This window comes from Apteryx mantelli, chromosome 12 (genome assembly GCF_036417845.1).
Source record: "Apteryx mantelli isolate bAptMan1 chromosome 12, bAptMan1.hap1, whole genome shotgun sequence".
Classification (NCBI taxonomy): Eukaryota; Metazoa; Chordata; class Aves; order Apterygiformes; family Apterygidae; genus Apteryx; species Apteryx mantelli.
In genome coordinates, this window is record NC_089989.1 from 2,997,734 (window position 1) to 3,066,696 (window position 68,963).

At 54.0% G+C, this 68,963-nt stretch overlaps 1 protein-coding gene and 2 long non-coding RNA genes across 5 annotated transcripts; 2 read left to right on the top strand and 1 right to left on the bottom strand.

Annotated features, from left to right (window-relative positions):
• Positions 1-16,360: 16,360 nt before the first annotated feature.
• LOC106500286 (uncharacterized) lies at positions 16,361-18,815 on the top strand. Its single transcript, XR_001295368.2, has 3 exons — positions 16,361-16,504; positions 16,894-17,090; positions 18,680-18,815. It is a non-coding gene; the product is annotated as an uncharacterized lncRNA (long non-coding RNA).
• A 2,474-nt stretch (positions 18,816-21,289) lies between these two features.
• Positions 21,290-40,429, bottom strand: GATA2 (GATA binding protein 2). 3 transcript variants are annotated; one of them, XM_067303701.1, is made up of 6 exons: positions 40,407-40,429; positions 32,090-32,594; positions 30,731-31,330; positions 27,851-28,029; positions 24,785-24,910; positions 21,290-23,947 (listed from the first exon to the last, which is right to left on the bottom strand). In XM_067303701.1, the coding sequence occupies exons 2-6, from the start codon at positions 32,316-32,318 to the stop codon at positions 23,648-23,650; spliced, it is 1,434 nt and encodes a 477-aa protein (XP_067159802.1). In that variant the 5' UTR covers positions 32,319-32,594; positions 40,407-40,429; the 3' UTR covers positions 21,290-23,647. The 3 variants fall into 3 exon arrangements, with proteins under 3 accessions (XP_067159802.1, XP_067159803.1, XP_067159801.1); XM_067303702.1 differs by lacking the exon at positions 40,407-40,429 and adding an exon at positions 33,111-33,322 and having other exon boundaries at positions 27,851-27,996; XM_067303700.1 differs by lacking the exon at positions 40,407-40,429 and adding an exon at positions 33,111-33,322.
• On the top strand, positions 32,113-42,129 carry LOC136993226 (uncharacterized). The gene is made up of 3 exons (XR_010885447.1): positions 32,113-32,197; positions 32,548-32,656; positions 42,000-42,129. It is a non-coding gene; the product is annotated as an uncharacterized lncRNA (long non-coding RNA).
• The last annotated feature ends 26,834 nt before the right edge of the window (positions 42,130-68,963 follow it).

Sequence of the window (68,963 nt, forward strand, 5' to 3'; positions counted from 1 at the left end):
GGTTAATACCCAATCTGACTCAAATAGTCATAACTAATACTTGGATACCCCTAACCCTTTGCAGTGTTAGGTGAAGTCCTATCCTGCTGAGATACCAACAGGTGAAGGCTGTCATTCTCATCTAGAATTTGACAAGTTAAGGCTAAATTTTATAATACAGACCCTTTCTGTTGCTGGTTGGAAGCTGTTCATATGCCAAGACCTCAGGTGTTTTTTTGTATTGCCATATGATAAACCAGTGGTAAAACCAGAACTGCTGCATGAGAATTTGCACCAATGTTCTGACCACTAGACATTGCTGCCATCTATGATCGCAAGAAGGTGGAGGGCTCATAGCCCTCGCACGTGTCACTTCTACAAAATGAAGAGGCCAACATTCATTTTTTAGGGCTGACTGGAAGCATCTGCCTTCCTTCCACTTGAGGGAACCTCTTACAGAGGTTCCCCAACTGTCATTAACCAGACCTGCATTTCAGATAAGCCTGCAGAGATTTTGGTGCTTGTTCACCTGGGCCTTGTTAGGATTATTTTTTGAAATGGAGGCTCTGTGGGGCTGTGCTGTGCTGTAGACCACATGCTGTGCTGCCTTCTGTTCCTTCTGAGGCTGCCTCCTGCGAGTTTCCCTGGTTGCTCCCTACTTCTACTGGAAAAAGTAATATAGAGTTGTTCCTGGTTCACCTTCCCTGGTGCCACTCAGCAATTTAGAGACCTCTATTATGTTTTGCCTCAGTTGTTTTCTTCCTAGGCTAAATTGTCCTAGTCTATTTAGTTATTCCCCATACAGATATAGTAAGTAAAAATAAGATAATATTGTGGGATGAGGTAACGAGACATCCGTGTCTTGACTCTTTTTTTTGTCTGTCGTCAATTTGATTACATGGTCTCCTGGTCAGTGAGATTTACTCTGTGCCTGGTGGAATGTAGGGGCAAGCTTCTTGGCATCTTTGAACCAAAGGAATTGTTCTGTGTTTCACCTTCCTGCCTGTGCATGCGCTCATAACTGCGATGATATTCTCTACCACAAACTCTGATATCTAGAATGACACTGAAATTCATGGAGCCTGTAAGACATGTTGTCTCCTGTATGACTGACTTGTGAATATGAGGTGAAGAAGGGGGGGAAGCAGAGTTCACACCCTCTAAGGCTTTTCAAGATTTTAAAAATTACAGTCCCCTGTGTTCCCCATGTTTATCAGGATAAAATGAGTTCCTTTTTATGAAGCTTGAGAGACTCCACCCAAGCTGACTCCAGTGTCAGTGTCCTCATCTGTGACTTAGGAAATTCACATTCAGGTCCCTCACCCATCATCTCCAGTACATATCTAGGCTGTTGACCATTTTATGTTTATTCCTAGATCCAATGTTGCCACTGTTGGTTCCAAATCTGGATTGAATCTTAGGCAGGTGGGACTTTGCTCAGGTCCAAATACAAGCTAAATCACCTGAGAACATCTAGGCTCAGAGCACTTCAACTCTAAATGATGGTGAAATTATGAAAATAGCTTGTCCTATGAGGTTTCTATCATTTAAATCCAAGTCCACATGCTAACCTTGATTTGTCTGTTCCTTCTACTGCTCTTTGGGAAAGTCTGAGAACTGTGAAAAAGAGTGTGTGCAATACTGTGACAGAAGAATAGGCTAAATGTTACAGATATGCTCAAATCAGGGGTTGAGGAGAGAACCCGATGGAAGTAATCTGTGATTCAAACTGCTTTGCGACTTCTGCCTAACTGGAGGATTGAGCTATAATGGGACGCAGAGCATTTGTGTGTTTGTCTGAATGCAGAGCTTCTTTTAAGTTGCCTGGACCATGGGCCCCAAAAGATCTTGTGCTAACTGTGAGATAAAATATCTGTTGCCTCCCTGAATCCTTTTGTGCACCTAAGTAAGAGGGATGTGAGTGAGGGCTGCGTTCCCAGAGTGGGTGCTGGGAGCGCAGTGTGAGAGCGTGCAACGCAGTGCAGAAACACAGCTTAAGGTCAGACTCAGCGCTAAAGCTTCCCCAGAATCCCAAATCCTCTTTTTATATGAGTTACACTCAAACACAAACAATTAAAGAATTTCATCTTCTCCTACTATGGTGGGAAAGCCTGGATGCTTCTCCGGTCTCTAAACTTTGTTAAATAGCTCCAGAATCTTCCCTAGATGAGGGTCCTGCTTGGCTTCAAACAACACATAGCTTTGTGTTTGGTGGGAATAAATTGGTTACTGATGCCAGTTGGCAATGGGGAAGAGAAATAACACAGCCTGTAGCAAAGACAAAAAAGAAAAAAAAAAAAAAGGGCAGCTATAAGCCTCGTGTCTGCTTGTATGATTGGAGTCACTTGACAAGGAAGCCAATCAATGGCAACTTTTCAGAGACCTCAGCATGGGCTATTGCACATCTCTGCTATCTGCCTCCATTTATGTTTCCTCTCCTAAGGACAACGCCAGTGCCAGATTTCAAACTTAAGAACCATATGTTCTGACGTCTGACTGGAGCACTGAGAAATGCTTTTTGTAGTTTTAGTTTTGGAATTCACTCCATTAATAGCAATGGTCTGGTAGAACGGGGAGGAACTTTTCCCCCTGGGCCAGATCTCTTTAGATGCCAGCAGCTCTCTCATCACCAGAGAAGTCTGTCAAAGTCGGCAGTACGCTAACATCCTGCCAACTCACCTTTTGTAAGCTGAGTCAAAGGCATTAGTCCCACCAGTGCAAATAAGGTGTCTGCCACATGTCTGCTGGTTTCTCCCTGGTGCACTGAGGCAAAGCAGCCCTTCCTCGTCAGTCACTGACCAAAACTGTTGATTCTGGAACAAGTGACTATGCTTGTTGCAAAGGATGCCAAAACCTCTTGAAAGTTGGGAGGCAAAGGTGTTTTCTTTTTAAATGAATTAAGCTGTAGAAGGAATTTCCCTGAGAGCTTGTTTGGTATCTGGAGTAGAAATGGCTTTCCTTCTCCATCTTCATCTACTCAATGCTCAGAATCACTTCCAGAGATCCTTTTTGACACATTTTTCCTCTCCTGTCCTGTCCTGTCCAAACTCCTCGGATTGCAGTTTCTCTGTATTATTTTCTTGATGGCTGACAAATGTTCCGGGTGAATCCAACTCAAATTTCTTGCTGGGTTATAATACTGAACTTAGTTTAGCTTAGGGAGAACATAACCATTGTAGAACACATTTTCTGTTGCATCAAGCATTCCTGGCAGGGCTGAACTGGAGGTAGTTTGCTCCAGTTTGGTTACAGTATCTGTTAAAATCACAGCCAGTTCCTGAACTGCTTGTTAAAGCTCTGATCTGGTACACCCTACTTTATGCTCCTGCTCTCCATTTTCTTGGGAGCCACCTGTGCTCAGTTTAGCTGGCATTTCCCCCTCTTCCCCTTCCCAGCAGCAGGCTGAGAGGTGATTCTGGCCTCACCTCCCCCAAACTCTTTCTGACCCCACTGTCTCGCTTGAGAAGCACACCCCAAGGTCCAGGTATGCCCCAAGCATGGACCTGTTGCCTTGCTAAATGCTGTCCCTTATTGCATGATTCAGGCAGAGCATCACCACCTTCCCCCCCCCGCCGCATAAGAGTGGCTTCTAAGAACAGGCCATGTGCAGACATTTGGTAAATCAGATTTACCTATGCCTAAAGACACTCATAACACCTGGTGGCTCTGATAAAGCTCTGGAGCTGCGAGCCTAATGCCCCTTGGCTCTCATAGGAAATAGGACCTTTACCAGCATCCGTAAATAAATATCCCCTGTGTCTTTAGACACTTTAATACCTTTGCAAACCTGGCTCCTTGCCTGTTTCCCGTATTGGGCTGCTGCTTCTTTACTTTTGTACAGCGGCAGGAGTTAGGAGCTCAGCTGTAATTTGGGGCTCTGTTGTGCTAAGTGCTGTACAGGCACTGAACAAAAGACCTCTGACCACTTCCCAGCATCTAGCTGTTGTTGTTTAAAAAACAACCCTCACTGGTTCTTTCTTTTGTGTTTTATTCATTGTTTTCTTGCTTCCTTTATACTCCTGGTGCCTCCCAGCTAGAATACCTTCGCCGAGCTCCTGGGTGAGTCAGGCCAAGACACCTCCTGCACTTTGGCCAAGTCTGGCGCCCGCATGCGGTTTACCAGTGTCCTGCTTCTCTGAAAGCGCTAAGTGTGGCCAGAGTCAATCTGCAAGGTTTGAAATAAGGGTGTTAGGGGTAATACTGCTCAACAAACTTAGTGGTTCAAGGCTCCCACTGGGATTAGAGAACGTAAGGACTGTTGAAAAAAATGCACAAGCTTAGAAAAGAGCAGATGCAAACATGTGATACAAAATTGAAAAGCTGTACTCCACGAGAGGTGTAAATTTACCTTGGCCACATCTGGACTGAGGGGGTCATGCTCTTCCTGTGCCCAGGCTGTTGACAGCAACTCCCAAGGTGAGATTTCCTCCAGATTTATCTGCAGTAGCTTCATTTCTTGTGTCTTGAACCTTAATTAGGTAAAAGTTAGTGTATTAACCATCAGCCAGCCTTGGGTTCAAGCTCTGAGTGAAGATTTCCATCTATCTCTGTGTTATTTAAATCTACACTATCATATTTTAGAGAAAAAGCTCTCCTAGAGTTGGTGTTACTTGTGAAATCCCAGTGGAGAAAAATGTGTTTTTTGGGTGCTTTGATGCATTTCAGGTTCACTTTGAGGCTCTGCATTTCATGGCAGCTGGTTCTCTGATTATTTTATATTAAGGACCAACTTCCAGTAACATCAGTGGGAGCAGGATTTTAGCTCTAAAGCTATTATTAACTAATACAGCACAACAATGCCTGGCTTTCGTTCTGTTTTGTTTTCTCCCAGGGTCGGAACGTGTGTGTATCCCATTAACTCTATCCTCGCTGCTCTCAAGATGTTCCGCACAAATGATTTTTTTTTTTTGTAAGAAAATATATTTTACTAGGCAGTTTTATGAGAACTGACAAAATGCCTCGTAAATAACCCAGCAGGAAATATGGGGTAAATAAAATTTTTACAACTTTATCATAAACCTGAGAAGTCTTTGGTTCCTTTTCGAATGGAATGAGCAAGGTATTTCATTAAAGGAAAAGACATGCTCTCTAAAGCCCAACAATTATAGACACAATGCCTTTTTAACCTGTAATTCAGTCAAACAGGTTTGGTGGCAGTGGAAAATGTAAAAGGCCCTGTTTTGACACTTTGGGTCATGCTCCCCGCAGATCAATTTGTGCTGTAGGTTTCCTGCACCGCAGGACTGGAGAGCTGGTGTGTGTCAGTGACCTGCACCGAAGTATCCAGAGCCTCTAGGGAAACATGTATTTGGGGGAGCATGTTTAGGACAGACTGGGGGTTTATGTTGTCTCTGTACAGCTCCGAGCACAGGGGGCTGGGGCTGGGCTCTTCAGTGCAAAGGGAACGCAAACAAATATGGTCCCCAGGTCTTCAGCACAAGCCTGAAATGCGATGATTTGGTCAAAGACCAAGTGTCTGAAATAGAAATGCTTGGGACAAGCCACAGTCGTTGAACTTTGCGTGAAGGGGGAATTCAAATCTCAGCAGGGGGTTCTTTGATGTGTGATATTTTGGTACTGTGGGAAGGCTGAGGGGGGGGGTCACTTTCTAGTCCTTTGCACTTGTAAAAATTCTTACTGACTTCCATGACAATTTTCTACTTAGAGCAAAAACAGAAATTTGGCAAAATACAACCTGTTCTTGGGTACTTAAGAGGTGTGGAAACCACCTCCCAAAGGAAGTGATAAAATGTTATTGTATGCCTACTTGTCCTGATGAAATACCAGAGAAAATCTGGAGCGAAGGTCTTTACCATTTCTCACCCCTCTGGTTCTCTGATCCACCCTGTTTGTGCCTATGGCTTGGCTGAAATCTGAGCAGGGAAGGCTGAGCTTGACAGAAGACCTGGAGACATTCAGACTTGCAAGTTGTCTTCCCAGCTTTGAAAGCATGGGCTATCAGATTCATCAGAAGGAGGCCAGAGTGGGCATTAACTGCTTTCCACCGCCCAGACTTCACCTTGCGGGCACCTCCAGTTGCATTGCCCAGCTACAGCCCCCCACTCTTCCAGGCATTACTGCAAAAAGCCACCACCCAGGGTGGTGTGGGCCCACCTTCCCTCAGAGGCACTATTGCCATCCCTCTCCACCACATGGATAGCCCTTCTGCACCCTCCCACCCAATCACATGGGTCCCCAGGGCATCTGCAGCAACTCCCCACAGGAATGTCATGTTAGGAAAGTAGTCAAAGCCTTTGTAGCTCTATTGCCCGTAAACAAGGGGGCAAACCAACATCACGCAACTGCTCGAAAGCCCTTTGATGTTGATTCCTTTTACAGCTACTGGCCACACTTTGGGAATGGGGCAGCTATAGGAGAGCTGTTCCCTGCACCCACTGCTCTGCAGTCCCGCAGCCTCACCCTTCAGGATGCAGAGTACTCAGAGCCCTAAATGACTTTGGAGCCAAGTCAGGGTGTCCCTGGGAGCTTTGCCTGTATAAGGACTCCAGGCTCTGGCATGTTGTCTGGGAAGCACAATTATTGCAGCACTTTCCCGAGAGGAAATTCCGTATTGGCACCAAACAGTGCATTAGTATGGCAGTGGGCAGCCCTGTGCAGTGACTGACAGCATGTCAAGGGAAATTGGCTTTTTGGTGGGGACAGTCTGCTGTAGTGAAAGCCCATATGTTACTGAATTATCTGTTCTGAATCCCCTGGTATTATCCCCATGCCTCTGTCACCGCCCCCTGCCTCTACCCTCCCCTCAGGCCCCCACCCTGATGCAGAGGTTAAATAAAATATCATTTCCTTCTGATTTAGCCTTTGTCTTTGGTAATCAAAATGCCTTTCAGGCCCCTGTGGATTCAACCTTCCAGGTCAGGGTAGAACATGGGAAACCCCTTCCCAGGCATTTCACTGTAGATAATGTCATGGCTGATTCATGAGATCATTCAAAGCACAGCCTGCTGCCACCGCTACTGCTTCTTTCGGTGCTGATGCTTCTTGGCTTGGGTTCTACCTCTTCTCCCCCCAAACCAACTCTCCTTCTGGTGGGATCTTTTGAACCTACTTCCAGGCTGCTGGGAGACACACGAGGGGTGTTCAGAAAGAAAAGGGGAAAAAAAAGAGGAGGTTAGTTTTGCTGCAGCAGGCCTCTGCTCAGGGGATCAACAGGCTGGATGAGTCTCAGAGGAAGCATAAAGGCTCCTGTTGTAATTCTGCTGGGCAGGCATAGCAAGAAGTGGGGGGAACATATGTATAGAAGGGAATGACATCACTCAGCATCACTTGTATGTCATTCTTCAACCTGAGGGTGGAAGAAAAAATGATCGTATATATTTTTATTTATTATAGCTCCTCCAATCCTCCTGCTCAGCATCGCCCTGGAGACTCCCTCTGACAAAACACCCAATGCAGGTCATGCTGGTAAAAGCTCCAGCACACCTCACTAGGGTAAGGGTAGGTCTGTAAAGGTCAGTACCTTCCCTTTCTTTTCTTACGGACTCCTGTTATTGTAACCTCTCCTTCCCTGGGCAGTTTTACACGCTTGGGTTGAAAGTGCAGAAAGGCAGCAGGGAGATGGAGAGCACTGACTTCACCCTGTAACGTGGAGCGTGGGTGAAAGGGGAGGGAGGAGGGATTGACAGTGTTTTTGTTATTTGTGCGGTGTCTGAGGTAGGTAGGATGAGTGTGGAAGGAGAGGCTGAAGTGTCAGTGACCAGCCTGTAGAGTCATATGCTCAGCACTGGTGTAATATCACTGCATTTTGCTGGCCAGGTTTGTCCATTGCTACCATGGTTAAATGTGCAAATGGGTGGTTGCGGGGCAGTGCTGCAGTGGGTCATGGACCTGCACCAGGAATATGCAGGAATGTGCTCTAGGTGAAAGGCTGTGTGTGATCAGGGCGTTCACTCACCTTCATGTCTGACCAAAACTGTTCAGGTTCAGCCCTGGGCAGGGATAGAGCTTGGTAGAAAATCATGCAGAGAGCTGAGATGTTCCAGTTACTTAGCAGCAGCATTAGCTAGCACTATGTCCTAGTGAAAATTGTCAGGGAGTTGTCAGCCCTCATCCTCAGACAAGTGTCTACTGGCATGGCTCAGTTACTGATGTAAGTGCCAGGTCTGTCCTCAGCCACTGCCCCAATAATCTACTGATGACGAAGCTGCTCTGCTCTCTGTAGGGGATGGCGCAGGGATGCAGGTGGAGGAAAAGTCAGGCAGTGAGTGAAGGACAGAGGCACGTATGTGTGCATGCAGCCATCTTACCATGGGGCAATGCATGGGCAAAAGTACCATGCGTCTTCAGTGGATGCATTTGTAGGGAATCAGGTCACTGGAGTTTGGACTGTGAGGCCCTTCCCTGGATTCCCCTGCAGGAATAGAGTCTTTTTTAAAATTTATTTATTATTATTATTTTTTTAATCAACAGTCTTCTGACTAAATAACTAGCTAAAGCTTTTCAAAACCAAGCTGGCAAGACATGAAAATCAGAAGGAGACAGCAAGGAGTGGCAGAAGGGAGGGCTAAGTGCCTCCGAGCTGGGAATGGAGGACAAATGGCCCCCTCCCCAGCAATGCTCCCAGCCCCCATTCTCACCCCAGTAACATCCCTCCCTTTGGTAAACAGAGACAGGCAGGTTGGCACCTTGTCTCCCTGGACAAAGGAGCTCGCCCTTTGTGTTCCTGTGCGACTCCCTCGCAGATGGGGGCTGGAGGGTGCCTGAGGGGTCTGCGTTCAAGGAAAGCCTCCAGTATGCAAAACAGGCCCACAGGCGGGCAGGACGCGCTGGATTTCCTCCTGGGAAAGACCCGGCTGAAACGGTTTCTACCCCTTGGCGCTTCTTTTTGACTTTCCAAAATACTTTGTAGTTTTCCCAACAGAGCCTCTGTTTTTAAAGGAACTGAGAAGGAAAACCTGGGATTTGGGGGCAAACTATTTCTGGAGCGGGAGAAAGCCAAAATCCTGACTGCAGGAATGCTTGCACACCTGAAAGGTATAAAATCCTTGTGCAGCCTTTCTTAAAAGGTGAGAATTTGGCCCACAAATCAGGGAAATGGCAAGTTTTGCAGGGTCCTAATACATGTCAATCCCTGCTTCCAGCCCCAAGGGATTTATTGGATTTTATTACTGTTGCTTTGCAGGGAGATGACTGAGACAGAGAGAGGAAATAACTTGGCCAAAGCCACAGGAGAAGCTAATGAGGTTGGTCTATTGGTCAGTTGGTCTATCACCCACTGAGGTGTTTTAAGCAGGTCTTCTAAGGCAATCGTTCTGCATATGTGGGCCTCAACTCCATGCACATGCTTCTCTCAGCCTCTTACACCACAAAGACCGGGGCAGTTTCTCCTCCATCGGCCCCCGCTGTTTTACTGTACAAGCCTGGTTTAGGTGAGGCAATTACATCACTGCAAATACTCATACTGATTTCCGCAGGGTTGGTGTCAGGCATGGCCCAGGGAGACTCGTGGCACCCTTCCATACCTAGCTCTGCTGTGATTGCAGCTCAGATTTGTCCTTGTGGGTGGGGGAATCTCTGGGTTAAAACCAGTCTCAGTCAATGGAGACACGTCATGCTGGCTTGGGAGGTCTCTGACCAGCTGGTAACAGGAAGATGCCCACACTGCTGTTGGCATGATTTGTGTCCCTTGTTTCATTATTTTCCTTCCCTCCTCTGACCTATTATTAACAGACCCACCTTCTACCTAGTGCTTCTGTTTCCCCTGATATATTTGTAAAAGGCCTCTTATTCTCCTTAATCCCTTTGGCTATAATTAACTCATTCTGCATTTTTGCTGCCCTTATCTTTTCCCTGCAAGCCTTAACTGACTGAATATTCTTGTTTGGTTGCCTCCCTGTTTTCCATTTCTACTAAAGGTTTTCTTTTTAATCCTTAGATCGCTGAGCAGGCTTTGTACACTTTTATTTCTTGCATTCTTCTTTATTTACTCTTCTTTTTCTATCACACCTTACTTACTGTGCAGTATAAGGACTCCCATCTTCCTTACACACTGGCACATTTCAGGACTTCCTCACATTGCACCTTACTTGCTCCATTTCTTAATTCCTCTCACTGTATTCTCTTTTCTCCTTTGGCACTATGTGATTTTTTTTTTTCTTTGCTATGGTGAATTTGTCTTTCCCACTTGGCAGGTTCCCATTTTCCCAGACAGTTCTTTTCTGTCACCCAATACCTTCTGCTCTACACAAAATGTGCAAGGTAAATAATTATGCTCTTTTTTTTCATTTGTGTGGGGTTTATTTTTGAACCAGAAGTGCCCCAAAACTAGGAGCTCTATCCTATTCAGGAAGGTGGATCTGAGTTTTTAGTGCCGAGTATCTTTAGAGTTTGGGTCTTTATAAAGTCTTGGGGCCTCGACGGGAACCTCAGGACAGCCCTTTCCTTTGCTCCTCCCGGCGCCCAGGTTCCTCTCCGTCTTCCAGCTGGGTTTGCATTCAGCACAATGGCGCGGGGCAGTTTAATTTGGTTCGGGCGCGTTGTCTCGATGGCGCTGATAGCCGTAACTCCGCGAGGGCCGAGCTGCCGCTGCCGGGAGCTTGCTGGGAAACACAGCGGCATCCCCCGCACTCGCTCGCACGCGGAGAGTCGCAGCACGTGCTTCGGAGCCAAATTGCTTCCCCGGGGAGAAGGTGCCTGGGCCGGGCAGGGGCTGCGCGGCCGAGGCCGGCGAAGGGGGAGCCCGTCCTGCCCGCTGGGGACGGCCGGGGCTGCCCTCTCGCTCCTCGGCCCGGTGCGAACACCTCCCTCAGAAACCAGTGCGGGGAGAGGAAACTTTTGCTGCTAACGGAGAGGTGCAAAAAGCAGCGGGTTTTCCAGCCACCAGGGTTTTCCAGCCATGCCGGCCCTCTCCCTGCCTCCCCCTGGCCCCGGCCTGGGCACCCCAGGCCCTGCAGGGATGCCAGGTAATTCGGTGGGTGGGGACAGTGATAAATAGCCCATTCTTTTGTCCCCATTATTTTGGAAACAGATGCTAAAAGGGGACCCCCCCCCCCCCGGAGGTGAATTGCAGGTGAACTTGTCACCCAGGGCCCAGAAGGCCCCCGCAGGCCCTGGGCAGGCCCCGGCCGCCATCTTCCCCGCCGGGAGTGGCCGGCCGGCTCACCCCCTTCGAAGAGCGGCAGAAGAGAGATGAACTGACCGTTTCCCCCCTTTCCCCGTCGCTGGCAGCTCCCCCGCCCCCAGGCCTGGGCCTCGGTGGGGGCGCCGGTGGCCTGCCGAGTCGCCCGGCCAGTGGGACAGCGGCTGCAGGGAGGGAGATTTACAAGCCGCCCGGCGGCCGCTTCCTTCCCCCTCCTCAGGGTCTCCCCATCGCCTGCCCGGGGCATGGTTTTTCCGACGCGGCCGACGCTGGGCGGGCTCCCTCCGGAGCCGGCTGCCAGCCCTGATCTGCGCCGGGGGCCGAGGTGCCGCGCGGGGCAGGCGGCCGCCGCAGGTGGCTTGTTTTGCCGGCCTCCGCTCCCTGCCATGGCTCTCGGCAGCGCCGGCGCCTTGCGGCTGTGCCCCTCGCTCGCCTCCCGCCCCGGCGCTGTGGTTCGTGGGGGCAGAGGGGGGAGGGAAGGAGGAAGAAGTGTAGTGGGTGTGGGGGGGGGGGGCCGCCGTACAAAAGGCCGTGAAAAAGCAGTCATTTGGGGCCTGGGCACGCTGGCGGTTTCGCAGCTTCCGCTGCCTGATGCACCTTTCCAGACACGCATGGAGGCTTCTGAGAAACGGCCCCGGGCGCCTTCGAGAGCGCGCGCGCCCGCGCCGCAGCCCGCTCACGCGCCCGCGCCTCCCGTCCCGCTGCCACAAAGGAGGCTTCTTTCGCTGCGCGCCAGAGGAGGCGGCGGGAGGCAGGGGAGGGAGCTTCAAGGCCGCGAATTCCACGGCAAAATATCTCGCCTCCATCTCCCTTCCTCCCGCCGCCTGCCAGCTCCGTGCACGGGAGCCGCAGCGCCCGGCTCGCGCACCAGCAGGCAAGGCTGAACGACTCTCTTGTTCACCCTGACTCACCTTGAGAGAAATCTGTGTTGCTTTGTGGGTTTTTCTTTTTTTTCGTAGCATTAGTGTGCTTTGCCAGCATCGGAGCCACCTCAAGGCTGCTCTAACGCTGCAGGGCCGCTTGGCTAGTTAGGCGCGCGGGCAGGCGCTGTGCTGCGGCTGGAGTATGTTTGCCCCTGCGCGGACCCCTTCTTGCCCCCGTCTAACCCGAGGAGGCCTGTCTTCATGGCAAGAGATGACTTCCCCCGTGCTTTTGCAAACCCTGAGCAACACTTGGGCATTTCAAAGGGATAGTGCTGTCAAGCTCGTCACAAAACTGTGGGCTGGAGCCGCCAGTGCAGCAGGCGCTACCCAAGCAAACTACATTTGGTGCCCTCTGTGCAAGGTGAATCCTCAGCTCACAGACGCCAAACTCACTTTCTCTTGCGAGTAACTAGGGCAAGCACGACAGAGGCAGAGAGCCTAGCCCTAGTTCTGCTTCACAGTGTATTTGGCATTTGCAGGCTCTCTCTTATTTCTGGAAGGTAGCTAGTATTGCTTCTCCCTTGTCATGGATGGAGACATGAAGGTAGTGGGTAAGATCTTACTCTTTTCAGAGTGTCTGCCAAGCAGCTTACACCAGCCACCCCAGGGCTGTGATGTTGTTTTTTAGCCTATTCTGAGCATCCTGGTGCTGCGTTGTGGAGGTAGTGTTGCTGGCGACATAGGCGAGGGTCCAGCTGACTCTCCTGTTTCTGTGTGTGACACTGCAGGCCTAAATGTGTGGTATCAGTCAGGAACTATGTAGATGTTGTGTTCTTCTAAAGAGGGGAAATCCTGTGCATGGAGATTTCAGGACCTGGTGGCTGGAGTGCAGAATGCATGGAGAGAAAAGTCCGCTTTTGCAGAACGTTTCCCAAGGCATCCAAGGACTCTCGCAAACCCACAAAGCCAGCCCTAAAACCACAGCTGCAGCAAAAGAGGAAGAGTCCACAGCAGAACTCAGAGCATATTAAACCTTGCAAAATAGGTTTCTTTCTGTGGTGAGGGGGGTATGTGTATAAATACATACATATACACGTATAAAGAGAGAGCTGGGTTTGTTCAGCATTTGGACTAAAAGTGAAAGCAGCCTGCAGGAACGCTGTGCAGGGGCGGTGATTGCAGGCAGGACTAACAAGTGGAGGGGCTGGATCACACAGGGGAACAGCCTCCAGAGATGGCTTTGCAGAGGGAATGACCAGTCTTCCCAGGCCCTCTACAGACTAAGGCAGCACAAGTAAGGCAGTGCTGCTGGCTTGCAAGCCACAGAGGTAAATTCAGCAAGGATATAAACGGGAGAGTGAAACACTGAAAAGAGAGCACTGAGAAAGAGGGGGTAGATAAAAAGGTGTCCAACTCATGCAGGGTGTATGGGCCAAAAGGAATGTAATTTCTATGGGGCACTTAGGAAGAACACAGGAAAAGGAAGTAAAAAGTGCGTGTTAAAATATAGCTAGCTCTCTAACACGCTGGTACCTTCTCCGCCCTTCTCGGTTCCGACACAAGCAAGTGCAGCCATGTCGAGTGCAGAGTTGTGCAGGCTCCTCTGAAGGCGGTGTTCAAGGCTGGCCCCAGTGAGACCCCACCTGAGGTGGCTGCATTCCTGTGGATTGAGTCAGGAGCTCTCAGGGGTTAACTCTTTCAAGGATGCAGGGCCTTTGCCAAGCAGGCACAGGTCCCTCATGGACAGCCTTGCTGGAGCTGGAATGGCAATGGCCAAAGGGAACTACCAAGAAAAGGAAACTCAAAGAGCCCGAGCTTGGACACAGTGTCTGTAAGGGTTGTTCCTTCATTTGAGACAAGCCTCTGGCCCACAGTGCTGGTGCATACCTGCAAACGTGCCTATGGCATGGTTAGCAATCACAGCTACGTATTTTGGCTGCTGCATGTATCCAGCTTCGAGCATTTATTCTTGGGACGTAACCATGTCCAAGGCCTGCACTAACATAGACTAATGCATCGTCACAATCTTCTGCAAGGTAGATAAATCCTCCCTTTACAGAGCAGACAGAGGCACTGAGCACCTTGGCCAACAGGCATAGAGCCCATTCTGGATCTCAGGGTTTTGCAGCTCCTGAGCACAACAGAGTTGCCAACTGGATCACTTTAGAAAGCACAGAAGAATAAAATGCGCCAGAGATCCCTGCTACTAGCTCACTCTTCATGAGCACAAGGTGAACAGAAGAAGAGCTACTCCATGCTATGTCTGGACTGGAGGCAGACATGCTCTGCTGGGCAAGCCGCAGACCTTTTTCCCTGGTCATCCAGACTAGGGATGCGGCTGGAGGTCTCCAAGCACCTTTAGCCTGCGCACCCAATCCTTCTTCCCAGCTGCTGCAACCATCCAGATGGAAGGACCAAAGGATGGCTGAAACTGGGGGTTTCCATCTCCAGGATTATCTGTGTCTCACTTTCCATTGGAGCAAAATTCACTTCTGCATCCTTCGAAGTCAGTCTGCTGTGGGAGAGATGGAGGAAGAGAGAAAAGCAAATAATGCAGAGGGGGAGCATTTCTTTACATCTTTCCTGGATAGCAGCATCATTTCCATTCCCACTGCTTGCAGGACCAGCTGTGGTTTCTGGCAATGCTGGTCACAGCCATCACCCTCCAGGTTCCTTTCCCTTTCATTATCCCTCTGGAGAACAGAACTCTTGTTAAAAACCCTGGATGTACCACTGAGAGCCAGCTCTATTATTCACCGGCCAGTGAAGCAAGACAAGCATACTCTCCCACAACCTAGGGATGCCCCTCTGATCTATTACCAATGGGGCTATCTTTAACGGGATCAGAGCCTGCCCTTTTCCACATCCCAGTGGGACAACACCTGCCCACCAGAGAAAAAAGAGGAAACCTGTTGTGATGGGAAAAAGACAGTGAGTTCTCCCCAGAGAGGCAGTGAGGCTGTTTGATTAAGAGCATCTTTCTCCTAGCCAGCTGGTTTGCTAGCAGAACAACCAGCTAAGCTTTACCTTTATGCATGAGAAAAAAAATCTCTGTGAAGCAAATGCCACAAGTCCAATTTTACTCTCCCACATAAACCATGGGAAATCTGGGGAAATCAGTGCACAAAAAAATTGTAGAAGCAAGAGGAAAAATCTTTCTGCCTAAAAACAATATTTAAAATATAATTTTTAAAAGGTAAATTCACAGCAGTATTTGAAATGCTGATATGGATCTGCATGTGCCAAGAGATCTGACTAGAAGCTTCATCTCCAACTTGCCCTCCTCAAAATACCAAGCAACTGCCCCTGGAAGCCCATCTCTGTACGTTTCTCTCGAGGCCGGTGTTTGCAGATGTAGCGTCCTGGTCAGGTGTCTCCATTCCAGCTGTGCCTTCTGCATGGATGTCCTCTGGAGAGTGTCTGTCCTGCTGCATGCACATCTGCCCAAGGAACGCCCTTCAGCCATAGCGTGCTCAGCCCCAGGGCAAGGAACCAGGACTGAACAAACCAACCCAGATCTTCTCCACAGCGGTGCCAAACTTTAAATCAGACCCCGCCGTCTTTTTCTCTTTCCATTTTTCAAATCAGAGACCATATGGCCTGGCCTCTGGTGTTTATCCCATGACCTGCCCAAAGCAAAACTGGCAAATGAGCATAGGTGCAGGCTCCAAGGGTGTCAGAAGAAATTTATCTATGGCCCAGGGGCCACTTTGTGTGTGCGGTTCGTTAGCCCTGCGCAGAGCTGGAGCAGGACTCAGGCACGGCTGGGGTGTTTGCGTGTGCGCAGCCTGGTTTCTTTGGTGTTTCTGTGATTCTGGCAGAAGCGTAAATCTGACGAGAGCTTCAATTCCTGTGAATCCGGCATGTAACAAGAAGTTCGCTTTCAGTTAGAGAGGATCTTAATATGACCTTCTGTAAAAAAGAGGCATTGTTTTGAGTTGTTAAACAGCTGTTAGGTTCCACCCCAGTAATGGTTGCATTTCAGTAGTGAATAATATAAACCTTAGATAAACAGCCGGTAAAATAATTTGGGATCTTTCCTGGGGGGAAAAGCAAGCAAGCCATTCTACAAAAATAAATTATTATTCTCTCTGCCTAGGAAATGAAGTGTTCTCCGCTTTATCACCGAGGGGGCTGTCGCACAAAACCTCTTCCCGCCTTTCTGCGCTGGAAACAGCCCGGTGCAGTCTGCAACACGCTTTTTGCCTTCTTCACCTTCGTAGGAAGCAAGAGACAGCTTTAGTTTGGATTCAGGCATCTTTTTGCCCTTTTCCTCCTCCTCCTCTTGGGTCCGTCTCCATCCCTTCCTCATTCCAATCCTCTCGAAAACGCCCCCCCCCCCAGCTGCCCGTGTATTGTTCTGCACAGACACAAACACCGTCCCCTTCCTCGGCGCGGCCACGGCTTGACCACAGGAGAAGCAAAAGTTTCGCTAAACCACTCCCTCCTGCGAAACGCCGGGCGTCCCTTCGGTACACGCTGCGTCTGCCTCGGCGAGGGCAGGACTGCAAAGCGCCGGGCCTTGGGTCTTGGCCTCCATCGGATGAACGATTTCCCGTCGAAGGTTACTCACTTCCTGTTTTCCGTATTTAGACAATCTGGGCCTATGGGGAGGCTTTGATTTGCTGTAAACTTCAGCTGGTTTAAACGTTAAGTCGCGGGAGACCGAGGCGGGGGGGAGGAGGGGAAAGGCCTGGAGACAAATTAGGGCTATTTAATACCGCGCCTGTGTTCGCTCGCTGTTTTCTAGTGACCGTTAGAGCACGTGAAAGGAAGGTCAGAGGCTGACAGCATGGGAGATGGAGGAAGGGCTGCTTCACAGTGGGATGGGGCTGAAATCAGTGCATGTGCGTGCGTGTGGGGCTGTGCATGTGTGTGTGTGCGTAGCAGTTGGGAGCAGCCGGGCGATACACTCCAATGACTAATTTCTCCAATGTGTCATTTTTGCCACAGCCAGCTGTACGGGGAGGCTAACGGCAGCGCACCAGCTCTGCAGCGAAGGCGGGGAGGAGCCTCGAAGCCGGAGAGGAGAGCGCTGTGCCCTTTCCCGGTGCCTATCAGTGCACGCCACACACCGGCGTCTGTTCCAGCTTGCCCAGAAGTCTGCTAGGCTGCAGCAAGTCAGCACTCGCGCGTGGCTGATAGGGCAGGTCATGCCTTTCTTATGCCTGTTTTGCAAAGGGGAAACTAAGGCACAGAGTGCCGTAACTTTGCTTGCGGTCAGAAAGTAAATGTGTGAGGTATGGGGGTGAGTCTTAACACTAGTGAGGCAGTGGTCTTTCTCCTGAGATGTGCTTTGTCAGGAAAAACATCTTGCCTCTGCTGGCGGGATTTATGTTGGGATAGAGAAAAATAGTGCACAGCCACAATAGATCAGAGTGCTCATGGATGCAAAGTTTACATGAATGGTTTTGGTCTGTTCTTTTCTGTTCATCTAGCTCTTGTCCAAAAGACTGACATTCAAAACCGGGGTGCTTTTACTTTCAATCTTTATGAAGGCCAATGAAAAAAAGATTAGAGGAAGGACTGAAATGCAGTGGGAGATGGTAAACAAATCTGAACTCTACAGCAAAATCCTGTAGGGATTTCCAGGGACACCCTGAAATCACTGCAGCAGAACAGCCTGCTGGAAAGGGGAGCAAAATGCCAACATGGGCAGGTGGGAGATGAATGAAAGGACCGGAGATAAAGAGCCACAACGAAAACAGCAATGTAATGCTCTTCTCCAGCTCTTGTATCCCAGGGAAAGGAATCTGCCCTGTCCTCTCTGCCTGATGCAGAGCAGCCAGGAGCAGAATCAGACTCCAGAGGAAAATAAAAGCACTGGGGAAGACTTTGAAGTGACTGGGAGAAACAAGAGTCCGTGTTTACCCCCTGGCATTGATGGGCCCAACTCCAAATGGGCTAAACATGCTCTTGACCCTCCTGAGCCAGAGTTAACTTTCCTCCAAGTAGCTCGCTGCAGCCCAGCATGCAGAACCACGCAGAGAAGCAGGGAGCAGAATACAGGCAGGTAGCTCTTTTCTCCCTGGCATTGCCGCATAGGCTGGGTTAACATTGTACTACCCTGATTCAGTTTTTATAGACCAAACAGTAGCAGTTCCCTCCCTCGGTGGTATGTAGAAGCCTTTCCCTGGAGGAGGGGTTAGTTCTCTATTGTGTTACTACCTGCCGACTGCTTTTTCCTGCTGTATCTCCTACCCTGCAGCTGTGTTTTGCGCAGCTGAGTTTTTGGTGCTCAGAAACACGACATAGTTCTTGCCGCGTATGCAACGTAGTTCTCACTGCGGTGTTTTCCAGAAGTTTCCACTGATGGGGCCCTAGACCTCCCCGCTGCACCTTGGCACAGTCAGAGCACCAGGTGTAGGGCCAGCCCTGGATCTGCCAGGGACACAGCAGACTGAATCAGGATCGACTGCAAAGCCGACGGCAAGGGAATTGCACCCAAAGCTGTTCAAGCAAATGGTGTTTCTGAATCGGCACCAGCCGGCTGCCCTGATGCTGAGGTTTGATCTGTTGGATCCAGAGCAGCCTGGTTTGCACTCATATCACCATGCTTAAAGAACAGTCACTTAATCTCACTTAGAAATGTTTACTTGCGAGGACCAGATGGCCCAGGGAGTTGGGCTAAACAAAGCGTTTTACTTCTAGGTCATGCCTTCTAATCCCAGCCAGGTTGGTGATAGATGAACATATTCACCTGATAGCCACTTTTGGCTTCATTTTTGGTGGTGTTCAGGCTGGTTTCCAAGGAGAGATGTCACACCACAAAATCTCCCCCTGTGTCCTGCCACACTTGGTACTGATTTGACTGTCTCTGTGGAGAAGGCAAGGATCAAATGCTCCGTGGCGCCAGACTGCTTGCTTTCGCAGCCTGCAGGTAAGGGGAAGTTGTCCCACGTCTGGCGGTGTCATGCCTGCTCTGCAGATGGGCAGGATTTCATTTTGCAAGGCTGCCAGCCCAAATCCTTTCCCCAACATGAAATCCATTAAAAAAGTAGGGAAATGTTTAATTGCAATTGACACGTGGGCTCTCTCCACTGTGAACTTTACACACAATCACAGATAACGGCATCAAAATTAATGCCTGCTTCCCACTTGTCCTGCTATAAGCAATAAACGTTTGGCAAGTCAGTAAATAACAAAATTCTCATGTGGCCATCTACAGGTCACCAGGATACTTAAGAAGTTTGCGTTAATTATACCATGTTTGCCATCAAAGAGGGGATATTAACCCTTTTGAGCTGTTGCAGGAAAGCAGTGGAGTCATTTGGAGGTAAGTAAATGAAATGTTGTCACAAAAAGTGCAATCTTTGCAAACAAAAAAAAAAAAGCAGAAAAGATGTTTCAGGCAAAAACCTTGCTAGACATCATGGAAAATAGGCTACCTTTTCAGCTTTCCTTTTATTTATTTTGTATTTTGACATCAAACACTCCCTGTAACCTAATCGTCTTGGCTTTTGATGTGGCCGTGGAGACATGACAATTAAGCACGGCTTAAAACAATAATCCCGACAACGGGAACCAAAGGCAAGTAACGTCAGGGTCCCCCCCCCCCCCCTCGCAAAAAGCCTGTCCCCCAGTGTTTGGTGGTAGTGAAAGGACCGTAAATCCCAATTTGTTGCCTCGATATCTGCTCTGCAGATTCAACGCTTTGTGTTGAACTTTACACACTTGCTCCATTTCCATTCCCTGCTGTTTGTTTTTCTTCCGCTATGCAAAATGTCTGGAGACAAACACGATACACACGTTGCAGAGAGATGGGCTGATCTTTCACGGATTAGTGCCACCTGACAAATACAGGATTATTTGTGATCCGTGTCGCAGGAACCGCCGAAGACCCCGGCCGGAGCGGCGCGCTGCTCCGGGTGCTGGCGGGCTCTCGCAGCACCCATCGGCAAGCCGGCGGCTTACGGCCCCGTTTCCGCCAGCGGCTCAGACCGACCCGGCGAAACGCCTGCAGTGAAGCAATTCAGGGTAAGCCCTAATCAACGCCGAGAGCCCGTAAGGGTATTTAGTGTGCAACCAAAGCAAATAGCTTGATTATTCTAAATTATTTAAAAGCGATGCTCCTGCTTCTCCCGTTCTCATCTCCAGTGGCCGTCTCGGGCATTCGGAGATGGAGGGAGAGTGGCAGAGTTTAGTTATAACCCCGTTTTAAACCTGTCTGAAGACGAGCGTGTTTCTTTTTAAATGAAGCCTGCACCGCAAATGTAACTGGAACCTCTGCCATAAACTGCTTTTTTTTACGGGTGTTTGCACTAAGCCTCGCTAAACGAGTTGAGAGCGACGTTTAACTCGTCTGAAACGATGCGGGAAGGCCTCGTCCCGGCTGCGCGTGCTTTCTTCAGCCCGCCGCGAGCTGCTGCGGCTCAGTTTCCCTCGCGAGCCCGGCTCGCGGAAGGGGCCTGGCGCAAGAGCAGCAGGGCTGGAAAGGGCTGGAATTTGCCCACGCACTCTGCAAAAGGAACTCGTGTTAATTTTTTGCTTAACGAGTAAGGCGTTATCCCCAAGCTGGCTTCTGTAGAAGCGAGACGCAGCTCCTCGTGGGGTTGGAGGAGGAAACCCAAAGCTCATTAGCACTTTTCTTGAAAATCTTGCTTTAGCTGCAGCGGTGCTCACCCCCGCACGGGGCCGGCGGCGACTGCGCAAGTCTTGGCTCCTCTTCGCAGAGCCCCTGCAAGCTCCTGGTGCGGGTCGGGCCCGGCCGCGTGGCGAAAGCAGCCGCAGTTTTGGCCGTGGGAGAGCCGCCCGGCAAACGCAGCCTTCCCCATCCGCGCATCCCCGGCCAGCGCGGAGCGGCCCCCGGTCCCCTGTCCCCCCCTTGTCCCTCCCTCCACGCCGCGCGTGATGCCAGACCGCGAGAAGCAGCTTGCAGGATTCACCGCGGTGCCCCGCTAGCCAGCCGGCTGCTTTTGCGCATCTGCCGTGCTTTGAAAACTTTATTTTTTAATTTGAAAATATTCCCCCAAACACTTAAAAAAAAAAAAAAGACGGCGAATATTCCCCCAAACACTTTAAAAAAAGGACAGCGAAACCTGCAGTTCATCATCCGCAACGTGGCCGCTGCCTTAGATTTTTTAAACCGGTTTAGAAACTTTATCGCGCTTAACTGCGTGACCTCGCTGCCCCAGAACAACACTGGAGAATGTGCTTTTGTACCTGAGCATTTTATACTAAATCATTCACCCACTGCTTTTTTGTCCTACCCTAGTAGGTTTCTGAAATATCAATAGCCCGCTCCGCATAAAGTTTAAGCTAATAATTCTACCGGCAACAATGACGACGGTAATTTTTCCTTTCTCCCTGCTAAAAGTGGCCTTTATGACACGAAGCTGGGCACAGGTACTTTCACAAAAAAGGTATTTTATTATTCTTAGCAATATTCACCTTGAAGGAATATGAGGAAAGCATACACTTTTTACAGACAATATATAAACATGTTGTACATAATTAACAATAACTTAGTTCACTAATCCAAAAATAAGCAAAATAAAAAAATTAAAATAAAAACAGAAAATACTGCAGAATTTTTTTATGCTGATACAAGTACAAAATAATTTAAATCTCGACTGCCGTTGTCTATGCTGCAGTGACTGACAATATATTGCACTTTGTCAACTGTATCAGTAATCCCTGTCTTCCACCCACATCCCTTTCCCGCCCCTGCCCAAATCCTACAGAAGTTTGAGTCGGGTACAAATAACATACAACTGTACCATTGTAAAGGTAAAAAGGTAGAAAGGACCCAATTTTTTACCTCAGTAGATTAAAAATTCATATGATTTCTCCCAACCAATTTTGTTTCCCGTTTATTTCCACTTCTTTACAAAGTGCACCTATATGCCTACGCAGACCAGAAAAAGAAGGAAAGCAGGATTTTCCATGGCTGCTTGGTCCTTAGTTCATTATCAAACATTTGAATTATATATTTAGAAAAAAAATGAATGTACATCCATTGTTATTTGTTTCGTTGAGTTTTTTTTTTCTTTAAAGCAGGACTTTTGCAGTAAAGATACAATTGGCTTGATCCAAAAAAAAAAAAAAAAAAGAGTAACCCCAACAACAAAAAAGTTAAAAAGTTAAAAAAATAAAATAAAAAGCTCGTCACAGAGTTAAGCTTACGTGGTTTACATTATCAAACCCCTCTGCTCATCGGGGCATTTTCATCAGAAGTATAGCTAAATATGTACATTGTATGTTATACTGGAGCTTGTGTTCACGAGAGGCATCAGATCATAACAATCAATAGAATACACTTCACATTGGCAATAGCTTTGTTTTCGGTCGTTTACGTACAATATGGTTTAATAACGGGAGATTTAATTTTTTTTTTTTTTTTTTTTGCTGTTTTCATAGAAAATGCGCTACGGAAAGCGGCCGTTCCCCCAAGAACGGTGCTCTCGCTCGTCTCATCAGCTGTCGCTGTGTCTGGGATTTGACGGACGTGTGAAGCTCCAACTGATTGTCTCTCCCCTTCCCCTCTCCAGTGATCTCCGCCTCGTTCTGCCCTTCCTCCCTGCGCAGCCCACGGGGGCCGGGACGCCCGCGACAGCATGCACGCCGGCCGGCCGCGTGGCGACGCGCCGGGCCGGGCCGTGGGGGCCACGCTGCCCTGCGTTTACCCGAGCAGCTCATCTGCATTTTGAAGCGACAGCTGCCAACACAACAGAACAAAATGCTTTGACCTGCCGAGTCGGCGAGTCGGCCGGTTTTATGCCCTGCGATGGTTTTGGCTGCGCTAGGAGGGAGCTGCGACGCAGCGGGGTGAATGCCCGTCTCTCACCCGTCGCCGGTGCAGGATTGCCTTCCCCAGAGTCTCTTCGCAACAGTTTGTCCGCTCGAGCTGTCTGTTTTGAGGAACAATAGGGTGGTGGGGAGGGGGACTGTTGTGGTTTTTTTAAATAAATCTTTCATGTTAGGGAAAAGAATGAAGAAATTGTGTCAAAGTAATCGCTATCTTGGGCACATTAAAATCCCGTATTACACCTACATTTTTGCTTTGTTTCTTTTCTTCTTTCTCTCCTTTTCCCCTTCCTAGCAGATATTTTGGTATGAAAAATAGATGAAGTTAATCCGGTCCCCCCCCCTCCCCCTTGTTATGAAGGCAGGTTTTCTTGCAGGGTGGTGATTCCAAAAGACAGCACAAAAACATGCAATCAGAGGGGTTGAGGCGTTTTGTGGAAAACAAGAGCAAAATAAATATGACTTTGTGTCTGATTTCATTTTAAAAATTAAGTTTTTATAAAGATGTCCTTTTTTTTTTTTCCCTCCCCAAACAAAGTCCACGATAGAAATCCAGCACATGTGGCTTCCAGTGAGCCGATTCCATCCTCGGAGGCTGCTAATATCTCTTTACAATATTCACAGTAATAACAGAGAGAAAGGAAAGCCAGTTCCAGCCTCTTCCTTCAGCTCCTGCCACCTTTTGCTTTCTGCTGGGCCATTAATTATCGAACAGGTGAGTTCTTCTTTTTCCTTATACCTGAGGGGGCAAAGTGCATTACAGGCACCACTACGCGTTGCTGCAGAAGACCCATCGTTTGCAAGGTTTTAGTCCAGCATTAAGAGTTAAACCACATGGGCGCAAAGATCTCCTTTTGCCATCCCTACGTTCTCCTCTTTGCAGAACCTTTTCTTACTTGGTGTTGTCTTAGGCAAAGCCCCATGGTCTTAATCTCTGGGTGGGTCTCTTGGTCATCGGGTTTTATCCCATGGCTGTAACCATGCTGGATGGGTGTGGATGTCCAAATGAGATGCTGGAAGATGGGTGGATGGGGGTAGGTGTTGGTAGGATGTGTCCAGAGTGGCTGAAAGGTGGCAAATGCCCCATGGGCGCCATGTGACTAGCAAGGGCAGCAGCGCTGAAGGGAGACGATTTCTCCTGCATGCACTTGGACAGTTCCTCAAAACACTCGGAGCCTTTCTTGCTTTTCTTTGATTTGTTGGACATTTTCCTATTCCTGGTCTGAATTCCTTCCTTTTTCATGGTCAGAGGCCTGTTCACCTGCAAGAAATGAGAAAATCAGGCTCATGCAGACAAAATGACCTTATTGTGCAAAAATGAAAATATTTGGACAGCCCCCATGTGTTTTTCCTGGATGGAGACCTTTTTCTGGCCAAAAAAAATGGTGTTTCGCTCTGCAGAACTTGTTTATATTGATTTGTTTAATAAAACCACACACACAAAAAAAAAACCTAGACATGAAAAACAAATTGAACTGAATTTGGCAGCTGATGACTCCCTTTCCCATAGGCTTACCCCCAGTCCTCATTCATTTACTAATAGAAGAGATCAAACTAGGAGGCACACATTGACCCAAATTCACTCCTAAGGCAAGAGCAATCTTGTACCAGTAACCTCTCTTACTTGCAGTTTAAATAACGTTCCAACATGTCAAGTGATTCCTGCTTAGGTTTAATTTCTTCAAAAAATAGAATAAAACAAAGCCTTAGGTATAATTGTTTCTTAAAAAAAAAAAATCAACACAAAGATGCCCTACTGGGATTAATTTTTGCACAGAGCGCATTTCAAATGGCCTCTCTGCTTCTGGAGGGAAACCACACACAAAACGTGCTTAGTTAAAACCAAGTGTGGTAACTCTATTTTGCCTGATTTGCCCAAGCGTTAGAAGCCAAGCTAATACATTGTAATGTCACTGAACTTAGCATCACTATGCCTACAAAGAATGGCTGTCACTTCCCAGGGGAACCTTAGAGACGGGGGAAGGAATAAAACAACAACCCAAACCCTGAAACCAATAAAAGCCTAGTGTACACCACGCAGTTAAGACATCAATCGCAGCTAGGCAAGCAGCGACACACGAGACGAGCAAATACTCACATTGTGCAATTTATAGTAGAGTCCGCAGGCATTACAAACTGGGTCCCCGTTTGCATTACGTCGCCATAAGGTCGTGGTGGTTGTCTGACAGTTGGCACAACAAGTCCCTGCTCTCCTAGCCGCTGACTAACCAAAAGAAAAAGAAAATTAATAACGTACCGGCAGGAGGAGGGAGATCAGAGGAAAGGTCAGGTTAGGCTCAGCATTGAGGTTGGCTAGAACTAATCCCAAGATTTTACAGAGCATCGAGGCCGAAGGAAAGCGCCTACCGGTTTTACATTTTGTTGCCGTTGGGTTTTTGTTTAAATGCAAGTATTCTCCCATGCTGACTGCAGCTCCGAGCCCCCTGGCACCATGTGTGCCGGGCACGTAGGGAGGGAAACAATGCAGCTCTTTTTAACTCTCCAAACACAAAAATTTGGGAGGGAAAAGGACATCTGATTTGTGCAAGTCTTCCTTGTGCAGGATTCTATAAAGCATCATGAGAGTACATTTGCCTTTTTTTTGTTGTTTTTAATACCTATTTAGTTTATGCTGATGTTGGGATTGAGTTTAAAAAGAGGGAATGATCTTAAAGAATGTGATTTTTTTACCCCTACTCTGGCCCTTTAAAGATGGCCACAAAAGAAAACCAACTGCATTGCTTAACTGGGTGCAGTATTTATCGGAGCCATCACTGAAAATTCAGTTTCCATTTACAAGTGAAAGGGAGAAAACAAAACCGGCTCCAACTTTCTTTAAATATTTAGCAAACCAAATTTCATGCCTCGGAGCAATGATTCCGCTGACCCGTCTGCCGCCTCTGTCCCTGCTCAGTTCCTACTCGGTTCCTTGCCTGACAAGCCCTCAACCAACCATCTCAAAAGAAAAAAAAGAAAAAAATCGGACCTTTCTAATTCGCATTGTTCTGCTGAATTGGAGGTGGGGAGGGGAGGAATAAATACCCCCAGCATTCAGCCCCCCCCCAAACAAGGCCAGGCAAGGCAGAGCAGCCTGCGAGGTCCACCTGGGCCTTTGTCTAGCGGAGCCCGCGGTGACGCACGCCTCGCGCGGGGCGATGCTTCCAGGTGCGCCAATCGCACCCCGTTATTTCGGGAAGCTTCAGCCACGGCTCTGCAAGTGGTCCGAATACAGTCCGTTCTGCGCAATGGGATGAGCGCTGAGGACTAAATATTTTCCTTTCTTAAATTAGCACAATTTACTTTCTAATGCATTATCAACAGCATTAATTTCCCCAAGGGCCTTGCTCCCCGGGTATTTCTGCAATCAGCCCCGAGAGCTGACGCGGGGGGCGCCTCGGGGAGCCAGCCCCCAGCAGAGCCTTCCCGGCCAAGCACACCGGGCGCTTCCCTGCCTGCCGGCTCCACTGGGGAGCCGGCACGGCCCGAAGCGCGCGCTGACCCCGCTCGGGAGACACCAGCGCCGGGCTCTGTTCTCGCTTGCTCCTGCTTTACGCCACCGCCCTGCTGCTGTCCCAAAGCTGGCGGGCAGCTCAGCAGCTTAAGGCGAGAATCAGGCCCTGGGAGACCCATCTATTTCGGCGCCCTCCGCGCGGGAGAGCAGGCCAAAGGCACCGGGGGGGGGGGGGGGTACCCCCTGCTGCAAGCCCGCTCCTCACGCAGCCCAAACGCAGCCGGTGCCAGACCGCCCAGCACCGACGGTATCAATCTGATCGCTCCGCTATTGCTTGTCAGATGAACAAACTCCCAAAGGTGGCCGTCGCCGCTCCCCCCCCCCCCCAAACAAGCAAGCTACAGTGGAAAAAAGGGGCAATAAACAAAGCCATAAATCAATTAAAAAAAAAAACCAAAACGTTTAAAAACAGCAGCTAAACTAAAAGCAAACCTCCCTAGCTCCCCCAAATCCCTCGCAGCCAGCTAAGTATAACAGTCACCCAACACACTGGAAGGTGGAGACCTCTGTTTGCATATTTGAGATGGCTTACTGATATTCAACTATGCTGCTTAACTCCATGGCCTGTCCCATTCAGACGGGAAAGCACTTGAGCCTGAGAGACGATAATGTTACACTGTTGTCTTAACATTTTTCTATATGTCAGTCACTTTAGGAGGCAAGTCATTAAGAAGCTTGCATAGTTGAAATTCTGACTCACAACAGAAATCTTCTGTATCCCATCCCGGCGTTAGAGTGGCAGCGCCAAATTTCTGCTCTCTGCTGTGCTCCCAGCCTCACTTAAAACATGCCCACGAATGGCCAAGAGATTTAGGCACCATAAATCACAAAGCTCCAAAAAATATATTTATTATTCTTAGCATTTTACGCATTATTTGTGGAGTAGAGCGTATTAGAAATTTCAAAACAGCAAGCATGACTGGCAAGGCTTGCCTATAGAAAGTCTCTAAAGCTTTTAGAGTCAGGAAACAGATACACAAAGTTTCCTTATCTTTAACGTACAGATATCCGGATAGGAAACTACTACCAGGAGCTTAGAAAGGACATTTTTTTTAAATCACTCAAATGAAAATACAAAGTATAGGTGACTCCATGGAAAAATAATAGGATTTTTTTTTTTAAACAGTAGGGGATTGTCTGGGGAGGGAACCAATATTAATATCGCCAGAGAATATAAGAGTGAAAATTACTTCATGGCTTTTATACAAATAATTATTAAGTAGGGAGCAGTAGCTTTGACTCATCTGATTTGTTTTGCTTTTTAGAGCTGGAACCTTTTTTTTTTAGCACCCGGTGGAGGACAGTCTCACTCCTAACCCTTTCACTACCAGCACGCTCCCCAAACGTCCCGGGAGGCCAAATGAACGAGGAATTCAATTAAAAGCTGTCATCTGAGGATAAACGGGGAGACGGCGACGCGACACGGCGCGAGGATTCTCGCCGGCCCGCAGGCTGGGCGCTGGGGGGGTACGCGGGACAGCGGCCCCCAGTGCGGCAGGGACCTCCGCGCCACGGACGGGCATACGGACGGACAGACTCCCCCCGGGCAGCGCCGCGCCGGGGCTGAGAAGATGCGACACATTATACTCCTGCCTGTGTGTGGTCCCCTTCGCCTCATTCATCCCCAAACCCAGCAGAGACGGAGACACCTACCAGCCTTCGTTTAGGTTTAATGAGAGGTCGGTTTTGACCATTCATTTTGTGGTAGAGCCCGCAGGCGTTACACAGGTAATGCCCGGTGCCGTCTCTTCTCCAGAGAGGGGTTGCAGTTGCTCCACAGTTCACACACTCTCTGCCTTCTAAATGGAAACACGAAGAAACCGGATTTCTTTCTTTAAAAACAAATTCACAAAAGCTTTTTGCATTGTCCTTTAGGCATTTTCCAGAAGTCAAAACAGTGCATTAATTCAAGCGCAATCAGACAGCAGTGACATCTACAGCACATGCAGCGAGGACCTCAGCGTTTCACGAACGCCCCGGCTCCAGCGAGCATTTTATGCCATGGTGGGCAAAAGGCAGCTCTCCCCACGAGGTGAGAAAGAGTGACACTCTTATCGTGTCGGATGAACGGTATCGTTTCAGGACCGAGCGCTCCCTTAGCCCGCGCCGGGCACCGCTCCCCTGCGGGGCTCTCGCACGCCGATGGCGAGATAGCGCGTTCTCCCGCCGCAACTACACACGTACACGTGCAGACGGACACACACGCACACACCTGCAAACGCACCCAGTGTGGAAAAAAAAGATTCAGAGAAAAAGGTTTTCTAGAAGTAAAGCTAAGCAAAAAGACCTCCCTCCCGTTCTCTGCTTTCCTTTTTTTTTTTTTTTTTTTTTTTTTTGCTAACGCTACCGGATAAGAAAGTAAAGCCGAGCAGACTGGGAGTCGAGACAGAATGCCAAAGGCTCAGTTATGATTTTTGTTCTAAAGGCATAAAACTGCTGTGAACGCTGATTTATAAGAAAGTTCAGTTGCAGCAAGCACACTGGAAATTACTGTAAAAAAAAAACAGGCTTTGAGCTCTCTTCTCTTCCTCTGATTTTTCCACAACACAGTTTGGATTTGGTAGGCAGCAGTTTACCTTATTGCTGTTTCATTATCAGCTTTAGTAACAGACATGGGAAAGGCAGCGTTGTGGAATGGCGCTATTAAAACCCAGCATGTAACTCCTAGATATCTATTTCTGCCTCAGAAAGCTTTCTGCTAAAAGTTCATTTGCCTCTGATGGTTCGAGGGCAGGTCTGCTTAATATAGAAATCTCTCTTAATATAGTTTATGCAAATCCTCCAGTATTTAACTGCAGAGGAAATTCTCGGTTTTGCTAATAACTGAAGCAGGCCACGTCGAGTTCAGTGGGGCTTGTGTCTCCTTTAATCTAGGGAGTGGGTGGCTTTTAAACAACACAGTCTGCAGTGAAAAATGAGGGGAGCTCTGCGGCGCTGCATTTGTAGCTTTTGTCCCTGCTAGGGCAGGAAGCTGCAGGAGTCATCGTGTCGTGAGTCTTAGTTTTCCTACAAAAACACTGAGTGGTCACGAACTTTCCCCAGTTCCTTGCACAGGGGGCTCCCTTACAGAAAAAAAAACCCATAAAGCAAAACAAAACAAAAAAGCCCCTTACTTCCTTGCTCTAATAAAATCATTGGCAACTACAGGACAGAAATAAGCCATTCGAGATCCATTTTATCTTCAGAGACCTAGGTCCTGAATCTGTTTCCAAAATCAGTAGGATAGGGCTGCTAATTGCCTTTATGTATTCGCTGCACTATTTAAAAAAAAAAGTATACATAATAGCAACTGCATTTAAATAATAGGAAGAGGGAGAGCGTGTTTCTCCGCTCAGAGGAGCCATTTGAAACAGAGCTGATAAGGTTGTAAAACATCTGATATTTCTGTTGCAAAACTCATAAAAGAGATCGCATTTCTAAATTACTGTCTGCTTTAAAAATAGGTGTGTGGTGTATCCATAAGCATATATGTGCACTGATATATAAAAAATATATACACACAAGTATATATAGCCATTTTATTTTTAAAAGGCGAGCTAAACTCAGTGCCTATGTGCAGTATTCAATTTCCTTCCACTGCTGAGGATGTTAAACCAGGAAGGCCAGTAGAATTACACAAATTGTCTTAATTCATCTGTCTAGTTGTGCAGCTGGTGTGATTTCAAAGTGAGATCAAAACTTCAGCCATCACGTAATTTGCTGATTTAGGACTGCACTTTTAGGCAGAAACACAAGGAAGGGTTGCGAATAGGGGGGGAATCTGCAGTCAGTTGTTAGCAAGCAGAGATGTGTTTGGTTCAGGGAAAAAAAAGGAGTATTTTCTCGTTAGTGTTGGAATAAGTTAGCAATGACTGGGCACCTTAGTCTTTTGCATCGGTATGTAAACTATATTTGAACTTTTGCTCCTGTAAAACGCGAAGGAAATAAGGCCCTCTGCGATTTGAAGTGGACCGGCCGGGCAAGTTTCGCTTTCATCCCGGGCTGGGGCCTTCTTTCTTATTAATGAAGAGACGCTAAAATTTTTGAGGGAGAAAAAACTACGGCTAGAAACTGCCCACGTGGGGTCTGCGGGAGTTTTACCGACCGGGGAGGGCAAGATTGGGCCTGAGCACCTCGGGCGGCTGCAGCCGGCCAGCGACTGCTTTTTCTCCGAGAGAAACGTTTTCCTCGTATAAACCCCTCTTTGTAGAGCTCGGATCTGCCAGCTCACTGCGCTGGTTCCCGTGTCCCTCGGCCCCCTCTCAGCAGCCTGGGGTCAGCGCCCTGGGGCTCAGCAGCCACTGTGGATGCTTTGGCACCCCCAGAAGCTCGGTGCGAGCCCCATTTCCTAGCTTAAAACCCCAGACAAGTGGGACCGAGCGGTCACCTGCCCTTCTGCCCCACCAGCCCCGCAGCTGCCTTCAGCCTCACCCCCCAAGAGCAAGCAGAGCCAGGCGCACCGCACGCACACACCGAAGGGCCCCGACCTCGGCCCGTCCGCCCCAGAGCCGCACCCCCTACGCGATGGGGCAGGCCAGGGCGCGCAGCACTTACCCGAGCAGGATCTGGCCTTGCTTCGCGGCTTGGGGGTGAAGCTGGACGCGGGGCCCCCCAGGAAGCTGCCGGGGTGGAAGAGGCTGCTGCTGTAGTCGTGGGCAGCCGGCACGTAGGAGGGGTAGGTGGGGATGGGGTGGTGGGTGGAGGGCTGGGCCCCCATGCTGGTGAGGCTGCTGCGGAGCGGGCTGGCGCTCTCCATCTTCATCCCTTCCGACAGCGACACTTGGTACTTGATGCTGTCTTTGTCCTCCTGCCGGGCCCCGGCGGAGGACGACGGGGAGGCAGCGCTGGTGGAGTTGGGGTCCGGGGACACTTCCTTGGGAGGGGTGGGGGGGAAGCCGAAGAGGTGGGAGCCCGAGTGCGAGGCCGGGGTGAGCGAAGACACAGAGGCGGTGCTGGACGTGCTGCTGCCCGGGTACACCGAGATGGCCCCGGGCGCTCCGGCCGCAGAGGGGTGCAGGGGGGTCTTGGTGAAGGGGTTGACGGTCCAGGGGTTGTGGTGGTGGGCGGACAGTGCCGCCTTGCTGCTGTCCAGCCAAGGGATCCCGGGGCTGTGGATAAGATGAGGCCGGCACATTTGACTCCCGGTGAGGCGGGCTGTAGGAACAGAAGAGCATTTGGGATGAGCGCGGGGCAGCTCGGCCCGGAGCGGCCCCGGGAAGCCGCCCAGCTCCCAGCCCGGGCAGCTCCCCGCTCTGCGGGCAGGCGGAGGGGCGCCGGGCATGGGCACAGATTGCACAAGCCGGAGAAGAGCGGCCAGACTGGCGCAACAGCCCCTTCTCCCTGCCCCCTCCGAGGGCGAGACCAGCCGAGCCGGGGAGGCTCCGAGAGCAAAAGAGATGGGCGACTCGGGGGTGGGGGGAGCCCCCCCGGAGCAGCTGCTACTGGCACCCCCTTTCCTCCCACCCCGCTCCTCGAAAGAAGCGGCAAAGCCCTTTCTGCTCTGTCTCCCCAGCTGCTGCAGCACTTTCTCTTCTGCTCCTAAAAACACCCCCAAACAAAATCCATCGCCGATTTGAATCGGTTTGTATTTTGCATCCGGGAAGTAGCCGTGTCTGAGAAGTTTTAGCCTGTGCACGCACTATTTCCCCTTCCTCTCTCATCCCCCCCCCTCCCTCCCCTCCAGCGGCGCTCGGTTATCTTTAGGGTTAAAATCCACCCGTGCCTCCCTTTCTATCCTGTTTTCTTCGATCTCCTTCCCCCCCGCCCCGACACCCCGAAGCGGCCCCCGAGCGGGGCTCCTCGCCTCCACATAGGACATCCGCCGGGCCGCACGGAAGAGCCCGGGCAGAGCAGGCGGGGAGCGGGCTGGGGACGGGAAAGGGGCGCAGAGCAGGGCTGAGGGGGCGGCTTTACCGTGTGCCTGGCTGTAGGAGACCCTGGCCCGGGCGTGGGCAGAGTTGGCGTAGTAGGGGTTGCCCTGGGAGTCCAGGTGGTTGAAGAAGACGTCGACTTCGTCGGGAGGTAGGAGCTGCGCCGGTTCCATGTAGTTGTGCGGCAGGCCGGGGTGGTGGCTCTCGGGGTGCTGCCCGTTGAGCACGGCGTGGTGGGCCATCCAGCGCGGCTGGTCCGTGGCCACCTCCATCGCGGCCTCGGGGCTCCCCGGCCACCCGCCCCCGCGGCGGGAGCGAGCGGCGCTCGGCGGGGGTCCGGCTCGGGGGGCTGCGTGGGGAGGTGGCGGTGGGGGTTATGATGTGGGGTGTGGTTTAGGGGGAAAAAAAAACAACAAAAAAAAAGTCGGGTGACTCGAATTTGCCCTCGGGTGGGTAGGGGGGGAACGGCCCCCGAAGTAAACGTGTCCCCTCTGTCAACAGGCAAGTCGTGGAGGCAGGTCCTGGGAAGCGCCGGGGACAGGCAGCACCTGTAGGGAGACAAGGACGGGTTAGCAGCTCGGCAGGCCCGGGGAGATGCACTGCCCACCAGGTTGGCTCCTAACTGCCTTGTTTTCCCAGCGGTAAATGAATGGGGAGGGGGAAGCGGAGCCCCTCCCCCCTTCCAAAAATATCCTCTCCCCCAAAGTCCTCGCCTTGCGCCCTCCCTTCTCATTGCCCCACAAAATAAACAGAGATCCCATTTCAAACTCTTTACCAAAAAAAAAAAAAAAGAGCAAAAAGCTTCCTTTTTTCCCCCCTTCTCTCGCTACAAACGTCAACAGGAGTTTTTCCAGCTGGCTTTAAAAGGGGGGGGGGGGGGAGAACGGCAGATCTAATATAACGTAGCTATAGCAAAAACTCCGGCAGACACAAAAGGAAAAGGAGGGGAGAAAGAGAGGGGGGAGAAAAAGAGAAAAGGGGGGGGGAAGAGGGTGTTTCAGCGCAAGCAGCGAGTGCGCCCTGGTAGCAGCGCGGCGCCCCCCCCCCCCGCGCCCCACACTTACCCGGCGCGGGAGGCAGGGTGCCTCTGCGGGGCGGGCGGTGATGGAGCCGGCTTGGAGGATGCGAGTGCCGCAAAGAGGGGGGAGAAAAGGAAAAAAAAAAAAAAAAAGGAGAGCGAGAGAGAGGAGAGGAAAAAAAAAAAGAAAGAAAAAACCCAGAGAGCGAGCGCGGGAGGAGGAGGAGGAGAGAAGGGCTGGGTTGAGGGTGTTACTCAGATGGCAAAGCCCGCTGCTCTGGCCGGCTCGGTCCCATCCCCGCGCATCCTATATGAGCGCTGGCGCCAGCTGGCCGCGGCGCCGCAGACGGGCCGGGGCGCGCAGGGCCGGCGGCCGGGCCAGCCAATCCCGCCGCCCCACACCGCCCCCGACCGCACCCCCGGCCCCAAACGGAGCCGGCCGGGGGGGCGCAGACCCCCTCCTCCGCCCCCCTTCCCCGCCCGCAGCATCCTCGCCCGGCGGCGCCGCGGGGGCTTTCCCTGCCCGGGCGCTGCACGCCCCGCCGGGGCGGGGAGAGGCGCTGGGGGGGCTGCGGAGTCAGGGGGGTGCCCGGGGGGGCATGGAGGGGGGGGCCGGGAGGGGAGAGCGGCGGGGGCCGGGGCGTGCAGCTAGGCAGGGCTGCGGGAAAGGGCTCGGCGACGGGGAGGTGGCTCCGTCGGGGCGCTCGGCTCCGGCCCGGGCTGCGGCGCTCCCGCCGGCCCTGGCTCCCGGCGCCGCCACCGGGATGCCCTGGGGCCGGGGGGGCCGGAGGCACCGCCAAATCGGCGCGAGGGCGTTAAATACATTACCAAAAAAAAAAAAAAAAAAGGATCAGGGAAAGCAACGCGAGGAGCCGGGAGTGGAACAAATACCAGCGTGGTCGTTCCTGTCACGATAGTTTGAAATAACTGTCTGAATCGGCAAAAATAAACAAATGCGAGGGCTCCGAGCCGGCCTGGGAGAGCCTGCGGGCGGCGGGGCAGCGAGGGGGGCCGCGGCCCCGGGGGAGCGGGCGGTCTCGGCCGGCGATGCCGGTGCGGGCACGGCCGGATCGCGCCCCGGCTCCCCGGTTTGCGCGCTCGGCTCGGGCCCGGGCAGGGGCTTCGCCGCCGGCGGCCGCAGCAAGCGGCCAGGCCCGGGGAGCCGCGCCGGGGCCGGGGCCGGGGCCGGGGCCGGGCGCCCGCGGCCTCCCTCGACGGGGCTGCGACGCCGCAGTCTTATTTTTTTCCGCCCCCCTTTTGTGAAAACCCGGTTTAGTATTTGCAAATACTTGAATGGTTTTGGCTGTGCGGCTGCCGGATCGGCGGGTCAGGGAGAAGCGCAACCCGAATCAACAGGCTCTTTCTGCGGAGTTTAGGGCACGTTTAGGACGCAGTCAGGAGCGCGGAGTCGGGCTCTCCTTTACCCCCCCCCCAAAAAAAAGTGCCGATAAACCGTCCGCACTTGGGGAGGGGGAGGAAGAAAGAAAGAAAGAAAAAAAATAAATAGGAAAGGAAAGGAACAAACACCCACAGAGCGAGCAGGCGCTGCTGCAGGTCCTGCTTCAGAGGCGCTCCCCTCCCGTTCCTGAACCTCTAGTTTCCTAGAAAAAGGGAAACGCTGCTCGCAACCCCTCAATTTCCACGCTGGACGCGAGGGGAGGGGAGCGCCCCGCGCCCGAGGAGGTGCGCGGGGGGCGGCGGAGAGCGGCCCCGCACCCACCGGGCAGGGACCCCCGACGGCGGGCTCGGGGCAGGAGGTGCTGGAGCCCGTCGGGGCCGTGAGGGAAGGGCTGTGCCGGCCCCCCGGGGGTGCCCATGCGGGGCAGCGTGGCGGCGCCGAGGCCGCTGGAGGGGGCGCGGGGCCCGCAGCGGCGCAGCCCCGCGGGCCGGCGGCGCGGGGTGCCGGGAACCGGCCTCCCCCGGCCCGGCGGCCCCAGTCACTACGACGCCGGAGCTCTGACGTCACCCGCCACTGCCAAATTCGCCAGGAAATGAACTTTTTTTTTTTCTTGAAATAATAACAATAATAATAATGATGATGACGGTAATAATAATAAAACTCCCTTTCCTCGCTGCGGAGTTCGTCTGGCCCCAGCGACACGGGGCTCCCTCCCCAATTGCTGCCCCCTCCCCACCCGCTGTTCCCCCCGAGGGACCCACAGCGTTGCCCCACGGGGGACCCGCAGCGCGGTCCGGCGGGGCGGGCGAAGCCGGGGGCCTCCGGGGGGGCGCCGGAGGCTGGGGAAGGGGGAACTGCCACCTCCCCCCCCCCCCCGCATCCCTTCCTCTGAGGGCCTTGTGCGTCCCAAACCCGGGGCTCTGCGGGCTGCCCCGCTCCCCCGGGGCCTCGCGCCCTCGGGGCTCGGCGGCAGCGGGGGGGCCGGGCCGCCCCTCGCCCCCTTCTGCCGCCGGGGGGGGGGGGGGGTCGCAAGAGCCGGGCCCGGCGGCAGCTCCTCCGTCGGCTCGCGGGCGCGGAAGGGGCGGTGGAGCCGGCTTCTCCCGGGACGAGGTGGTTGGCCCGGGCAGGCCGGGGACAGGGATTGGGCCGGGCTTGGGGGCAGAGGGGACGCGGCTCTGGAGGGCAAGTGCCCCCCGCGCTGCGGAGGCTCCCTGCCCCTCGGCAGAGTGTGCCCGGGGCGCCTTAGCAGGCCGGAGGGGCCAAGGAGGAAAGGGAAACAAAGCAAAAGAAAAAAAAGAAAAGAGAAAAAAAGAAAAGAAAAAGGAAAGTTAAATGGCAGAGAGAAAACCAAGCGAGCTGTCTAAAAATCCAGCTTCTCCCTCCACGTCCGAAGCGATTTTCTTTCCCCATGCAGCAGCCCCCCCCCCAAAAAAAACTCACCCCCCCCCCCGAACGGATTTTTGTTTTTAAAGAAGGGAGAGAATAAAATAAACGCGGGCGTTTGAAGGTAGGTCTCTCCGGCGCCTCGCTCGAACAACGGCGCGAAGGCTGCGGTGCCGCGGCGGCCGTGCCCGGTGCGGGCAGACCGGGGGGAGCCCGCCCATATAAACGGGGGCAGCGTTTCACACGGGGATCACGCCGCTCCGGGAAACGGGAGGACAAGGCCGGCTCCAGCGGGGCGGCCGGCGGGGAACCGAGCGCCTCGCGACGCCGTTATTAATTGATACGGAGGTTTTAATTATTGCCCTGCTGCAATCGGCATGGGCCACGATTTTTTTTTTTGGGGGGGGTGGCGGCGGGGGGAGGTTGGGTGGGCTGTTTGTTTTAGGGAGGTGATAAAATCGCAGTTAACGAGCTGATAATTCGTTCGTGTTTGTTTTAAAAGACAAATTGTAAAGATTAATCAGGCGGCTTGATTTATGGCGAGGCAGACCCCGGAGCGGCCCGGCAAGGGCTCCCTGAAGCCCCCGTGTCGGGTTACCCCGCGGCCGGGGGGACGCGAGGGAAACAGCACAAAAGGGGCAGCGGCGGCGGCGGGTCCCGCCGCGCTGCCCCGGCCCCGGCCCGGTCCCTCGGCGCCCTCCGCCGCGGCGGGCTGGGGCTGGGGCTGGGGCTGGGGCTGCCCCGCGCCGCCGCCGCCGCCGCCCCGGCGCCGGGCTGAGGGGCACTGCGGCGGCTCCCGGCCTCGCGGCCGCGCACACTCGCCAGCAAAAGGCGAAGCGAGTCTTTTGGGTCCCCGCCACGCACCCACCTCCTATTCAAACCCTTTGCAAAATAAACGAGCCCTCCACCGGGGAGAAACGATTTCTGGCGGCGGAGCGGTTTAATTCCCGCAGCGGAGGTCGGCAGAGCGGGGATATTTCCTCGCGAGCCGGCTCGGCGGATTTTATTTCTTTTTCCGCCTTGTCCTTTCCCCGCTGCCTGTGTTTGGAGAGCCGGCTGCGGGGCTGCAGCCCGCGGCTCGCCCGCAGTGGGACACCAGCCTTGCCGTGAAATGCCCCGTCGCGGCAGCGTGCAGGGCAAAGGCGTCCGGCTGCGCCTCTGGGGCTTTGAATTGAATTAATTCACCCGTCGGGAACATCAGCAACCGCGCTAGCTCTCGGAGGCGAGCAGCTTAGCTCATCTGCGGAGCCGGCGCCTCAGCCTGTTTCACACGGCTGGTTAAACAACTCTCTCATCAATTTTATGAAAAGCCTCTGGGGAGCGGGTACGCCGGCAGCCAGCCCCTCCGCGAGCCGCGGAGCCGCCGCCGGGCTCCGCGCAGCCCTCCGCGGCGTGGCACAGCGGTGCCGGCCCGGGGAGCCCCGGCAGCCCCCTGCCCTCGGGACGTGCGATGCTTTCTTAGCTCCTCGCACGGCACTATTTGCAAAACCCCTTTTTCCCCCTTTTTCTTTTTCCAACAAAAGGGACTCGGTTTTATTAACTTTATTTTGTTATTGTTGTTGCATTTTTTTTTTTAATATGGGAGATTTCCCAGATCTGGAAGCACAACTGGTTATTTTAATTTGATTGACAAGTGATGTCATATCGTTAATGGGGGGGGGGGAGACGACAACGTGTTTTAGCAACAGTTAGTAGTGCTGTGTGATGGAGTTGACACCTATGCCCAGGCAGACGCGAAGGCAGAAAACAAATATCCCCAGACGTACACACAGACTATTTATTTACACGCCTGGAGTCTTTTTTCTTTTTTTTTTTCTTGACCCCGGGTGCTTGGACTAGGCAAAAAAAGTATACCTGAATAAACGAGTCTCCGCTGCAGGCCGGTTCGGGGCAGGCAGGGCAGGACGCGGGGACGGAGCCGAGCGAAACCCGCGTGTGCCCGGGCTGGGGCTGCCGCCCGCTCCGCGCACCGGCCGCAGCTCCCGGCCCTCCGCACTTGCCTTCCGATGCCCCCGGCGCGGGTGCCCCGGCGGGGAAGGCTTCCTCCAGCCCGCCCGGTTAACGGAGACGCGGGGGACGAGAGCTCCCGGGGGAGCCGTGCAGCAGCCCCCCCAGTGCCATCGGCGGCGGCAACAAGCAGCGAGGGAAGGAAGAGGGGGAAAAAGAAAGAAAGAAAAAGAGGAGGGAGAGCAGGGCTCAGCGCCGTGCCGCGGTGCTCACGGCAGCCTCCGCCGCCGGTGCCGCCGGTGCGGCGGGCTGCGTGCGCGCCCCGGGCCGGCCGCGGGCGGGTCGCGCCGAGCCGGGCGCCCTCCGGGCCGGGCCGGGCCGCTCCGCTGCCGGCCGCGGCGCCGAGGCAGGTACCGCCGCGCCGCTGCCGCTGCCGCGGGCCGGCCCCGCCGCCGCCCGCGCAGGTAGGAGCCCGGGTCCCCTCGGCCGCCTCCGCGCCCCCGCCCCGGCCAGCAGCCGGCACCGCACTGCCTGGCCGCGGCGCCCACCCGCCGCCCTTCCCGCCTTGGGTTTATTTCCTCGGGGTTGGTTTTTGGGGAGGGGAAGTTCTTGCTTTCTGCCTCTTTTCGTTTTTGCCTCCCTCCTGTCTCCTCTTTGCTTGTCTTTCCCCCCTTTCTCCCTCCGCCCCCCCCCCCGAGCCTGCATTACTAGCACATATTAATGGCTGCTAATAGGGTTATAAAATGACACAGTTACCTCTTAACCACAAGACCCTATTTAAGCTGCATTAAAAAAAGGACGGCTCGGGGAATAAATCACGGAATACTTAATCTTTCTTATTTTAAATACTGTAAAAGCGTCCTCGATATCCCCCACCATCCCGCAGACAATTTCTGCGGAGCCTTTCCCCCTCCTCCAGGCCACCGTGGGAACGGTGGCTCCCAGGCGTCTCCCCGGCCCGTTCCCGCACCCTCGTGCGCACCCGCGTTCACCTGCGCTTTGTGCGCGCTTGGCCCGGACTCTCCCGGGCGGCGCGGGGCTGCGCGGCCCCGAGCCCGAGCCCCCGGCCCGCCCGCGCAGCCCCCCGCGGCCCCTCGGCGGCAAAAAAGGGGGAGGAAAAGCCTCAAGCCGACCCCGGCGTCCGCCAGAACAACGCCTTTTGTGCGAGGTACTAAAGAAAAACGTGTCCGGGGGGAGGGGGGGTGCACACGCACACATTTGTCCAGAGAGACGTATTTTTTTTTTTTTCAGGCGCTGCCACGAAAAATTTCGTTCGCAGGAGGTCGATTTAATTCCCCCCTTCCTCCCCCCCCCCTTTTTTTTTTCCTTTGCAAGGTTATTTCGGGCGCAGCTGTTGCAAGAGCGAGGAAAGAAGCCGATTTCGCAGGTTTGATTTGTTGCTCCGCAGGCAAAACTTTGCTGGGGAGGGACCAGCCACGAGCGGGGACCGGGCTCGTGTCACGCGTGGCCCGGGACCACTCGCGGCTGCCCTCGATCCCTGGCGCAGCCTGCGGCTGCATTTTCCCGTGGCTCCGCTCTGCAGCCCAAGCTGCGAGCCGGGGGGCTTGAACCAGGCCAGGTTTTAGATTTACAACAACAACAAAAAATTGCGTTTGATAAAGATGCTCCGTGCTCTCTGGGAGAACAATCCCTGGCCCGCAACTCCCTTATTGAAATCGCTTTTCTTATTGAAATCGCCTCAAATCCAGGCAGGCTCCGCTCCTGGTTGCTTTTATTTATTTTTTTTCCCCTTGCCTTCCAGCCTTTGCACCCCAAAGCAAAAGGAGGATAAAGAGGGGAACTTTGCACATACAGAAAAGGAGGGGAGGGGGGGAGAAGCCCGCACAGAGGAGCTGCCCAGTCCCCGATGTGCCTGGGTAATTTTAAATCATGCAAAGCCCCGTAAAGCTGCCGCACGGGACTGGGACGGGGAGGACTCCCCGGCAGGCAGGTGCAGCAGGAGAGGGAGCAGGGCCCTGCCGAGCCGCCGGCTTTCCAGGGCAGAACAAACCCTCGCATCTTTTTATGCCCAAATCTGCCAACAATGGGAGCGGGGAGATAGGAGGCGGCTGCGGGGAGGGGGCCGGGGAGGGGGGCAGGGGCTCTGCGCACCCCTCCGCCTTCCTCCGGGAAGCGCCTGCCTGGCCGCGCGGGGTGAAGCGCAACTTTCCAAGATGGAGATTTAAATAATTTACGCCGGCGACAACGGGCAGGGCAAACGCCGCGGCCGGTGCGCAGGCAGCGGCGGAGCGGGCGCGGGAGGCGGCGGCCCCGCCGCGGCGCTCGGGGCCCCCGGGGCCGCCCTCGGGCGTGCGCTGCCGGCCCCGCCGCCGCCCCTGCCGCGGCCTCGGGCCTCTGCCCGGCCCGGTCCCGCGTGGGGGTGGCGGCGGTCATTTTTTTCGTTGTTTAAAATCGTTCACAAACCCTGCCCGTTGGTCCCCCGGGGGGGGGGGGGGGCTGCCCCGAGCCGTGCCCTAGACCGGCCGGCACCATACGCCCGGGGCGCTGCGGCTGCGGAGCCGCGGGCGGCGGCGTGACGGCCCGCGCCGCGGGGGGGAGGCGCCGCGGGGCTCCGCGCAGGGCCGCGCACACCCGCGCAGCTGCGTCCCTTACCTTGCCTCTCTGCCGGCCTCGCCTGTCTCCCGGCTTTCTGCCCCGTGCCTCGAAAGCGCCTCTCTGCCGCTCTGCGGGGCCGCTCCGCGGGCTGCGGAGGGGGCGCGGGGCCGCCGCGGGGCCGCCTCCCGCCTGCGCCGGCCCCGAGCAGCGGCCGCGCCGCGGGCCGAGGGTGCGCGCAGCCCGGCGGAGGGGCTGCCCGAGGTGCGCGCTGCTTAAAACTGGCAGCAGTTTTCGAGCTGAGCCCTTCTTTTTTTTTTTTTTGTCTCTCCCTCCTTCCCCCCGTCCCTTCCTCCCTCCCTCCCTCTCTTTCCTCTCTCCCTTCTTTCCCTCCCCTTCTCTCTCTCACTCTCCTGCATTCAAGGATGGCACAGCGAGCCACTGTGTATTTATGTACATAATAAGGCAGCTCGTCCCCTCCACTTCATTTGCATCATTACAATATCTGTACAAGCACATCACATTGTCTGTTGCTTGCACCTTTTGTTACGGTTGCTGTCACAGTCTACGCGACTTGACTTTCATATTTTAAATGAATTGATATTATACCAACAACACACACACACACACACACACACACACACACACACACCCCAAGCGCTGGGAACCCGGGCTCGGCGCGCTGGGTCTGCAGCCCCAGCCTCTCCCCAGCCGCTCTCTTATTTCTGTGGATCTCAAGGAAGATGGGGTGGGGGGAGATGCTTTGTAGTATTAATTATTAGCAGAAATGGTTCCTATTCGTATTAATTTTATTTCCACTCCCTGGTGACGGGATTTTTTTTTTTTTTTTTTTTTTTTTTTTTTTTGCGTTGACCAGCCTGGCTTTTGTGTAACCTCGTTTCTCTTCTCCCCCGTCTCTCCCCTCCTAAACTCAACCTTTCGGGCTATGCACCTGCACGTAAGAGAGGCAGCGGAGAAGCTGGAAGGGGCGAAAGCCAATATTACGCGACGAGTCGTTGTCGTAGCTAGCAAAGAAACGGTAAAATACACGTCTCGTAGCCCATCAGGCAACTCAGCCAGAACGAAAGTCTTGGGCAGTGCCGGCTCCGCAGCCTCAGCCCCGGCTGGGAAATCCTCACCTGCGGCGGGTTTCCCTGCCGGCGCGGCGGGACGGGGCCGCGGGGCGATTTTCCGCGGGGGCGGCGCGACCCCCGTGCGCGGCCGCGGGAAACCCGCGGTGGCGGCGGGACAAAGGCCGGAGCGGCCGGCGGGGGCCCCGCGGGAGCGGGGAACGAAATACGGTTGAGGAAGGGCAGGAGAAAAAGTTTCGCGGGAGCAGAATTATCATCATAATGGAGGTAAAAATGTGCGCAGGGGAAGGGGGGGGGGAAGCCTATTCTGCTGGCATTTTCTGTCTGTCTTTGTGATATGGTTCGGGGGAAAAAGGGTCCTTGATATGCGGCAGATAATTCTTATCAGCCCCACGCAGCCCATTTCCAAAGTAAGTGTTTTAATTACTCCTCCTGTATTACCCTTCATCCTCCGAGAGAAGATACATTGCCAGATTTATGCAGGGGAAAAAAAATACAAAAGAATGTGGTATTAAAATATATACATAAATATATATCCCCCTCTTTTTTCCCTTGTGCCCAGGAAGAGAGAGAAGCTGTCGCCAGCCGCATCCTGGGATCGCCCCAGCACGGAACGACTCTAAAACGAGGGACCGTCGCTCAGGCAGAAAAACGACGGGAAAAGCGGGTGTTGAAGCCCTCGGATTTTCCCGCAGGGCGGGGGGCAAGCGGGGGTGTCCGGACCGGGGGCTCGGGGGCTTTTGAGCCTCGCGAAGGAGCGGGGCTGCAAGCCGGGGCTCGCCGCGCTCCCGCCTGCCGCCGGCCGCGCTGTCCCCGCTGTCCCGGCTGTCCCGGGGCCAGGACACCCCCGAGTGCCGCAGAGGCATCGGGGGCCGGGCGGAGGGCGATTTCCCCCTCATTCCCGCTGGAAGAGAAGGATGTTTTCCTCTGCTGCTTAGCTTTCGTACTAAAGATGTCATCTGAAAGTCTGGGAGGAAGGGGGGGACCGTTTTCAGTTCTCTTCCACGGTAACAACCATATTCTGCATATTGAAAAATATGACAGACAGTGGGGAAGGGATTTAAAAAAAAAAAAAAAGCCCAACCTTTTCAATATTGATTCAACAACAAAAAAAAAATAGAGGGAGAGAATTTAAAAAAGAGAAGAAGCAGCACCAGCAGCAGGGAGAATATAGGCTCAGCAACTCTCCAGGTTCGCTTCCTTATTATTACTATCCAGGGGTAATTTTTCATCTCTGCTAGCTAATCTTTGTTCCTTGTGAAGATAATGAATAGCCCAATCCTTATCTCCTGGGCTCCTGGAGGCTGCTGGAGAATGGGGTTGAACAGGGTTGAAAATTGGTTCCAAAGTGCTGCTGAATAAATGGTGTTCCTTATCTCTCGCTTCCAGATTATCGGAACCCTTTCAAAACTCACACAACAAATACAGCCACCGCATCTAATGCATCATTTACCAGAGCAGATCTCCCGTTTGATCGGCAGATAGGCAAAATCTATGTATTCCTTGCTTTACTTAGTATGCATGGACGCCGGGTGCGTGTGCATGCGGTGTGCCCCCGCCGCGCCGGGCCGGGCCGGGCGGGCCGGTGACCCCCCCGAGGCTCTTAGCACAGAGGTCTTCGCTGCGGGATGAGCCGGGGGATGCCGGTGTCCCCTGGCCGCCCCCGAGCAGCGGGGCACAGTGGCCCTGCCGCGCGGAGCCCGAGCGCAAGCCGCGCTGCAAGGTGCTGCCACGTCGCGCCTCCCAAAATCGGGGTTTTGCTGCGCCGGGGAGCTGGCAAATTTGCAGAGAGAAAAGGGCTTGAAGAGATGTTTGCTCAACTCCGGGCATCCCCAGGCAGGGGCTGCACTCCCACTCGCGCTGTCCCACGCGCGGCCCCCTGCCCGGCGCTCGCCGCCCCCCTGGCCGCCCCGAGAAACCTCCCGCGGCCGCCCGGCTCGCCGCCCCGCGGCTCCGGCGCCGGCCGGGACTGCGCCGCTCCCCGCGGAGCCCCGCGGTGCCCCGCGGCTCCTCCGGGGCGCCTGCGGCAGCGCGGGTTTGGGGGCTCCTCCTGATCCCGGGCGGGAAAAACTTCCCCACGGAAAGAGGGCCCCTTCTTCCCCGTGGGAGGCTAAGGTGAACTCTTTCCCTTCCAGCTCCGAGCAGCATCAGGCTTTATTTTTTTTCCCCAAGCTTGTCTTGTTTCTTTTTTCTTTTTTCTTGTTTCTTGTTTCTTTTCCTTTTTCTTTCCTTCTTTCTTTTTTTTTTTTTTTTTTTTGAAATCTGCATAACAGAAAATGCCTTCCAGCCCCTCCCAGTGCAGCTGGGGTGCAGCCCCAAAATGAGAGATGCCCCAACCCCAGGACAGCTGTCCTCTCGGCTCTTGCCAGCCCCTGCTTTTCCCGCTGGGGTCTGAGCCGGTGCACAGCTAGAAAAACACCGTGGCGTATTATTTTGCACTGCCACAGCCCACTGTGGCCCCAGCACTGCGAGGTGCTGGGGAAGGGGCGGGAGGGGTGCGGGGTGGCAGCCCCCTCCACCCGCCCGGCAGTGCGAGAGGGGAGCCCTGCGCCCCACGGCGTGGGTGACGAGGGCTCGTCCCTCTCCTGCGCCTGCAGAGGAAGGGAGAGAAACTTTCGTGGGAACTTGAGGGAGAGCAGCAGCCCTCACCAGCCCCTGCCCGTGCTCGAGAGTTTTGCAAATGTTCAACTTGTACTAATTTTTTTATGGCTGTATTCACAGTTGTTCCCTGTAAAAAATGGACCTGTGTTAGTTTATTAATAACCTAAACATTACGTATTAAAGACCTATGAGTGACACAAGATGACAAAAAGCTGTATTTTTCCAATATACACAAGCACACATTTAATAACCTTCTATTGCATCTCAGCTAGGCCTTCTCTCTGATGGTTCCCATGGCAACTGAGATAAAAAAGCAGCCATTTTCCATATCTCTATGAAAGTCTATTATATTGCAGGATTAGTTCATCTTCTGCTAAGGTCAAACACAAAGTCATACAACCTGAAATATTTAGAATCCATGTACATTCATTTTTTTATATGCCCTTTCATTTTCCACAAAAGACTGGGCTCCTCTGAGGTTTTATTCCCCTGAAAATGCTAAGCAAAGCAATAAAAAAAATTATGATTAGCAGCTGATGAAAAGTTCAATTGTTTTTTTTTTTTAGTTTTTTTTCCTTTCTTTTTTTCTTTTTTTTTTTTAACTATTCTTGCACAGATAGCGCCTTCCCCATTTATCTCTATCAGCAGCCGTGATTGCAGGCGATACCGGCCGCCTAATTGGGCTCGGCGCGATCCGCGGGCGGACGGCGGCACCTTCTGGCTGCGGCGGGCGAGGCAGCGGCGGCGGCGGCGGCGGCAGCGGCGGCAGCGGCGGCAGCGGCGGCAGCGGCAGCCGCGACCCCCCCGCGGCGCCCAGCGCGGAGCCCCGCGCGGCCGCGGCTCGGCCGGCAGCAGGCTCGGGGCTGCCGGCGCCGGCGCTGGCTGCGGCCCGGCCGCTTCGGGTGACTTCCTATGGATCAGGAAACTCCGCGGGAAATGCTCCGTCGCCAACCGGGACAGCAGGGATTAAATACGCACTTCTTGGCCGTGCCGGAAGAATGGAAGTAACCTCTCTGCTGGGTCTCCAACGTTTCAAGACCCCGTATCTGCTTATCCCTGCGATACTTAAACATGCCCGTTTTATTTATTAGCGCAATGCTCTCAGCGAGGTTCTCAAAACCTTCCGACTGCAAGTTTCAGCTGTCGCACGCTTGGGAAAAATTGTGGTGAACAACACAAGCATTATCCAAACCGGAGGGGCCTGAGTCGCTCCCATGAGTCCTGATCTCCAGCCTGGCATGGGGACATAAAGCAAAGTCGCTTTTTATGAAGGACTTGCGAACTAATTCAGCTGGGTCTTGGTGACACCTAGAAATGCAATAAAGTAAAACCTGGGAAGCTTTCAGACGGTTTGAATGGTGACAAATGTGCTATCACCCACGACATGAAGAACTATGGCTCTTTCTTTTTCCAAGGTCACTCCTGAAAACCTGGAAAATCGAGAGCGAGAGGGAGAGAATCTGTGCCTGTGGCCATTCACACTTGTGGTTTTGTTCACAGGTATCTGCTGCAATGTGAGATTATTCCAGCACCTTTTAATGTGGAAAAGTGGAGGCTCTGGAAATATCCACAAAAGAACAGAAGATAGGGAATAAAGCTTGAGAGTGTCAGAGGGATCAAAGTAAATATTTCTTTTCTTCTTTTTTTTCTTTTTTCCTTTTCCCCCCATCTTTTTGTTTTTCCACATCCCACCTTCCCCCAGGGGTCCCACAGGGATGTCACAGTGATCTCCACAAGGCTATGCCGGGGTGGCTCTGGATGGGCCAAGCAGGAGTTTCGCAGGGTTGGGGACCTGGGGTGCCATGGGGTGCCCTGCAGCTGCATGTGGTCTCCAAGGAGGCCTGGCTCCTCCTTTCCTTTACTCCCAGGCCGTTTTGGGGTCAGCTACGTCAAAAGCGTGACTCTGGGCTCACGTGGGCTCAGCCTGGCCTGCAGTCACCAACCAGGGAGATGGCCTGCGCCCTCTGCGGAGAGGTGGGGTGGGAGCAAGGATGGGAGCCTAACCCCAGCCCTGACCCTCTGCCTCCGGCTGCCCCCGGCCTGGGGCACGGGGCACGCACCCGCACAGCAGTGTCACAGGTTGGCCTGCATCCGTAGGTGTTTTTAATACGGCTTTTACAGGTAGGTGCTGCAAAACGGCGGCTGCAGCTGTGCTGGGAGCAGAGCCCAGCTCCTGAAAACAGGCAGCAGCCTTTGCATTCAGCAGCGCAGCTGAGAGCAGGCAGCAGGCCCCATCCCCACCTGCCTCCCTCGCACCTGGGAACCCCCCGGAGCCACTGCGCACCCCTAAAAGCCCAGCACTCTCTCCCTTTGGCTCTGCTTGCTGCCTCCCCTTCCAGCTGAGGGCAGAAAGCTGTTGTTCTCTGCATTTTTAGGGTTAGTTCTAAGCTGTGTGTTTTTAAGCCTGGGGTCCTGGGACTGGGTGTCTCATCTCTCTTTGAAAAAAGAAGGCAGATATATTTCTAGCCTAGTCTCAGGGTATGTTTAATTAAAGAGAAGAAGCCTAAAAGCGCAGACTGAACTGAAAGTTTGGAGAGAAACACAGCCCATCACCAAATGTAGGTGGTTTTCCTTCTAAAGTCTTGTGGTTTCTTTTCTTCCCTACCTCATTCTTGTCATCTCGGGCAGCAGCTGATGGGGTGCTGGAATGGCTGCGGGCTGCACTCCAGGCCCTGAAAGCATCCAGAAATCTGTGAGTAGCTGCATCCACCGGCCGGAGCGGGGCCGTTCCCGCAGCGTCGGGTCCGTAGTGCCCCCCTCTCGCTGCTCGCAGAGGTGGTGTTATCTTCTCTTCTTGAAGCTCTTTGACTTTTTTTGTGAAATCTGCTGCTTGTGGGGCTTGGCTCTGAGGTTGAGCTGCCTGGGTGGTTTGCGACAGGGGTGCTGTGGTTTGGTTCACTGCGAGCCCTGCTGGGGTGCGCGATGCCCGAGCGCGTGGTCGGGGCAGGGTGCGAGGAGCCCTCAGCCCTGTAGCTTAAGCAAGTGGGGATGTTCACGGGCTGCTGCCTCTGGCTGGGCTGCCAGGAGTGCCGCGGATCTGTGGCAGACGCTGCCCAAGCCCAGCATGGAGCAAGAGCGGAGAAAGACCAGGTCAGCTTTGCGATGCAAATATTTAGGTTATTTCCAGTGGGCAGTTACTGGCTGTGTAGAGCCTGGAGGCGTGTGGGGCTGCTGTAATACGGCTTTTTGCAGGAGCAAGGCAGGCGTACGCAGGAGGAAGGGCTCCCTCCTGAGCTCCGGGGTGCAGCAGGGACTGCTGCGCTGCCGAAGGGACACTCGCAGCTCCAGCGAGGTGCGTGGAGGGGACGCTGTCTGCTCCCCCCTCCCTGGGCGCGCGCAGCTCCACGTGGTTTGGGGCTCAGGGCAGTGGCTGATGCCCCAATTTGGCCCCCAGTTGTTTTTCTGTCTCTCCGTGACATCTGGTGTGTTGCTGCGAGTTCCCAGAAAGAGGCCCTCACGGAGGATGTCAGGGTAGGAAGCAAGGAGCTGACCTTGCTGTTAAAAAGCAACAGAAATGGAAATATTTCAGAGGGTTTCTAGCAGAAGTGTCTGGGAAGAAAATCTCCCTGTTCAGCTTTGCTCCAGCAGGCTGTTGTGGGCAGCTTTGTCTGCTAATTGTTCACTTTATTCTGCACTGGAGATGCTTAATTTATCCTTGCTTCCATTGCTGTGTCTGAAAAGATCTTGTGGAGTCTCAGAAGCATTTAGGGCCCATTGATCCTGCACGACTTCGTACTTCCCTGGTCTGTAACAGTGATGCCAACAGCCCTGATGCTCTCGGATCCAAGATAGTGATCTCAAGTGGGAAGCTTGAGAGTTTTAGGCCTGATCCTGCCCTGGCTCCAGAGCAATCCTGCTAAATCCAGCAGAGCATTTCCAGTTGCAGAGCAGCCCTTCTTTAAAGGGGGAATCTCTTGCAAATCACCATGTCTGATCCCTGCTCTGAGCAGGGTCCCATAGAGGGACGAAACCTTCGTGTTGCACGGCTCTTCTTTGTGATGGGGGAGGTACAATTATCAGCTTTGTTTAAAACTTGAGATGAATTAATGCTTTAAACTGTCTTGGCTTTCTGGTTGCAATCAAATGTGGCATTGGTTTAGCACCTGTATTTTTCGGGGGGTGGGAATCATAACCTGTATGACTCAGGGTGTGAACTTGATGGAAAAAGGCATCTCCTTCATTTTTTTCCCTGCTCCATGTGATCCTTATTGATATTGTGGGGAACGCTGGGCTGCTTTGCTTGCCTGGAAGCAAAGGGGTAGAGGAGAGGATGGGCCGTGTGAGGCTGTGTTGGATATTTTGGAGAATGACAAGAAGAGCCCGTGTGAAATCTAGCTCAGGGTAGACCCATGTCCTCGAGGTCAGGGTGCTCACAGCGATATTAGCCTCTCTTGGAAGTGATTCCCCTTCCGGCATGTGGTCTGGATGGGAAAGGGCTGCACGGGGCTTGTGTGGAGGTATCTGCGAGAGGAGGCTGGGCCGGGAGGCAGCAGGCAGCGATGGGGATTGAGATGTACGGATAGTCCCTGGCTGGCTGCAGGGCAGTTGGCTCCCTGCTCCGGTCTCTTCCAAGCCATTGCTCATTGAGCCGTGGCTGACAATGTATCTCAGGAAACCTGAACAATATATCTGCTGCAAACGCATAAATCATCCTGCGTCCTGTCTACCTGAGCCCCTGGCTCTCCTGCCGCCCCGGCGCGCGGCGGGCGCTGCTCCGGCTTTGTCCTGAGACGCGCGGAGCCGGGGACGCGCTGACAGCCCGCATTCAGCGAGCACCGGCGGCAGAGGGGTTCGTTAGCAGCCACCGGGAGCTAACGATTTCAATGATTAGCGCGTGGAGGACAAGCAGCCGCTATTGACTTCAGCCGGGGCGCTGGCATTGTTCGAGCGCGTTGTTTTTCAGCCGCCGCCTGCGGAGACGACTCCAGCCCGACCGACGTCAGCCCTGCCGAGGCCGCGGCAAAAGGGCGCGTCGATAAAGCACTTTCCAGAAGCCGTGGATGCGGAGCAGGGATGGCACGAGTCTTCCTGAGCTCTGCCTTGAAGTTGCCCCCCACCCACCCTAGGCCTGGCTTTTTTTGGTGAAAGCGCTGGGGATGGGAAGCCCATCCGGGCTTGTTGAACGTCTCCTCTCGCCTGCCCCGCTGACTTGCGTTGCGAGCGTGGGTGGCCTCTGGGCTGGTGACCGCGATGCCGTGGTGGTGGCTGAAGCGGGGTGGTGAGGCTGGCACAGCTGTGCCTGGCTCCTGCGCCAGGAGACGGCTCTCCTGCAGGGTTTCTGTGTCCTTGGCACATTTGGTCCCTAGCCGTGCCAAACGCCCCGGCCACCTGCCCTTCCCCTTCTCTGGTTCTTTCTCTTTGACACACGTTAGTCTGGGTCCGTGCTAAGAACAGTCCTTAACGGTGACAAGCTCCTGAGCACGAGAACACCAAAATGCCTTTGTTTTCCACCCAAGAAAGCGTGGGGAGACAATAGCTGGTAGTGCCAAGGAGCTTTCCACCCGCTTGGAGGCCAGGCCTAGAGACTTGTCTGAAAAAATCAGCCTGCGCTGGCTCTGCCAGCCCTTGCAAAGTGAACCTCATGCATGTTGGAAGGAGGTTTTGTTTGCTGGGCCAGAGAAAGTGAAACGTAATCTGGAAAGCAGAGCTGGAGCCCGGCTCGCCCGCAACGCTGCGCACGTAATGTGCGGAGGAGCAGAGCCGGATCCTAACCCCGGTCCTTGACGAAGCCTCCGCAGGTCTGAGCAGCTCCCCGCCTCGAGCGGAGCAGCCCCGCAGAAGCGCGTCGCCGTAACCCTGCGCGGGCCATCGTGGGGCTGGTGGGTGGGCGCGATGTGTTGACCTGGAAGGGCTCCAGGAAGGCTCCTCTCCCCCCATTAGACTAAGGAGACACTTAATGTGGGGAGGCAGCGTGCGTTGTGCTTGACTACTGTGGGCTCTTAACACCTCGTGGAGCATCTGGTCAGAGGCACCGCTGGGGACCGGACATTGTGGCGGGGGATATTGGAGCTGCTCCATCAGTCAATCCCCGCGTTGTGCAGAGCTGTAACGTACACCAGCCCGGCATACACTGAGCAGTGTGTGTGCGTCTGCGGATATAATATTTATTTAGGTGTGGAAGGTGAAATGAATCTCTGCTGTTTCCCTCCGGGTTGAGCCTTTACCTGCTGGCCCAGCTGAAAGCTAACACTGTGCTTCTCCAGAGCATGGGAACCTCCTCCTGGCAAGGTGGGCGGATGTTTCCCTTCCTTTAGGGGAGAGGCCCTTTCCCCTGCACCCCCCTAATGAACCGCTCGCTCCCCCTTGCCCGTCCTTCTGCTCTGTGCAGGGGGTCTGCTGTGCCAGGGATAACTCCCAGCTCTGGATGCTGCCGGGTGGCTGAGCATGTTGTGTGTGTGCGCAAATTCCCTCGCTCCTGCTCGACTCCAGGGAGGGAGAGCATCTGGGATCTCTGCTTGTGGCCACCCAGGCTGGAGTGGCTCATGACAGGGATGCTGGCCGCGTGGCCATCGTGCAGTGACGGGTCCCGACTCCGGACTGCTTTTGCCTCGGTTTCCAAAGAGGTGGTCAGGCAGCGCTGCCGAGAGCTGCCTTGCTGGGATGTGGCTGCTCTGCCCCTTTCCCTTGTTTTTCCTGGCTCTGTTTTGGATACCGGCGGGTGGCTTTGGACAGAAACCTGCCCGGCCCACAGCAGCCGTAGAAATGCTTCCTATGTGGCTGATAAAAGCAGCCTGGAACCCAAAATAGCCGTTTCCAGCATGGCAGGCGCATCACCAGGAAGTCAGCCGGACTCGGTAACTCCGGGAAGCCGGCCTGGCCGCGGAGGCAGGTGGCCGCTCGCTCTGCTCGTGCAGGCGAAGCCAGGAGCAAGGCACGAGGCTTGGCGGTGGTCACCAGCAGCGTTCTCCGTGGGAAAGCTCTTCCTTGACCTCTTAGTCTTGACCCTTGCTCGCCTGGCTTTTTGCAAGGCTCCTAAGCGAAGACTATCCCTCGTTTGGTAATGCGAACGCACTTGGACGAATGGACGGATTTCTTCATAAATCACTTTTTTTAACAAAAAAGGGAAGAGAAGGGGGGGGAACTCAACCTTTGTCTTGGTGGCTTGTCATGCTTGCCTTTAATTGACAGACCTTGTTATTAATGTTTTCCAGCCGCCTCTCATCCAGCGCTCAAACCTCCCTTTTAAAGTCCTGTCATGTTAAAAATTGACGTGTGTTGACTTTGGCCTGGGAGAAGCTGGGCCCTGGCTGTAGGTAGGAACGGCGTGTGTTTAGTCTGGCTTGCATTTTATTTTCCCCTTTCATCAAATTAGTTCAGCTGTATTTCTTTCTGAGGGAAAGAAAAGAAAAGAAAAACTGTTTGACAATCTGAGGCTCTGGGTTAGAATTGCAGCGTTGCGTTAAAACAACAAAAAATAGCTTACAAATGTGGTCCAGAGGCGGGCTGGGGTGGAGATGGGGCCACCGGAGCAGGGGCAGGAAAAGCCGCCGCGAGTAAACAGGGTCTCCGAGGAGGAGCGCGGCGGTTCCACTCGCAACCCCGCAGCCCCCGCTGTTTGTTTGTTTAATTTATTCCAGTTTGGGTAATTGCATTCAGCCTGGCTAAAATTAGTGCTGGATCAGGTTGGGGTTTTTTGTTGTTTTTTTTTTCCCCTCCTCCTTTTGCAGCTCGCTCCAGCCTCGCTGCGGGCAGCAGGCACCTGGCACGTCCCACCCCGGCTGCCTGCGTGGCCGGGCGGCTGCTCCTCGTCGTGCGGAGGGGAGTTTGCAAACTCGCCGCCTCGCAGATTGACGGGCACCGGGGAGGGAAAGGAAACTAGTGGGGTTTTTTTTAATTCTGGGCCGCCCCTCCAAGCGTGTTCATCAGTGAAGTCTCTCGTCCCTTCTGTTCGCCAATTCCTTCTCTGCGTTTGCACCATGTTTGACGCTGCAATATCTGGCTGCGGCCGTGTCGCTGGCTGCCCGGAGGCGGGTTGCTGGGACACGTGTCCTGCAGCATCCCGTAACTCCTGTTACTGGGCTGCCACTTTTTTGGCTCAGGCAGGTATGTGCTGCAAGCTCAGGAGGGCGGCTGCCAGGCTGACCCGGGGCTGGAAAGCCGAGGGAGTCCTGCTTTTTGCTTTTTGCTATTTTTTTTTTGTGGCGAGGAAGCATTCCCGCGTGCTGGGGGGAGAGGTTTGTCCTGGCTCCTGCGGCTCCTCACGGTGTTTCCCGAGGTGCTTCGGAGGTTAAATGCACCTGACGTTTCGGTGCTGCTGATCCAACCTGCGGCAGCTTCACCCCCTCCCCAAGTCACTGAGGGCCAGGGAAGCGCCAGTTTTGATGCCAAACAGGAAGAAAATCATGAAACCTCTGGAAGTCAATAACGCGTTCGTGTCATCGTCCTGCCTGCTGGGACTCGAACCCCGCGTGGCTCTGCCTGGGGCGGATGAGAGATCCCGTTACAGAGCCCCGAGCTGGGAACAGCAATGGAAAAACCCTGGCGGCCAGCAACCTCGGGAGGCTGCAGAGCCGCTGGCACGGGGCTGCAGCGGGGGCGACAAGGGGTCCTGCTCCCGCTGCGGCGCGGTGGCATGTCCCCGCGCCTCCCTCGGGGCTTCCCTGCGCCCGTTTCCCTGGATGTGGCTGGGATTCACCCCTGCCGCGTTGTGGGGCTTGGCACCGGCTGCTCGGGCAGGCCCTGGGGAGCGACGGCCCTATTTTTTTGCCTTAAGGCAGGATGCAAACGGGTCCCCTCAGCCCCACCTGGCACCCCCGGGACCGCGATGCCCTCGGGTGTCACCGCGAGTCGGGGCCGGGGGTCCCTGCTGGAGCTGTCATTAAATATTGCCTCGGTCCCCGGGGAAGGGTGGGGGCGATCCGGCCCTGAGGCCTTTTCTTCCCGCCGCCGTGGTTCCTTTGCGGACGGCCTGGCTGGGCGCTGTGCCCGCGTGCGTAAGGACCGAGCCCCTTGCAGAGGGGGTAAAGTATTTTCTGACAGCTACTTTTGTAACATTAGTGAAATCAAAGCGAAATGTGTCAAAATTCCCATTAAGACACGTTTCACTTCCCTTGTTTCAAGACAAAGTGTCTTTGCCTGGAGGCAGGTTTCGGGTTTGCTGCGGAGGCCGTGGGAGACTATTGGATTACAGGGCAGCGTGGAGCCAGATTTTGCTCTCTTCGGGGTAAGGGCTTTTTCTAATCAGGATCAGTTTAATTCTGTCATCTGAATTATTAGTTTGGCTCCGTTTCTGGCCTGGGCAGGAAGGAGGCGAGGGAAAGGAGCCCGTTGCCGGAGGAGGGAAGGTAGGTGGCGAGACGGCCAGAGCCCCCGAACGGCTCAACGCCTCCACGTCCGGGTCCTCCTCTCCGCGTTGTGAAAATCCCATCTTCGTACTTTCAATGACGAGGGTGAAAAATGTGAAGGCTTCTAAGGGCTTTACAGCTATGGATAAAGCCTCATAGCATAGCTCTGCCACAGAGGAGAATTATTGTAATTTACAGGTGGGGAAACTGAGGCACGGGGCAGTGACCATCTGCCTCTCCTGAAGCCCTGCAGCTGCTTTGTGGTGAGGAAGAGGAGGCAACGCGGAGCTGCAGTTCTGCAAATGCTGGGCTGCCCTCACCTCGCGGAGAGGTAAGACGAATTCCTTGTTAAATAAAGGAGATGGCAAAATCCCTCCTTTCCTCCTGGAAAAAGCAGTATCTCTGCATCCTGGCTCATGTGTCAGGGGAGGCTGTTTGGGCCTTACCACATCCTTGCTGTGAAAAGGATACATTTTTCCCATTTTTTTCCATCCATGGGGGGGAAAAAAATCAAAGGCAATGTTTTCCCTTTTATTTCTCCAATATCCTTGCTCCCGATGTCATGCATACTCACTGTCTGGTCCTCGTTTCCAAGCGGGTCCTGCCGCTTGTGCTCTGGATGCGCGTGCAGTGCCGCTGCCTTCAGCCCGCAGCCCCCTGCAAAGCGGCTTTGCTCTTTCACCTGCTTGAGGGCACCAACCCGCATCAGGCAGCAGCAGCAGCAATAAGTGATCAACCATTAGGGCGTATCGCTGATGGCCTTGTATGGGGAGCGTGATGGGGAGCATTAGCAGGGCCTGGCTCGTGGAGGGGACGTTGATGCTTGATCCTGGGGATAGCAGCCGGTTCTCATGCCTGGATGTTCCCAGATGGTTTTTCAAAATTAGGGGAAAGCTGGTAATACAATGACCTTATTTTTCTCTTATAGGTGCAGTTCAGGGGAGAGGGAGGCTCGCTTGAACCAGCGAGCTGGATACCTGCTTGTCCAAACGTGGCATCAAGACACTTAAAATCAGAGGATGGATGTAGCTTGTGGGCAGTGCAGGGTGGGATTAGCCAGGCCACAAAGGTGCGGATGAGGCTGAGGCTTAGGGGAGCAGGTAAAGGCTCCAGCGAGTCCCATTCAGGAAGGGTAAGCAAATCCCCAGGCGAGGGCCCTGATGGGGCCACTTGCACCTAGAGTGGGGTGAACCCAGGACCTTGAGCTGTGTGGGGACGTGTGGGCAGGGCTTACAGCTGGGTCTGTCCCTGCAAAATAGTGGGAAGCAGAAATAAGGTGGCAGATGAACTTGGTACTTGGTGTGAGCGTGTGGGAGCCCAGACCCCACCTGAAAAAGGGAAAGGGAAAAGGGGAGCTCTCCAGACACCCCTGAGGAAAGGAGCGCCTCGAGGACAGGGCTGCGCCGGGCAGTCGTGGGTTAGGGCTGTTCCTGGGGTTCCCAGCTGAGCTGCCCAGGCCCATGCGCCAGGCTGTGCGGAGCAAGCAGAGCAGGGAGCAGAGCCGTGGCTCGCAGGAAGGTGGGTAATCCAGAGGCCGGGCAGCTCGGGGATTCACTGGCAATGAGTAGATTTAGGAGACCCTGATCTTTTTCAGCAATGAGCTGCTTTGCTGTTCCTGGGTTGCTAACATCCATCCTGCTGCCAGAGTACTGACTGCTGCCGAACAGCACTTTTAGACCAAGGGACTAAAAAACGTGGTGTAATCCTTGCCCACATGGAGAGTAGCTCCTCACACGTGTTCACTCTGGGGTGAGCAGCAAATTCCCATCCCGCAGCAACGAGACACTCATGCTTAAACTCTGCCTTCCAGTTGTGCTCAGCCCATGGTAGTTTAGGGAGGTTTAAGCCTAGGTAGGGCTAAGAAGTGTTGGCAGAGCTGGGGAAAATGGAAGAGTTAGAAAAGACCTGGTGAGTCCTTAACAGAACTGCCACTGAGTTGTGTATTTCCAGGTTTTTATAAGGCATCTTAAACTTCCCTGTGTGTCCTGTGGTACCAGAGAGAGGCATAGCTGGCATGTGAAGTGTCTTCAGCCTGTTGGATTTGGGGACAGGTGAGCTGCTTGTTCCCTGACTGAGCCTGTCCATGGATGCGAGCAGGGAAATCTGGTGCAGGGCAGTGGGGTGATGGGATCAGCTCTGGGACTGGCTCATTTGTAACTCAGGACTGGCCCTACATTAGTCAGTGTGGGCGTCCTGTGCATGGCAGAGCTGAGGTCCGAGGGGAACAGATTGATTTGGGCATGGTTCCTTGCTGGCATGATCAGTGCAGAGTATTGGGAGCGATGGAGATGCTGTTGCTGGCTTTACGCTCCCTGCCTGGAGCTGGACGTGTCCATGCAGTGCTGATGTGCTTGTGGAGTACTGGTCCCGCACCGCAGTGCAGACAGGCACTGGCCTGGGGCCTTCTGTAAGGGGTGCTGTCTGCTCAGCAGTTCTGACGCTATCTGATCCCCATTGTCAAGTGCAGGCTGAAAAAGTTCCCAGCGCTTTTGTTTTTAGCCACTTAGGCTCTGATCATCTTCAAAGTGTCGACTCCTCACCTGGCACAACCTGCATGTTGGTGCAGATCCTCCCCTTGCAGGGTCCAGACACAACATCTCCAGGGGCTTTTGAACCTGTTGTGTCTATCTGTGAATGGCTAACCATCTTGGGCTGACAGCTTTGTCTTTCTCTGCGTGTTGGTGAGATGAGATGCTTAGCACAACAGCTTGTGCCAAATGCAGCCTCCTAACTCTTCACAGGCAAATCATATGCAAGAACCATGGTTTGTACCTTGAATGGAACTGGCCTGTTGTCTTGCTCCTTTCCTGGTGGCTAGTTTTAGCCTGTAGAGACCTTTAGGTCCTTTGGATCCTCTACGTCAGAGATCATGTCTCTCCTCCTAAGTCAGGATAGCTGGACTAGCAGTCAAGGAGCTGATAGCTGCATGTCTGAGTCCAGGAATACAGTGAACATGGAGTCCTCTTTCCTCTGTCTGATGGAGTCAACTTGCTGAGTCTTTCACCAGGCCCAAAAACTTACCAGAGAAGTGTTTTTATAGTAGAGAAACTACTGTGAGATGTGCTGGCAGTATGTCTGTTTGCATTGGGATTGTGCTGTGTACTTTAAGACTGAGGCTGTGAGATGTGATGCTAATGTGCGAGTTGATGCTGAGAGTTGCTGTTCTATTGAGCCACTGCTGTGGGCTCCTACCGTGGAGCTGCTGGTGCTGGATGTCTGGGACACGCACAAGGTACCAGCCAGGCTGGTGCCTCTTTGCAGAACATCTTCACCAGTGTCTGCCACTTGCCAGTCCAGTCTGTGCATCTTGGACTCCCTTTTCCTTTCCTTCTAGAAGGAGGCTGAGGGTATGGGAGATGGAGTCAGACTCGGGATGTAGAAGCTTGCAGACTGCTTGTGTCAGCCACGTGGGCACCAAACCTATGTTCCTGAGACAGCGCTTCCCAGGGTTATCAGCTGGGACAGCTGCAGCAGTCACCCTCGACAGCTGGCCAACACATTGGTTGCTGTTCAGCAGTGCTCCTTCCCCCAAGGAGGTTGGTGTCACCTCGAGCCCCAACTTGCAGCTACTCTTTGTGAGCTTCTGCGCTCTGCAGCTCCTGTCCCGGTGTTTTGCAGTGCTCTGTCATGCACCCACGGGAGAAGGGACCTTATCCCTGCTGCTCTGGTGGAGACCTGTGAGCAAGCCTGCTGTGCTGCTTTGCATCCAAAGCTGACTGGTGCCTTCTCCCCTCACCCCAGGGTGCCTCACCAAAATAGCTGCTATGGAAAGAGGTTTGTTTGACTTTTTTTCCCCTTTTCTTTTTCTTTCTTTTTTTCCTGTACTCAGACTTCCCCAGACCTCCTCGGAAGGCTCTGGCATATTGTCCTACAGATGTGGCATAGAAGCCCTGGTTGCAAAATATATCCGGCATGGCAGTTGGTAGTGTTGTGCAATCTCCATCAACTTACGGAAACCACTGTGAGATACTATTAAAGAGAGACTCCAGCCCCATCCATCACTCCAGCCGCAGTCACGTGTCCAGCTGTCAGGCAGAAGGGCACATGCAGACAGCACAGGGGCTGTAGGCACCAGGAGAGGTTTCCCTTGCAGTGGGTACTCTTGTGTGTGGGCAGATGGGATGGGAGCTCTCCTGACACGCTTCACAGCTCAGACTGACTCTGTTATGTTTCCATTTATGTTCTACCACTAAATATTCCTCTTCAGTGTGTCTCAGTGCTGCTGCTTTTATGCCACTGCTCAGAATCTGGGTGATTGCGGATAGCCATGTAAAGCCTAGGAGGGAAGCATGGCACAGAGTGGCTAAAGTAGCTGTGATGAACCAGACCTGGAGCTGGGACAGAATGGATGTGAAAGGTGCAGTTCAGATCTTAACATATGTTTCCTCATTGCCAAACCCACCAGAGACCTTTCTCAAGGCTCCATGCTTCAGGCTGTCCCATAAGCTGGTGGTTGGTGTGGGAGGAGGTGGTGTAGGTGAGGTGTGCTTGGACAGACCATCCTCGCATGGAACAGTCCCTGCTATGACATCTGATGCTGTGGGACATACCTACAAGAAGGAGCTGCAGCAGCCATAGACCCCAGGTATCTCCCTTGCAGGCAAAGGATACGGTGCAAGTCAGATGATGTTGTAGGGACTCAAGGCTGAAGGAGGACAGGGGGTTGCAGGCATTGCCTAGGACAAGGGGATCCGGGCTGTTCCTTTGTGCCCAGCTGGCTTTTTTCAACTAAAGGGAAACCTTCGGCTCTGCGACACCAAATGGAAAGCAGAGCTCTACATGTTCAGCTCCCTGGTGATTGGCCATGGGGCACATGTGCAGAGAGGCTCCTGAAAGCAACATTTGGGTTGGTGCTGGGACATTCTCCTTGTGTCCTGCAGGTCTTGCCAGTTGTTGTCCCAAATAAGCAGGACTTTGGCTGCAAGGGGGCACTTGTGCAACAGCCCAGGTGTCTTCTGGATTGGCAACAACAGTGTAGCCAGAATGGTGGGGCCTCATGGACAGTCTGGGCAAGGGGATGCAGTGCAAGGGCCTTGCCATGCCCTCCCTGTGCGTGGTACGTGTCCCCAAGCCCCAACAGCTGGGCAGACACCAGGAGGGGACACGGTGCTGGTGCAAGAAGCCATTGCTAACAAACCCTGCTTGGCACCATGGGTGCTTTATTGCAGTGACTCGATTGCACCTTGTTGTACGGCACCTCCTGGCCCAGCTTGTCCTCTCCTCTTGAGTCACCTCTTGCCCATCTTGGCCTCTGCAGACATATTAAATCCCTGAAGTCCGCCCAGGCGAAATTGCTGCTTCTCCATTACTCTGCTGTCAGCATCCATTACACTTGTGAGAATCAGGCTCCATATCAGAAAATAATAAAGATGATATTATGAGCAGAGGGGAGAGGAGATTAAAAAACCTGTTTAAAGAGCCTTTTGGTCCCTGTGCTGTTTATTGCACATCATGGGTTTGGGTTATTTTTGTTGTCATTGAAGTTGGACTTTTAATTTTCCTCTGACGGTGAAGTGACTGGCTTGCAATTTCCCTATGAGTCTGAGAATTAAAAAAGGCTTTTTTTCAAGTACCTGTTGCTCCCTAAGATCAGCTATTGATACATTCAGTGCTTCTCAAAGCGCTAATTAAATCTTTTATTTGCCCAGACCACAGTCATGACAGGCACTGGGTCAAACCCTGAGGCTGAGCCAAACTCCCGGCAGCAGTGATGGAGCTGGCTGGTGGTGCCATTGCTTTTGCCAGGTTATGGTGGGGAAACACCAGGCAAAGCAATTATGTTACACCAGGGAGGGTTTGGGGTCTCGGCGCTGGGCTAGTTCTCAGCTCTCCTTGTGATCTTGCTGTAATTCTTGCATTTATCTGGGGCAGATTTTTTTAGACCTGGTTTACTTTCCAGGGTGCTTTGGTCAATTTTCACCCATAAAGTCTTCGGCTAATGAGCCTGCTGAATTTCGCAGAATGGTTTTCATGCCCTGACACGTTTGTGCTGTGGGTTGGCAGCACTGTAAAGGGAAGGTATTTAAGTCCTCCGGCCAAAAATGCTGCCTTCTCCACACCCCCTGCCAAATATTTTATCTGTGTTAGGGGTTTTTTTCTTTTTAATTAATGGGAAACTAGTGTCAATGTAAAGCTGCATATGCAAAGCCTGGGAGCTGTGGGGTGGGGTGAGCGGTGCCTGTGCTGGTGCCAGTGGTAGTCAAGACTACCTGGGCTGCCTTATTTTAACTGTAGGTCTTGGCCAAGCCAGCGGAGTTTGATGGAGGTGAATTTGGGAGCTGTCATGTACCAGCTCTCCCTGCACGGCTGGGGACAGCTGTCATTTTGGTTTGCTGTTACTTCTCTCTCCATCCTGATCCCAGGGGTTAGCGCCGGCAGAGCCCTGCCACCTTCCCCAGGCAGAGGGGCCGCCTGAGTTTGTGGGAGCCGGAGACGTGCCCCGGGTGCATCCCTGCTCGCCTGCCGACCGCTGCGCTGGCAGCCCCGGGGCGCTCGCTGCCGTGGGTCGCGGCAGTGGGAGGGGAGCAGAGCCCTGCCTTTCCTCCTGGTCCGTCCGTTTCCCCATCTCCACCTCACAGGGAGCCCTGGCCTGGGACTCCCCCACAGCCCGGTTGCACCAGCACAAAAGAGGTGTAACGGGGGGGAAAAAAAATCTTTTAAATCCACATGTTTCTAAAGAAAACTCCAAGCTGAGCTTTCCCAGCTGGAGGGTAGGGGACGGTTGCTTTGTAATCACTCCCAGCTTACTGTTGAAAACATCTTGGTCAGATTTTTATCAGTGCCTGAACAGGAACAGCCTTGAAGGACTGTCTCTGGGGAGATTAGGTGGTTGCCTAGTACAGCGCGAGCTGCTCCTGCCTGTCCGGCTGAGACGCATTTCAAGTGACACTGATTTGGCTTCTGGCTGGGGACCCGGCATCCCTGGTGTTTCACGACCGAGCTGGGTGGCTGCTATCCAGGGTGACTGTGCGGGCCCTGAAGGCTGTTAGCTGCCGGGTGATGTCTGCAGTGGGGTATAGGTGTGTGGTTGATGCCTGCTCACAGCTGGGGCCCAAGGAGATAGTCCAAGTCTAGCTGAGCCTGTGGGCAGTTGGAGCTTGTGAGAGCTGTGGTGCTTCTTGCTCAAGGAAGGGCTGGGGTACCGGCAAGCAGGTGGGATGAGTTTCCTTGTCCTCAAGGAGCGGTGTGGGAGGAGAAGGGTGAGGAGACTCAGGGCTGCCATGCAGGGAGAGACCTGGTATTAGGGATGGAGCCTGTGCTTCCAAGGGTGGGATCTAGCAGGGCCCATGCAGAGAGAGAGGTTCCGGTGGCAGAGATGGGGGGGCACGAGGCAAACTGAAGCTGGAAGTGGCAAGATTCAATTGATGGTGGTTTGGATGGTTTGGGGGGCTCAGGTGGGTCCTGAGGAGGTTATGGCATCCCCGGGGAAGGCGACTGGGGCTGGGAGAGGAATCTGCCCAGCAAGAGGAGGATGCTGAAGAGCAAGAAACTGCAGGTCCTGGCTTGCACGGAGGTATGATGGGGATGGTGTTGGAGCTGCTCACCCAGGAGCAAGCCTGCCTCTGGGGCTGGGTGACAGAGGAGGGAGGGATTTGGGGGTTGGCAGAGGAGGGGAACGAGGAGCCGCACTCCTGCGATGTGGCGCTCAGCTCCGGGAGCACAGCCTGTGGGGACGGACCCTCTGCTCGGCCGGCACTGCTGCGGCTGAGGTGGGAACACACTGAGTTATCGCTGTGGAGAGAGGCCCCTCCGGAAAGCCCAGGAGCTGAGCGTGATGGCTCCATATGCCAGTGCTGTCTCCTGCTGCCTCGGCTCCATGGCAGTTCTCGTGCCTCCGAGTCCCCTCTCCGGTGGGGCACAGCGGAGCTGAGGCTCTTCCCCACCAGCGCCTGCTGCCTTGTACGTCCACATGGAAAGCAATCTAGCCCTGTCCTACAGCAGGAGCGAGACCCAGTGGGGAAGGGGGGAGCAAGGCCGCAGGCTCGCGCCGGCCGCGTGCCAACTGGGAACTGCTGGTGGCTGGGCGGGCGCTTTGGGGAGCGCTTGGCGTTTCCAGCAAGCTCCCAGCTTGGCTTGGGGGCGTGCGGGAACCGGGCAGGAAGCGTGCAGCGGGGCCGCAGGAAGCTGGCCGCAGAACCGTGGCGCTGGCCAGGCCGCCCGGCATTCCTGCGCCGTGGAAACCCGAGTCCCGCTTCCTGCAGCGTGCCTGGAATACCTCCGCTCGGAGGCAGCGTCCCTCTGCTGACCCGGCGGGCTGCGGCAGCCCTCGTCAGGGGACGGGAGCGGAGCGATGCTCGGCAGCCGTAGCTCCTCGGGATGGGCACGGCGCAGCCAAGCGGATGCCTGGAGCGCGTGCCCGAGCTGCGTTCCCGCGGGCGGTGATTGCCTCCCTGCCCAGGCAGAGGTTGGTTGCTTGGTGCAAACAGGAAGATGGTTACACAATGGAAGATGGTGAGACGAACCGCAGCCAAAATCCGCCAGCTAGCTGCAGAGGTGGGTGGCACGTGTGCGTTTAAGGTGACCTCCCCATGGAGGCAAGCAGTGCTGCAAGGTGATGGTTCGCAGTGCTGGAGAGCCAGAGCTCGGTGCAGTCACGCTGGCTGCAGCGGCCCTGCAGCAATGCCCCCGTCCCACCTCCTGACCGAGTGCTCGTCCCATGGCACCACGCCGCCCGTCGCAGCGCTCTGCTTGGCCCTGGCGTTGCTGCGCTTGCCTGAGCCCTGCCGTGCCCCAACTTCGGCAGCGGACCCAGCCAGAAAGGCTGGCGTTGTCTCCTCTCCTCCTCCTGCAGCCATCAGAGAGGCTGTGGCCTGTTGCCATGTCCCCTCCAGCTGGGACTTTGCCCTTTCCTCCTGCTTTAAGCTCCTGCTGAGTCCAGCCCAGTAGATGAGGCCGTGGGGTCTCCTCGCACACCCTCTGCCCCAGCTGCGCTTTGGGTGATTTTCCTATGTTAAGGTGCTTGGGCTATAGCAGGCAGGATCTCAGCTGGTTTGGTTTTTTTGCTGTTTCTTTGTGCTTTCCTCCTAGATCCTTGCAGTTCCCCTTGCTTATGTCCGTGGGCTGTTTAACGAATCCAGGTGTCATTTAATGAAACCTTGGACTTGGCACTGACCCAACAGCATGTCTCTGGGAGTGTTTTCGGCTTTGTTCTCTTGTAGCTCATCAGGCAAATTCAATCCTTTGCAAGTTGCTAATGCTCAAGTTTATTGGCTGTAACTCTTCAAGCAGAAAGCCTGTCCCATGGCTGTGTCCTGCCAACTTTGTCGGGAGACCAGTGGGGAAGGCTAACAGCACAGCTGCCACAGTGGCTGCCAGTGCCCAGGGTGGCCGGTGGCTCTGGGCTCCTGGAACTGGGTTGGAAATGTGGCACTGCAGGAGCCACAGTCTGATCGGGGGCACAGCTGCTGCCAGTTCGGGTTGGGTCAGAGCTGCTGATGGGCTGGTTAACTTGTATCTTCAGGCATTGGGATTAGTTGTCTTTTCAGGACATGTCTAGCTTTATGCTAAGCTGAGTTTTGTCGGTTGTGTTTCTTGTAACAAAGCGGTCTGGAGAAGACTGGGAAACCTCTGGTTGAATGTGCCGGGGAAGATGACTCATCAGCCGCGGGATAGTCACAGGCCAAGGCCCCTCATGCGGATGTGGGTCCCAGCCCAGAGCCTGGCAGCAGGGACCCGACAGCCTGGAGCCGGCCTTGGATGCAAAGGGGTTTGGACCAGAGATTTTGTTCTTGCGCTTTTGAAAACTGGTATCAACATCTGTGCGTGTGTGAGCACCTCCCCAGGCTCACACCACCTTTTTCTTCTGGCTTTGGGAATCGGGCACCTGACACAAGGTACGATGCTGCAGCCCTGGTGGCAGCAGGTGCTGCTCTGTTGCCTTGTTCTTTTTTTCAGCAATGTGCGAGTAAAACCTCTCTCCTGGGGAGAGAAACGATCTTGACGGCAGGTCTGGACTGTGCACAGTTTTGTAAGTGGAAGTAGAAGGGGCAGGACAGCCCCAGGAGCAGCAGCAGCATCTGCTGCCAGCCTTAGCGTTGAGCTCTGCTGGCACACTTGGGACTGTCAGGGTTAAACTTGTAAAGAGGAAAATCAGCCTGGTAGAAGCGAGGAAAAAGTCCTACTTGGCAACTGATTGCATAGAAAAGGAGCGCTGGTGTCCATGTTTGAAGCTCTGGCATGTGCCAGTACAGCACAGAGGTGTAAACAAGCAATCGAAGCCCTGCAGGACACAGTAGGGGAAGAGCTGATATTCTCAACTAACGTTGCTAAGCCAGGGCAAAGCATTCTGTAGGCCCAGAGAATTTATTTTTCTTTTATCCCTTATTCTAGTAGTATTCTAGCCTTGCTGGTAAATATAGCCTGTCTTTTCACTGTAGGGTTTTTCCAGAGTAGCTCTACCATGGAGAGTGTTGTTTCAGTTCAGCTTGCAAACTCCGCATACGTTTCCTTTGGCGATCTTGATGTCTAAGCGTAAGCCTGCTAGCTTAAACCTGGCCTGTTGGCAATTACTTTGCTTTCTTGGCTACCTTTTGCAGAGCACCTGCAAACGGGTTGATCCTAGTTTGAAAGCCTGGTTCTACCTGGGAGCTTCCCCAAGCCCATTGGTGGGCTCCAGCTGCTCTCCGTGGCACTGGAAAGCGGCTCGTGGGAATCCCGTGTTAGCGTGACACCGGTGTCTGAGGAGGTCGGCTGCCTGCTAACTGCTGCCGTAGGGAGAGGGAAGGTGGGCGATTGCCACGGTTTCCCAGGTGGCTGCTCTCCCGGCCGGGATCGCAGGGCCGGGCAAGGTGCCGTGCCGAGCACCGAGCCTCCGTGCGCACGTCGCAGCGTGCAGAGCGCAAACAGCGGTAATTAGTTACACAGGCCTCCTCGGAGAGAATAGCAAAGCGGAGCCGGCGGTGTTTCCAGGGAAGGAAATCCCAGCACTTCATGAGCTCCAAATAATCCCGGGCTGCACAGAGCAGGAAGCGCTTGTTAGGAAGGAGCAAGGAAACGGAGCCTCTGCCTCTGCCCAAGCAAACTTTTTAGGACCGGAAAGTGGGAGTAGAAAGGCGTAAAAGTGCTTTGAGCTTTCGGGGATGCTTGCAAGGGGAGAAGGAACAAACCCTGGTGCAGCACTCGGGGCGGGGGGAGTGCGTGTGTGCATGCCACGGAGGGGAATTCGTGGTAGAGCTGCTAATTAAATAAGAAAGGTTCGTCTCCATGCTTGTTAGGTGAACTCAGCAGGGATATTGCAAAAGCAAATTCCTCCCAGCGAGTGTAATTAGGGGGCCGGAATTCCTCTGGTTCCCAGTCCGGGCCGCGGATGCTGCTAAAGCCATCAGGTGGAGACACGGGGTGAGGGAGCGCAAGGGACCACGCATGTCCTGTGGAACAACAACCCCCTCCCGGCGGGGCAAGGATTTCAAATCAAGGCTCGACTTTTTTTTTTTTTCCCCACTGATTATTCCAGAGTGGAAAATACAGGTTCAGTGAAACCAGCTCCCCCTCCCGGCCTGGGTCGCACGGCGGATTCCTCCAAGGGGAAGCCTGGAGAGAAAACACTAGCGTCAGAGGTGGAAATAGGACTTGAGGGGTTTGGGCACAGGTATGGGGAACTCTAAATCAACAGGATTTGGGACATGTCCACTTGTAGCATGACGGTCCTGGCTGGAAACACTGCTGTCCTGCTAGCAATCTACCCCATCTTCCCTGCCAAGGGCACCTGGCTCAAACCGCTCCAGATCAGCACTGCCTTCCAGCAGCTTATTGCAGCAGGACGTTTCGGGACCCGCCTGGCGTGCCACGGCACATATGTGCCAGCACTGCCCTTGCAGGCGACGGAAGGCGCACATAGGGGATGGCGCATGGAGACACCTCTCTGCCTGGGACCTGGGGACACCACGTGCCTCTGGAAACACAGAGCCCAAGGAGGTTGTGTGCCACGGGACGGGGCGAGCGTGGGGTTGGCCGCGGGGGCGGGAAGGTGGTGGGTTGGGAGAGGAAGTGTGGGGGGAGGAGAATGGGTGAGCCTGGGACCTTAAAGAGCAATTAGTCAAAGCTGAATTGTTTTTCTAAACTCGTAATGAAAACAAAGAGTGGGGCATGGCCCAGATGGTGCCAGGGGATCAAATAAATGTCGCGCTCAGGAAGCAGCTGCTACTGGGAATGTTTCCTGCCAGCCCTGCTGCTGCTCACAGCCACTTTTATTATTTGTTATTTTTCGGGACTGCAGCTGGGGTTTCCCTCCAGCTGTGTGGAAGTATGCTTAAGGCTGGGCTGCGCTGGAGAGGTGAAGGGCTGGTCCAAGGCCCGTGGTGGTGGGCAGCCCTGGGGCATGCAGGATCCCCTCTGGGCTGGGCTCCTCCCTGCCCGTCCCTTGCTGGGTGCCCCGTCTGCGTCTCCGGCCAGCCTCCTCCGTGGTGAACTCTCCGATGGGGCTGTCCTGTCCTTCAGCCTTGGTCCAGCACCTTCCCTGGCTTGTATGATACATGTCTTTATCTCGTGTAGGGTTTTATCCACGTGTAGGGTCTCCCCACTGAGGCCAAGCATTTGCGTGGGGGGATTCAACCTGTCCCTGCTCCCAGCCTGTGACTGGTGTAAATGATAAGTCAAGAAATTTGACAAAAGTGAATGCTTCTGAAATTGGTTTTCATCTGCTTTGCTGCTTTTTGGAGCGGGGAGATTTTTGCTACAATTACAAGGGCTTAAAAAAAACCACTTGCTTAAAAAAAAATACAAACTATAACAAAAAATACAAGCAATAAGTCCCCCGACTCTAACAGCTGGAGACTTAAGAAAAGCGCCAGAGACAGTGCCAGGCTCACGCGCTAGCTGCGATTTGGCAGCACGGACGTCGGCGAGCCCCAGTGCTGCAATAAGTAGTGGAGAAGGGACTCTGAGAAGGGACCCGGGAGGCTGGCAGCCCTCTGATGGAGGGGGCGGCTGGAGGCGGGGGGGACGGCTCTGTCCCCAGCACTGCTTGGTCTCGCCTGCTCCAGCAGCCCCTCTCTTCCCTCCTCGTGAGCGCGGGAGGCGCCAGCCCGTTGTTTCGCACGGACGAAGCGTGAAAGGTGATGCCATGCCAGCCCCGAGGATTTGCTGCGTTTTCTGAGGCTGAGCCGCTTCTGCCTGCGCTAATAGCTCGGTCTGTCCCTGCCTGAAGGCTTTGAAATGTGTTGGCCAGCAAAACTTGGCGGAGGCGCAGGGATGGCAAACCTCTGAAAACGCGAGCGCCGAGTCTCCTCCTGGTAGAGGAAAGAGCCAGTTAGTGCTCGCACGGGGGGAGAGAGGGCAGCACCTGCTCAGCCCCTTATTAGGCAGCAGTGACTCCACGTGGGTGCCTTGCTTCTGTGGCACAAGCGAGCCGGGGGGCTTTGCGGGGCTGCTCTCCCAGCCCACTGCGCCCATAAGACATGGGGCCCGTGGCGGGCTGGGGTCGGGGGCTGGCGCGGGAGGAGCTGGGGCTGCCTGGCTGTGTTGGTGGAGGGCTGCGTGCGTGTGGACGTACATACACGTGCGCTCTCTAGTCCAGCAGCAATCCCAGCCCCGCGTTCCCTCAGTGCCGGGGGTCTCTTGGCTCGGTGCGTGCTCCCAACAAGGTGAGCCTGGATGGAGGGATCACTCAGGGGAGGCTGGGATGGGGAAGGAGGCATGCGGGGCTCTGTTGACGTGGGAGCTGGACTCTTCCCCACACCGAGAGGACTCCCCTTGGGCTCCCCTCCCAAGCAAACAAGGGGTGCCACTCTCATGCCCTGTGTTCATCTCCTTCCCCTTGCTTTTTACATGTGGGAAAAATATTTGCAAAATACGTAATGTTATGGTACAGCCTGATCTCTAGAGGGTCTCATTTTTCACCCAGCTACTCCTCTGCATGCCCCAACAGCTGAAGGAAGAGTGTGAAGGGCTTGACAAGGCTCATGATGAGATGGTGACCAGGCTGGCTTTAATCCCTTGGCTTTCCTGCTGGTCAGCCTGGGGCCTGGCAGCTCTCATGGGAAAGGCTGCAGGCTGCTTCCCAGGGCAAGGATGGGGTTGAAACCTCGGTGCAGGCTGCCAGGGGCTCAGAGGGCAGATGGATACCCAGGTGGCTGGTGTGGGTGGACAGCATGAGGTGCCGTGGCTTTGCCTGGCTCTGGGCTAGAGGAAGCTCACCATGGCCTGACTGGAGCGACGAGGCAAGAAACCCTGCGTGCCTGGAGGCTGCCCGGCTGCGATTGCCAGGTTTTTGCCAGCTCAGGCTGGAGTCACAGCTTCCCTGCCTGTCACAACATGCCCTGGGATTCGTGCTACGTCCTCGGAGCCGTTTGATCTGCTGAAGTCGTAGCTGATCAAAGGGGCAGCTCGCCAGAACAAAATGCTGGGTGACTTCCTCCGGTGATGCGCAGGCAGGCTGGGGCAGCCACTTAAGGAGTCAAGATACAGGGGTGGAAATACTTTAACTCCTGAGGTTCTCAACTCCTTAAAAAGCTGCTCCTGAGGGATAAACTTGCAGTGGAGGCCAGGCAACAGCCAGGTGCTAGAGATTTTTCCAAAAGAAGAAAAAAGATTCTGATAGATGATCTTGAACTTCTGCTTCTCCCCACCCACTCATTTTAAAGCTTGAATTCCTGCGTTTCCAGGCTCATGAGCAAGCTTGGCTGCTGGAATAATTCAGAGCACATCAATTGCTCATTTACGGAATGAGCACAGATCAGAAGCCCAACGGGCTGATCTGGTTTGGTTTTTGCACAACAATTGGGAGAGGGAGATGATGGCAAAAGAGGGGGCCCCAGCCAGCCAGCCCCAACAGCCCCATTCCCTTTGGTCTTACATTTCTTTCAATGAACATTTCAGTTGTTAGTACAGGGGGTTTTTTTTGTCTTTGTTTGGCCAGGGAAGAAAGAGCCAGCTAACTGTGCTCCTCTTGCAGCGGAGAGCAGGCCGTGGCAGCTGCGTGACATAGAGCTGTTCTCCTGCCCGGGGACAAGGAAGTGCATGAATGTGGGAAGATGTTTGTCCCAGGTACGTGCTGCAAGCCTGAATTTCCTCTGCCGGCTCCCTGCTGGCCTCGGTGCCATGTTGCCCTGGGGAGGGAGACCCTCAAAAGGTTCATGAGTCTCTTTTTGGCCTTTCTAATGACTTGGAAGGTTTGCTGGTGGATGGGGATGATGTTGGCCATCTTTTCTGCCAGTTGGACTGTGCTCAAGGATGGCTGAACCAACTCTGCCGTGATCCTCCGAGCAGGCAGAGAGCAACGGGGGTGGGACGGTTGGGCTTGGAGGGGCCGTGGAGGAGTGATCCAGCAGTTGGCTGGCTCCAGAGTGTTTGGGCTCTGTCTCAAGGAGCGACAGTGTTTGGGTGGGACAGTGCTTGGTCTTGCACAGCCCCCTGGAAGCTCAGGTAGGAGGTTCGGAGCAGCACTCCCGATTGGGACCTTCCTGTGCTGATCGTGCGTTAGAGACGCACTGAACTGCTGAAAACAGCATCACTGCTGGTGCACAAGAGCAGGAGGAGACTGGCAGAGAGTGGAAAGTCACCCGGTGATGGGAAACATCAAAAAGGGCTGAATGGACGGGTGCTCCCCACCCTCCCCACCCATTGCCTTCCCTCCCTCTGCTCTCTGGAAAAAAAACAGCTCCCCAGGTAGAGGAGGAAGCTGGCAGTGATGATGCGCTCCGGAT

What these genes read in the sequence shown, in the direction of transcription:
- GATA2 (XM_067303701.1), bottom strand. Translation starts at nt 32,318, where the DNA reads ATGGAGGTGGCCACGGACCAGCCGCGCTGGATGGCCCACCACGCCGTG. An exon ending in CAAGGCCAGATCCTGCTCGG is followed by an intron (nt 28,030 to 30,730) that starts GTAAGTGCTGCG and finishes TTGTTTTTAAAG; the next exon opens with AAAGAAATCCGGTTTCTTCG. An exon ending in TCTACTATAAATTGCACAAT is followed by an intron (nt 23,948 to 24,784) that starts GTGAGTATTTGC and finishes CATTTCTTGCAG; the next exon opens with GTGAACAGGCCTCTGACCAT.